The sequence below is a fragment of the Marmota monax genome, unplaced genomic scaffold (assembly GCF_021218885.2).
Source record: "Marmota monax isolate L192 unplaced genomic scaffold, Marmota_monax_Labrador192_F-V1.1 WCK01_AAM20220418_F8-fsc00018, whole genome shotgun sequence".
In the NCBI taxonomy this organism is placed as follows: Eukaryota; Metazoa; Chordata; class Mammalia; order Rodentia; family Sciuridae; genus Marmota; species Marmota monax.
In genome coordinates this window covers 4,660,025-4,732,113 of record NW_026692201.1, presented here as the reverse complement: position 1 = coordinate 4,732,113, position 72,089 = coordinate 4,660,025, and the positions used below count along the sequence as shown (strand labels likewise).

General features: G+C 39.5%; 1 long non-coding RNA gene and 1 pseudogene across 2 annotated transcripts; both read left to right on the top strand.

The window, feature by feature from the left end:
- Window positions 1–32,286: 32,286 nt before the first annotated feature.
- LOC131423617 (uncharacterized) lies at window positions 32,287–44,024 on the top strand. Of its 2 annotated transcripts, none has more exons than XR_009225388.1 (5): window positions 32,287–32,599; window positions 34,130–38,199; window positions 38,885–39,009; window positions 40,441–40,510; window positions 41,874–44,024. It is a non-coding gene; the product is annotated as an uncharacterized LOC131423617 (long non-coding RNA). The 2 variants fall into 2 exon arrangements; XR_009225387.1 differs by having other exon boundaries at window positions 38,567–39,009.
- Window positions 44,025–52,794: 8,770 nt separating this feature from the next.
- LOC124080589 (ATP-dependent DNA helicase Q1-like) lies at window positions 52,795–54,744 on the top strand (annotated as a pseudogene).
- Window positions 54,745–72,089: the final 17,345 nt, after the last annotated feature.

Genomic DNA, 72,089 nt, shown 5'->3' with positions numbered 1-72,089 from the left:
TACTTGCACATAGCTACCTAATCATATTAGATCACTTGACATTTGGGATGAGCAATAAGTTGATAAATGAGGAGGGCTGGTCACTGTCATGGTTATTAATGAGAAAACCTACCATCTTCATGGTAATGAATTTTGATGAGGGAAAAGAAATCACCTCTGGGCAAAACCTGCAAATGTGCAGTCACTAGCTGATTATTGCCTCTGCATTTTCCTGGGCTGATGTCAAACAGGAGACTCAAAGACTTAAACCTGATAAGCATCATGTAAAGATTAGCCCTGCAGCCAAAGTATCTGGGAGTCTGGCTTAGGGCAGAACATGTCAGTACCACAGCACTCATTGTTTGGCTGCCTTTCACAGAGAAGCCTCCAGAGACAGGTTGGAATGGAAAAAACAAACATGTGCCTGGTCTTGCAAGGTTTTAGTAGGAAAATCCTGCAAGTCAAAGGCCCACCTCTGACAGTCTTTTGGCATGAAGTTTCATGTAATTGGAAGAGGTGGTGAGATTTTCTGCTCACGGAAGTTCTCCGACATGTCTAGTCATTTGACTGAGGAAGGAGTCCTGTGGAGTGTGCAGCTTCCTTGTTGCTAAAGACAAGGAAGAAACCACAAGCATTACCTGAAACTCATTCTAGTCAGGTGGAAAGGAACTCCATGATCAGTAGCTCCCTGCCTTCAGACAAGCCCAAATAGATAATGCTCAATTCTGCTTCTTGGTCATTCTCCCTGATGGCCAAACAAAAGTGGGTGCTCTGTCCAGACTTCTCATGTTTAGGACTGTGGTTGCTCTTTATCATGTTTTTTTTTTTTTTTCATTTCTGAGATTCACTCTGTTGGAGAAATACTGCCCAGGGAAATGACGAGTCTATGGTCTCTTTGATACCACCTAGGAACATGGGTTTCTTTAGAACTCAAATTGAAGGCATAATATTTACAGGTTTGTGGTATCATCTTATCTCTTACCTCCACCCACATACCACAGCCCAACAGTCCTCTCTTCCTTTTGCCAACTTGTCCACTCCCAGGCTTCTTCTGTTTAATTCTGGGACACCCTTCTAAGGAAAGGATGACCCTTGAAGCAAGGAATATACCAAACATCCTGGGTAGTGTGACTTAAGTGACTCATGGACCTATGGCTTGAGGAAATGATGGAGAACAGAGACAGGCTCTGCCTCCCCTTCCAATGCCATTTGGATCCAAGAACATCAAGAACTTGGTAACTAGATATGCTTTTAGAAGAGGGCCCTTCTATTTTAGAAATGGATTTTCTAGCTGCTTTTGAATCAGCATAGCTGTACACCAAGCAAATCAATGAAAAATACTTTGCATGCCAATTTGTGCAGGAGACATGTAGCTCCTTCAGCAAGTACCAAGACTGAGAAGGTCATCAGCTTTTCATATCTGGTGAATGCAGGATTATCTTTTAGGTACTCATGTCCATTTTGGGCTACCACTATAGTGGAGGAGGATTCTTGTCCTATATCTCCATGTTGATGTGACACTAAATGTAGGGGCACCCATCCCAAAGTGCAGTTATTCATCTTCTAATTCTTCCACCCAACCTCTGTTCTACAACATGTCCTATCTATAATAGTGGCTTACTAGAACAGCAGGCTTTAGAATACTTGTGCACACATGAGAGAGTGTGTGTGTGTGTGTGTGTGTGTGTGTGAGATTGTGGTTGCATTAGTTTTCTAGGACTATTACAGCAAATTACCATATACTGGTGGCTTAAAGCAGCAAAAATTTATTGTCCTACAGTTCTGGAGGCTACAAATCGGAAACAAAGGTGTCATGCTCCTTCTGAAGGTGCTAGGGGCGGATCTTTCTTCACCTCTTCCTTTCACTGAAATACCTTGAATGGTTCTCAAGTTTGCTGGCACTCCTTGGCTTTCTTTGACTTGTAGATATGTTATTCCAACCTTGGTCTTCCTCTGCATTTGGCACCATTTCCTGTCTCTGAATTTACCTGTGTATGTGACACCAATCACAGGATTAGGGTCACCCACATTCAGTATGACTTCATTTTAACTTGATTACATCTGCAAAACCCCAAATAAGGTCACACTCACAGGGGTTGGGACTTGAACACATCTTTTGGGGAGACATAATTCAACTCATAGTAGGGATTTTTTGGCAATCATCTCTCATCCCTAGTTCCATCTATGCTTTCTCTTGTATTGTATGATAAGTGTGGCAACTATGTGCCCAGCATCCCTCTGTATCAGAGTTCTGCTCTACATTCTGCCAATAAGAAGAACTCCAAGGAAAGAAGAAGAAAAACAAAATTGTTATTGCTCCTGTGGTAGCTGCAGGTTTTGGTCAATGGCAGATGTGAAATTTTGCAATACTCGTTGGGTACCCTCCTGAAAATCGTCTCTTTTGGTGTTGCAGGAGGCTAAGATCATCAGTGGGTATTTTCTGAAATTACTGCAATTCTAGACTTCTTGGAAGCTAATAGCATATTTCCTTGATCTTTGCTTCCCCAGTCCTTTCAACAATTTTTGTGCAGTTTCCAGTATTAAATCCTTTCATTGAAATACCTTGGATGGTTTCTGTTTTTCTGACCAAATCCTGGAAGAGTGGAGGTTGTCATTGCCATCCTAGAGAGAAGTCTGAGAGTTTGGCATGTAGTTTAAACTTCAGACAGTTTGAAATTCCCCCCATCAGATTACTGAGCAGCAGGGAAGTGCCTTGCCCCTCAGTTTTAGTTGAGAACTATTTATATAATGATTTTGGGCTTTTATAACATGTTCAGTAGTGAAGCAGTATTAGATTTCTTGAGGGGCTAATACACTTTATGAATTTTCATTACAGTAAAATAAACAAAAGCTGTTGTTCTTTGGTTACCATGGGAAACTGCAAAGACAAGAATATATGTTAGTTGGGCATGGTGGCGCACACCTGTAGTCCCAGCAGCTGGGGAAGCTGAGGCAGGGGGATCATGAGTTCAAAGTGAGCCTCAGCAAAAGTGAGGTGCTAAGCAACTCCATGAAACTCTGTTTCTAATAAAATACAAAATAGGACGGGGGATGTGGCTCAGTGGTTGAGTGCCCTTCAGTTTAATCCCTGGTACTGCCCCCACCTCCAAGAATATATGTTTGTTTTCCTGCTCAAAAACCTTCTCTGGCTCCCCAGTGCCTGATGAATTAAGTACTAACCCTTTCTCTGGTATTGAAGACCCCTGTAGCACAGCCACTAGAATATGAGCTCTGTGCAGATGGGGGCATTCACTCTTCTATTCCTATTTTAACGGTACCTGGCATGTGGCAAGCATTCAATAATTGTTGTTTAACAAATGAATGTACTGCCATTTCTAATATATTTCTCACCATTCACCTGAATTCTGAAAGACTTGGCAAAGCCAGTTGCTACCAATTCCAACCATCCGGCCTTCACCTTTGCTCTGCATTTGCCCATGTTGCCTCCCTTTGTAACAACTTCACTTACCTCTTCCTTTGTGGAAATCTTCACATCTTAAAAGAAACTACCCTCTTTATGAGCATTTTCTGGCTTACACCCTCCAATGGATGGGGGAAGGGATCTGTCTTTGCTTTCGGGGATCATGCATGTTTTTTTAAAAAATATTTTTTAAATTATTGATGGACCTTTATTTTATTCATTTATTTATATGTGGTGCTGAGAATCGAACCCAGAGTCTCACACATGTCAGGCAAGCACTCTACCACTGAGCCACAATCCCAGCCCCTTATGCATGTCTTTTTAAAAATTGATAACCTTATATTTTTGAAGAGTTTTAGTTTATCAGCAAAATCAAGGAGACTTCCCATAAAGTCTCATTCCTTTGCTGGTTGTCACCTCCACCTTCCCTGGGGCCATCGTGTCGGATAGGGATACAGGGAGATGGCAACCTGAAGGATCACCCCGACCACACATGCATGAGCGTGGCCTGTGGTCAAATCAGAGTCCAGGTGGGGGACTGTGGATGACAACTGCAGCTTTTCTTCTGTCAATATTAGCTGCGATGGTGTTTTCTTCCCCTCCCACTTGCCACCTTTCCTTCTCCTCTTCTTTTTCTTCTTTGGTATCAAGGACATCCTGAAAAACAGCTGAAGGGCTGGGGTATAGCTCGGTGGCAAAGCATTTGCTTCACATACATGAAGTCCTGGGTTCAATCCCCAGTTCCAAAAAAGAAAAGATTAAAAAAAAAAAAGACTGCAACCCCAAACAAAGAACAACAACAACAAACAAAATGGTGCCCCCAAACCAACAAAACAAACCAACAAAAACCAGCTGAAAAGAAGCAGTTTTTTTGTTTTTTTGTTTGTTTAAGAGACATGGTCTCACCAAGTTGCTGGCTTAGAATTGTCTCCTGGGCTCAAGTGATCCTCCTGCCTCAGCGTCTCGAGTAGCTGGGGCCTAGCATCATGCCTGGCTGAAACAAAATTTCCTAACAGTTCACCCTGTAGTCTCAAGATTCTCCTCAGTAAACAAAATGGCAGAAAAAGTTTGCCCCCAGGGTCTGGCAAAAGTAAGTGAATCTGGCCTTTCAAGGACTTGGAGTGCGTATTTTTCCATTAGGAGAAAGCCAGGCGTAGGTTTGGAGCACAAAGCAGGCCTAGGGGCATGTGTGGGGCCAAGCAGTGTGGCCAGGAAGAGCCTAGAACAGAGCTTAAGGATGGTGCAGAGGTCCCCCTGTTCTGTGTAGTGGTAATAAGGAGCTCTGAGCATCGGTTTCTGTGTTGTGGGTAGGAAGGGACAAGGACGTAGCCTTCTCATTCCTGGTCCAGTGCTCTTTATGACAACTCTCCAGTTGTATTTATTTATTTATTTTGAATCAGTGGAACCCAAAGATGTAAGGAGACGAAAGCAAGGTTGCTCCAGGTGTGTGCTGGAAGTGGAAGCTAAAACCCCCATCCCATCTCCCAGCTTTAGAGGATTCCTCCAAACTGCTCAGAGAACAGCTTGAGAATCACAGCAAGAATGGAGATGTGTTTCCTCTCATAGCCCATACCTTGAACTTGTTACTATAAATAAAACAGGAATGTTACCATGGCAACCTGTCTGTTGAAATTGCCCCTTATGGAGCAAATTAGCCAGGATCGATAGTGCTTCCTGAATGCAGAATTACTTTCCTTTTATAACAAAAGTTTGAACAAATTAGAGAATGAACCACTCAGGGGGAACAAGGTCTGAGTCAATGCAGTTACACTGTTAGCTGCAGCTCCTCTTCTGTGCCCATCCGAGGGTGTTCCTTGGTGCGACGTGGTCTCTAAGCTGGTGCTCGCTAGGCCCCCGTGTTATTTACTGCTCACTTCCGTGGCCTCTTCCCTGGCAGGCAGGCTCTTCCTGCTGCTCTGCATGTGTCATGAGAAAGGACACTTCTGTCTGTAACATCCTGCTTCCCCAGGCTCAGCTGTCATGTGCTGAGATGCTGTCTTCAGAGATGGACAGATTTTAAATGGCACTCCCTAAGCTGGCACGCAAAGGCAGACCTCAGAGCAGATGTGGGCTCAGGCCTCATCCCAGTTAGGTGCTTATTAGGAGCCATTAGTGAGCCCCTAAGCCAGGGGTAGTCTGCTATTGTCCCCCAGGACAAAAGGACCATGAATTACTTCCCCAGGCACAAGCTGAGGAAGCTCAGGGAGGAGGATAGTGCTGTGCTTGGCTGGCCTTTTGACTAGGAAGAATTGAGTGGCTTCTTTCCATTACCTAAGGGTCTACACAGAATCCCAAATTGTCTTCCATCTGACCTGGTGCCTGTAACTCTGTGCCTTCTACTTAAAATGCAGAAAGGAGGGCTGGGATTGTGGCTCAGCGGTAGAGCGCTTGATCCTCAACACCACATAAAAACAAATAAATAAAGGTTAAATTCTTTTTTAAAAATGCAGAAGGGAATTTTCCTGGGAAGGGCAGTCATTTAAACTAATTCCCAGGAAGGTGCCAGGTTGGGCATCTGTTATAGTTTTTGTATCTTAAATGTTTCTCAAAAGCTCATGTAACAAAGGCTTCATCCCCAGCTGATGGTTTGTTGGGTGGTAGTGAAACTGTAGAAGGTGGGGCCTGGCCTTGAAGAGTACATCTTGTCTCTCACCTCTACTCTCTTTCCCCCTCTGTCTATTATTCTCTCCCTGCTTTCTGGCTGCCAGGAGGTGAGCAGTTTTTTGTACCATGCACTCTCCACCATGATGTTCTACCTCAGTGCAGGCCCAGAAATAATGGCACCAACTAACCGTGAACTGAAACCTTTGAAACCATGAGCCAAAGTAAATCTTCCTCCTTTTAAGTTGATTTTCTCACAATGGTGGACAGCTGACTTATACAGGAACACAGGGGATTAATATCCACCTCCAATGTCTCAGACTTTTTGCCTACATCCTCATTTAGTTCTTACAACAATTAATTATATGAGGTCTTCTTTATGGCTTTTGTTCTCCTCTTTCACTTCCTGTTTACCCAATAGCTAATGCCTCTGCCTCACTGTAGGGGTGACCCAGTGTTTTGGACTCTGACAAAGATAGCCTTGTGTTCCAATTCCAGTTCTGTTGCCATCTATGAACGGTGGGACTCTAAGTTATTTGGTCTTTTTCCAAATCTGTTACTTGATCGAATTAGTTGTTTGATGATCTTCATGAACTGTCTCATCAGAAAAATTCCCATTACATATTTGTTTTGCATTTAAGAATTAAGTGGTGTTCATATCTGGCCTGAGCAACTTGATACAAGTCTTTGAAATTAGTCTTTAAATTACATTTCCTGGTTAGGCTTATTTCCAATTTTAAGATAATTTTAAAATTTCTAATTGTGATGAAAATCACATAACAGGAAAACTGTAAATAGGAGTAGAAATGATACCTGGAGAGACAAAATGATACCCAGAGAAGCTGAAGAGAGAAACAGCAGAAGAGAAAAACACGGAGCTCTGGAGTAGGACCTTGAGCCTCCTCTCAAGGGCTGGCAAGGTTACCGGTTCCTGGGGTTGTAACAAAGTACTACAAACCAGGTGGCTTAAACAACAGATAAGAGAAGAGGAGTTTGGGATCAGTGTATGAGTGTGTCAGTAGGATAGGTTCCTTTGGATTGTGATAGTCCTAAGACAGACTGAAGGTATGTCCATTTTATCCTCAATATCAGTTATAACTAGAGTGGTCCCTTAGTATCCATGGGGAATTGGTTCCAGGACCCCCTGGACACCAAAAATCCACAAATGCTCAAGTGCTTTGTTTAAACAGTGTAGTATTTACATATAGCATACACATATCTTCCTGTATACTTCAGATCATCTCTAGATACTTATAATACTAATACAATGTCAATGTTATGTAAATGATTGTTACTCTATTGTCTAAGGAATACAATAAAAGAGTCGGTACATGTTCAATAAGGATGCATTAGTTTTTAGAATATTTCAATTTGCACTTGGTTGAATCTGTGGATCTAGAACCTGTGAGTACATAGGACCACCTGTGTATTTCTTTTTCTCTTGTCCTAAAGAGCGTGTTACAATGCAAAGGAGTAGAAATGGTATGTTACAGGGATAACTTTGAATCCCCTCTAATTTTTTTTTTTTTTTTTTTTTTTTGGTACTAGGGATTGAACTCAGAGCTGCTTAACCACTACTGAGCTACATCTGCAGCCTTTTTTTAGTTTTTATTTTTGAAATAGAGTTTCACTAAGTTGCTTAGTGCCTTGCTAAGTTGCTGAGGCTGGTTTTGAACTTGAGATCCTCCTGTCTCAGCCTGCTGAGTTGCTAGGATTGCAGGCATATGCTACCGCACCTGCTTCCCCTGCCCCTAAAATAGGGTCTTTCTTTGTTACCCAGAGTGATCTTGAACTCACAATCTTCCTGCCTCAGCCTTCTGAATACCAGCAAATTGCAAATATCTTTCAGGTCTTTCCGGAGTGGTCTTCCAGCCCTCAGCTTATGGATGGTGTGTGACACCCTGTCATGCTTGGCCCCTCCCGTGCTTATTTTCCCCACATGCTTATAAAACAAAGGTAGGGGTCTTGTCTCTCACCTGCTGGGTGTGTAATTTGGGCGGTGGATAGTGTTTGGCACATGGCTAGCCACTCAGCCAATAATCATTATTGAACTGACTCACAGAAAGTGACATTTGGATGGAACATATGTGTCTGTGTTGAGGTTCATAATTGCCTTAACTGAATTTGAGGCACCAGGAGGACACAAAGAAAGGCTCTTGCTGGTTCTGTTATACTTTATTGATTTAAGAAACTAAAAATGAATGTTATCTTACAACTGTTAAAGTGCTAGCCAAAGATCCAAAGTGAATGCTTTTTATAGGGTAGTTTTACTAGTTTTAAATTCTTTTTTTGATGAGAAGATCTGTTTCATTTTAAATTAAATTGAATCGAATCAGAGGAAGAGTCTAGGATTTTCCTTTCAGTGACTTGGATACTCCTTTGGAGAAGTTAACCTAAAAGAATTATTCTGCAAACTGTGTTTTATTGAGGTGGGGTGGAAGGAGTCTCAACAAGGAGTCAAGGTGTTTGTACAGGTAACTTCATTCTGTCCCCATAGATTTAATACCTTGCAGGAGTTGTTCATGGCTTCCAGGCTTCAAGTTCCACAGGTATAATATGAAGAGAATGAACTTGATTTGATAAACCATCTTCTAGTGGTAACATGGGGAAACCTGTTTAAAGTTCCTTTGAGCTTTGGAGTTGCTCTTTTTCAGATAGCACCTTGATTTTTAGGTTCTCAGTTCTTGGTGTTTTTTAGTCTGTCAGGAATTTGAAGTACAATATCATAGTTATAGACATTTTCTTCAGTGTTTCATGATAAGAATTGGATGGAAACGGTATGTTATTTTGGGAACATGGTTTGCATTACAGAGCCAGAGATGATAAATCTATCGTGAGAGGGAACACACCGCAGTAAGGAGGTAGTACCCACAAGGGAATGGAAATAGGGCAGAAAGGAGTCATAGTTGCTTTGTTGGAATGTCTTCTTGCATTGCTTAACCTGACCATAAATGAAAAAGTTGTATCTTACAACTGATGACATTGGTAGTAATAGAAAAAGAAAGACCCTTACTTGTTTTGGAAGGGGGTACTGGGTATTGAACTCAGGGGCACTTGGCCACTGAGCCACACTCCCAGCTGTGTTTTGTATTTTGTTTAGAGTCAGGGTCTCACTGAGTTGCTCAGAGCCTCGCTTTTGCACAGGCTGGCTTTGAATTCAAGATCCTCCTGCCTCAGCCTCCCAAGTTGCCGAGATTATGGACATGCGCCACTGCGCCCAGCTAAGACCCTTAGTTTTTGAGAAAAAGGTAGATGTGTTCAATATGCTGAATTTGCTAGTTGACATTGAAATGTTGTAGCCATACACCTGTAGCTATGAATCTTCCCCTATTGTGAAATTTCCACAAGAAATGTCTTCGATGAGTCCAAAATTCTCTAGTCTATAATCTCTTATTTCCAACAAAGCAACTATTTTTTAATAACTTTTTATTTATTTATTTATTTTTATGTGGTGCTGAAGATCGAACCCAGGGCCTTGCACATGCGAGGCAAATGCTCTACCGATGAGCCATAACCCCAGCCCCCAAAGCAACTATTTTTATAATTTTTTTTTGATTATGTGTGATTTCCTATGAATTATAATTATTGCAATTATTGCATCATCATAGAATAGACTTCATCTTTCAGGACCAGCTAGGAATGTGTGGGACCCAGTACACAAGAAAAATGTGGGGCCCTTTGTTTAAAGAGCAGGAGAAAAAGTATTGTTAAAGGTATATATTAAAATTTAAAGCTTTTCCCTCTCTTCCCCAGTCTTTCCCTCTCTTCCCTTTTATCTTGTCATAGTGCTTTCTTTTTTTAAAAATTTGCTATTTAATGTCATCCTAAGTAAAGAAAGATTAACAATTTAAATTGTTGGCATGAATTTTACAGTTCAGCTTTATGTAATGCAATGATGGATTTAAATGCAAATATAAGAGCATTTAATCCACTTGCAGAGACACCAAAATTATACAAACTATATTTCTTAGCTCATATATGCATATGTATTTTGTTCTTACCAGAACAATGGAAATGCTGCATGAAATGAATATGACTCTTCTTGCTTCTGGGTATGGGCACATTCTACCACTGCTTCCACCTATGGCTTACTGATGAGTAAGGAAGGTCTGGAAAGAGAAGGAACTTGGATAGCATTACTCTCTCTCTCCCCTAGATGTGTATATATACATATATGTGTATGCATGTATGTATGTAGGTGTGTGTGTGTATATGTTCATATATATAAATATGTACATATATATAATATGTATATATTATATATATATATATCTTATATATCCAGTTATTTTCTGAGTAATTAGTTGACTAATAGAGGACATAACCCAAGTAAGGAAGGACGTGGATGAATGTGACAGGTTCCTTGGTAGCTTGTATTCCTTAGAATTCCAGTGTCTTCAGATGACCTCTTGGGGCTGTCTCCACTTACTCAGCTGTAGATATAACTTTGTTATCTTGTACTCACTTTGAATCCTGCTGTACTCCTCTGCATTGTGGCTCCAGTAGAATTCTGTGCTAAAAGGACATTTGTAATGATATCTGGGAATGGATGGTAAGGAAAGTAGCAGACATGCACATTGTGTGAGTGTTGAATGCTCATGAAACACTTTGTTATCCCATTGGATTTTACTTATGAAACACAAGTACAAAGAGAACTTTATGAATTGCAAGATGGTGACAGAAAGCATTATCACAAGCATTGGGACCTTTCTGAGTGACTGTATAGGTCACATGACCAAGAAGATGGCTGTGACATCTTTTACATGGCAATGAAAATTGTGCTAATACTGAATATCACAGTAGTATTTACTGAACAGCTGTTAACTGTTTGGCACTGTGTCAAACACTTTAGTATTCATTATCTCTTCTAATGTATACAGTATCTGTTTTATATAGTGAAGCAACTTGTCCACATCACAGAGCAAGAAGATGATGAACTTGAATTTGAACCTTTCTATGTTATAGCCTACATCCTGGGGTTCAAAGAAGGAACCTAGGGAATGTTAAGGGGAAAAAAATTCTAATTTGGTTTATATAACTGGGATTTGAAGAGGGGATCTCAGGAAAAGTTACCTCAGCCTTATTTGCCTCAATTTTTCCATTTGTTCATTCACTTTCTTGTCAGTTTTTAAATTATTACAATGCCAATTTATTTTTTTAACTCTTTTTTAAAATTTATTTTTTTCCACATTTTTTGAAATTGGTGCATTAGAGATGTGCATACTGATGAGATTTGCTGTTAGGTATTTGTAGATGTACAAAATACACCCTATAACAATATAATTTGCGCAACATCTTGCTCATAATTTTTGAGTGCATGTTATAAATTCAGGCAGTATAAATTATTGACAAACTGTTACCTGACTTCTGTGGTTATCTCAGGATGTTGGATAATAAATGTTAGCAGCAGTTGGGGATGGAGTGAAAAAGGTTGTCGTGGGTATTACAGTGTTACAAATCACCCTAAAACTTAGTAACTTAAAGTAATGATATTATAAACCTGAAACTTGGGCAGAGTTTGGTGGAGATAGGTTATTTTAGTGTCAGGTTGGTAAACCAAAGGCAAGGACTGGTTTTTCTCACTCATATATGCAGCAAGTGACAATGGCTATTTAAAATTGGGACCCTGGCTGGGACTGGCTATAACACCTACATACTTGGTCCTCAAGAGAACATCACCTTTTGTCTGATGAAACTCAGCCCCAAGGGACACTGTCCCTTCTCTTGAGTTGTAACTGATCCCCTAATATGGTAAAATTGATTAAAATATACGTTAGGAGTATTTGAGCCTTAGATTTAGCCCTTATAGGGCTGTTTTGAAATTATTTTAATGGTAAAATATCCTCTCCAGTTTTCTTTGGATCTTAAATGTAGTATATTCATCATATCCTTTTACTTTTAATTTATTTGTTTTCCTGTTTCAAGTGGGTTTCTATATTTAGTTTGGTCTTATTTTAAAGATTTTTTTTTTGTACCCAGCTAGACAATCTCTGCTTTTAATTGCAATGTTTAGACCATTTATATTTAATGGGAATATTGATATGGTTGGATTCAAATCTAACTTTTTACTATTTTTTCAACTCTTTTTTGTTTTTTCTTTATTATTTATTTATTACCTTGTATTTTTTTTAATCTGTCTTCTCTGTTCTTTGTTCCTTTTTTTCTGTCTTATTTTGTTTTGTTTTTCATTCTGCCTGCTTTGTTGGCCGATTAGCTAAAACCCTTTATTTGTGTTTAATTTGGGGGGATAATTTTAGTGTTTATAGAACATATAATTTCTATCTGAGATCTATCTTCATGTGATATTATTCCATTCCGTTTATAGTATAGGAACTCTACAATATCATACTGCAGTTTCTCCCTTTCTGAGCTTTGTGCTACTGTTGTGATACATTTGTATATCCCACAAATATCTTGCTACTATTTTATCATTAAATAATAAATTTCAAATGTTTATATAATTAAAAAGTGTTTTGACCCACATAGTTACCTTTCTGGTATTATTCATTCCATAACACACACACACACACACACACACACACACATATATATATATATATATATATATATATATATATATATATATATATTTACTTTTTACTTTATAATGTATTGGCTGTTTGACTTTTTAAAATCCATGATAAGTGTTGCAATGATTATAAAAAAATGATCTTTTAAGTGAAATAGTTTATCTTGAAAAGATGTACTGAAACATGGAGTCATGTTGATTCTATTGACTCATTTTTCCTGTCTTGGCTGATATATAACCAATTGCACTCATCTTTTATCTTCTTGTGTGCATCAAAGGTGATGCAGAATAATAGGATTCACCCTTTGAGTCAATTTTCTGGAAAATGTTGTATTTCTGGACTCTTGCTTATTCCCTGAGTTTAATGTGGGTCTGCATAAATCTAGTAGGGCAACATTATAACAGTGTGCTGGCTAATCCTCATATCTTCTGGGGGGGGGATCTAAATCCCTTAAGCTCTCCTGGAGTCATTTTAGCATTGAGTCCCAAATTCTACACCTATGAAATTATAAAGAATGGTAAGAACAAATGACAAGTATATAGAGATTTACAATCAAGGATGTTTAGCACACCACTGTGTTTGTAACAGTGAAAAATTGGAGAGTTATAAATGTCTCATGATGAGTTATTAAGTTGAATTTGGCACATAATTAAAATGGAATATTCTGTGGAATATTAAAATACCAGACATCAATAAACATTAAAATGTTGACGTGCTCTATAAGGTAAAAAACACACAACTGTTTACATAAACGTGTACTGTATAATTCCAATTTAAGAAATATATATATAAAAGAGCTTAAAAGATATACATACATAGCTGGGCATTGAAGTGCATGCCTGTAATCCCAGTGGCTCAGGGGGTGAGGCAGAAGGATGGTGAGTTCAAAACCACCCTTAGAAACTTAGTGAGACCTTGAGCAACTTGTAGACCCTGTCTCAAAATAAATTATAAAATGGGTTGGGGATATGGCTCAGTGGCTAAGCACCCCTGGGTTCAATCCCTGGTACCAAAAAAAAAAAAAGTATACGCAGAAATGATAATCTTAGTGGTGGTATAATGAATAATTATTCCAGCTCATCTGTTTTTTTAAAAATGTACAGGTATTTGTGTGTGTGATAAGAATTTTGGTTTGGATCACAGAATATAATAGCCTGAAAATAAAAGACCAGTCTTGTTTTCTGCATCTGCCTTTCTTCTGTTCCTTTATGTTTTATAGAAAAAGAACAGAGGACTCCTAAAATCTGCTCATTTCTCCTCATAATCACTGACTTTCTGATCCAGGGTTACTATGCTCCTACTATAAATCTTCTTTGTTTTTCAAAGGATGTTTGTGGTTGTTTCCTCCCATGTCCAGTTCTTATCCTTGGTTTTTAATTGCAGGTTAATGTAAAAGCGTCCATTTTCTTCCCCACACTTCCCTTGGCTTCCCACTTAACCCCACAACTCCATTGCCGCTTCACAACAAGTCCAGCTCTGATTTTGCTAAATCTGAGCCTTGAGCTCAAGGTCCTGACCTTCTGAGATGGTGCCTAAACCCCTCCTTCACCCGGATGGGGCTCCTTTAGTGCTTTTCTGACTCTGAGATATTGTTAGTTGAAGAAAGACACTGGGGAGAAGATCCACTATGAAGGTAGGTTGGATTCTTCCCAGTTCTTTACCTTTTCGGGGTTATATAATTGCACACCCATGCCTTTTGCCATGTGACTCTGGTCCCTTCCAATCGAGGAGGAAGAATGTATTTTCTGCACACTGAAGCTGGACTGGACTTAGGTCAAAGGAGGTTGGTAGCAGCTTTACACGTGCTTTCACTGTTTGGCTTGGCTCCGTGGGCTTCTGCCATCTGCCATGTGAAGGACATGATAGAAGTTTCCCAAGTAGAATTTAGTACAGAAAACAGAGAGATACTTGGAGCCGACCCAAATAGCTTAGAACAGAGCCCTGCTGACCCACAGACTCAGGAAAGATAAAAACAAAAGTTTGTTTTAGTAAGCTACTGAGATTTTGAAATTGATGGTTTGAGTTATTATGCTATTGGTTATGTAGTTCTCAGTTATGGATTAAATACTGACCCAGATTTTCAACTATCTTAATTTTGAGGTAACAACAATGTAGGTGTCAATGAGATAAAGTATTCAATTAAATATACAGTAATTCTCTTTGAATCCTTTTACTCTCCCAGGTACTCCTTCCATACCAATCAGTACCACAATTGCCTTTTGGTTCCATCTTCCAGGAAGATGTAAAAATATGTGTGCATATGTGAGTAATTCTTTGCAGAGAACACACATTTCTTTTCTCTTATGGACAATGTGCTGTTGGCTCACGTTATTTCTTTCTATCTTTTTAGAGGCCGGGCAGTTCCTTTGACACATTTTTGGGAGCCTTGAAAGCACAGTGTCTATGATTTAATTAAACCCGCACTCTGGAGCATGCTCTCTGGATTTGAATTCCAGATTTTCCACTTAGCAACTCTATGGCCTGTGGTGAGTCACTTAACTGCCCTTGCCTCAGTGTCCTCAGCTGTAAGATGAGACAGTAAGAGAATCTTCCTCATAGGCTTGTTATGAGGATTCACTGAGTTGATTAATGTGAAGTGCTTAGAACAGTGCTTGGCACATGACACTAGCCCAGTGTTTGTTTCTATTATATTGTTTTTCAAAGGGTAGGGACTAAATGCTCAAACTCTTTTTTTGAAAAATGACTCGCATGTATCATGAGGTTTGGAAGAGGGAGAGGAATTAATAAAACCACAGCTTGTGTTTCAGCAGAATAATAGTTCTCAACAGATGGCTCTGAAAAAAGGAAAAATGATCAAATCAGGGGATATTCCTTCCACAGGCTAGGACAGGTTCTTCCCTCCAGCCTTAGGAGTAAAAATCACACCAGAAGACCATGCCCCTGGGTTCAGTGGGGCTGGTTGTTGCTGTAGAGCAGGGAAGGGTTCAGTGGATCTTGAAGGGCAGACTGAAGCTGAGAGGTTTCCCCTCTGCAGATGAGACTGGCTGGGAGGACCCATTTGGTCTCCTGATTCCTTCTCCTGCTTGTAGCTCTGCTTCTAGCCTGGTCCTGGTGTCTCTGAGGTGGGAAAGCTAACTCCAGTATGAGAAGGAGCATCCTTTGACTGGTCTGCACTCTATGTGTCACTCACCAGAGGCTAGAATTGGTGATGAGAAGTGGTTTGAGGTTCCAGGAGTAAAACTGGTGTGTGCGTATGTGTGTATGTATGTGTGTGTGTGTGTGTGCGCGCACACACACACACACACACATGCTTATGCACATATGGGGTGCATGTGAGGTTTGGAGGATGGTTGGACAGACAAATGGATGCAATTATGAAGTAGGCAGGGGAGCATCTAGGAAAATGATCTCCACTAGCCCCTGAATCCATATTACATATTTCTTCTCTCTGTGATGTTCATGAGCAAGTCATCCACTGAAACACAGGCCTGGATCATGGATCATGGATTCCCAATCTTTTCATGTTGACTTTTATAATGGAGTCACCCTGCTGGATGCTCAGAGGGTCATTTGGAGAATGAGTTCAGTCATTATCATTATTTTGGCATATGGGAAGAACTCCTGGATTCTCAGGGCCTTTAGGCTCTTGATGATCACAAATGTTTTTCCCTGTGGTGGATTATCCATGGCCACCCTTGGTCTTGTTCCCCAGCTGTCTGCCTCCCTACAGCCTATGCTGGCAATGGGAGCTTGCTAGGAGGAGAACAAGAGTGGGGGACAGTGAGTGGAATTGCATGACCCCATGTAGGCATGAGAGGACTTTCCAGAGCTAGAGAAAAATGACTTTTGGATGAACTCAAACTTTATCTTCTTTCCTTTTCCTGTTTATGAGGAATAAGAATTAATGGTATAATCTTACTATATTGCGTTGAAAGGACATAGGAGAAAGGAGAGCTAAAGAGGGCAGGATTCATTTCATTATTCACTTTGGAACTTGAAAGGGAAGTGAGAGGGAAGGAACAGGAGGAGGAAGAGAAGAGGGAGAAGGAAAAGAAGAAAAGAAAGGGGAAGGAAAATAGAGAGAGAAAGAATCCCCACCATGCATCTCCTGAGCAGACTCTGGGTGTGACCTATGTGATCTGCCATCATGGTGGTAGGGAGGGAGATTTAAGAATGGAGCTAGGCCCAGAGTCCTACACCAGCTGGGCCTTCCGGGTGACACTTGGCAGCCAGCTTGGGTCATTTGCATCTTCACAGCCAAAGGGCCTCACGGGATGTTTTCTGCAGATATTTAAGTTCCTGGATTTCAAAACATCTTCAGGGCATTCCTTAGCCCCTATTCTTCCATATGGCCATGGCCCCAACTTCATGTTTCTTAATGATGAGGAGGGTGTTGGGGATTAGGTCTGTGAGAATCACAAGTAACAATATCAGAACCAGTTCTTTCCCTTCCTTTTGACCTCCCTCCCTTTTTTCCTCCTCTTCCCTTTCTTCCTCCTCCCTTTTTCTTCCCTCCCTTCCTTCTCTCTTTGTTCGATTGAGCTTTTAAACACGACAATTCCTGGAAACAAGACAGAGATTAGTATCCAGGGAGAGCACAGACCCCTCTGCCAGGCTTTGCCATCCAACTGCCAGATGCCGGAGGTGTTCCAAATGACAAATCTTTCATGTTAAAGTAATGCAATTGCCAGAGACATCTGTAGATCCATTTTCTATTGCTGCTCTAGCAAATTAATTACCATAAATTTAGTGACTTAAAACAGTACCTATTTGTTTCTTGCAGTACTAAATCAGAAATGTGGGTAAACCATGGTCAGCTGGGTCCTCTGCTCAGTCTCTCAGGTGTCAGATCCTTTCTGGAAGCTCTGGGAATGAATGTTTGCAAGATCATTCAGGCTGTGGCTGAATTCATTTGTGGTTACAAGACTGAGGTCCCTAGTTCCTTGGTGACTGTCAGCCAAGGGCTGGTTTATTTGCTCTCGATGGATGCCTGCCCCTTTTCCATCTCATGTTTTCCATGTGGCCCCTCAAGTCCTTTCATGATTCAAACCTCTTTTGATTTTTCCTTTCTGCTGAAGAAAATACTCTTCTGGCAAAACCTCATGTGCTTAGATTGGACCCACCTGGATAAGCCAGGATAATTTCCCCATTTTAAGGTTACAGATTAAAAACCTTCATTTTACCTTCAAAGTCCCTTTTGTGATTAATGTAACATATTCACAGATTCTAGGGATTTGGGAGTGAGCATCTTGGGGATATTATTTGGCCTATCACACTCTAAATAATCCGTTGATTATCTTGGCATCCTGAGGGTGAGAAACTGTTGCAATCTTTGTGAGAGGGTCTCCCTCAGATTTCCTCTAGATTCTGCGCTGGGTTGTGTAGGGACAGTGAAGGAATCTGACGCCAAGGCAGGGGTGGGACATAAGGCACTTTCACCCTCCAAATGGGAAGTGATGTCTTCTTCTGAAGCTCGGAATTTCAGAACTGGACAGGCTTATGGAGGTCAGAATCTAGCTTCTCACTCACAACGAGGGGGCTATGGAGGCCGTGGGAGGTGATGTGACTTGGCCAAGGTCAGCGGCCACACCAGAGAGAAGAGTTGTGAAAGCAGCTGCTTTAGAGCCTGCCGGGGGCTTTTCAGAAGGTGGACATGACTCTGAGATCTTTGCCCTTTTTTGCATGTAACCAGCAGAGGCAGATGGCTCCACCAGGCTGCACAGCCTTAAAGAATACATGGCCTTGGCTCTCTTGGCTCTGGGAAATGCAAATCTACAACATTATGGGCTGAACATGACCGTGGCCTTTTTGCAGCCTGAGGAAAGTTGGTTGTGATGGCCAGCAAGACACACTCCATCTTGTTCTAATGATTCTGCTTGGGAGTCCTCCTGGGCATGGCCATGTCCCCCAGGCTTAGGAGAAGACACAGAGTCCACTGGATCCACAGTTCTGATACCTCTGAGGGAGGAAACTTGGAGAGGAATTCCTCCCTTCTGCTCACTCCTCTCCACAGGCCAACAGCTCTGTTCAGATCTGCAGGCAGCCAGAGTGTTCCACTGGGAGCTCGGTTCATTGTTCAGGGGCTTCATTCTCTTGCCAACTCTGCTCACGCTGGTCTCCTCTTCATCACAGTCATCTCCCTCCAGGGGATTTACATAAGACAGAGCAAAGTGCTCTCAGGCTAAGAATATATCCACCCCCTTCCCCGGGCGATGTGCCTGGGAGGTGAGGAAACTGACTCACTGTATCTCTGACTCAATGAAAAGAGGAATACATGAAAAAACTACTGGATTAATGACAGGAGAATAAAACCCCAATATTTTTAGCACCCGAGGGCAGAGTTAGCTGATGCAAAGTCCTAGAAGACGGAAGCTTTTTAATTTTTTTTTTTTAAATTTTAGACATAGTTCACAATGGGGGGCTTTTAAGAGACAAGTGAGGCATGGAGAAGTTGGAAAACTCTGAAATAGGAAAATGTCCAGTGCTAACTTTATCACCAGCAGTGCAGCTGGCTGGGGAATTTGTCTGTGAAGCACAGGCACGGCTGGTTTTCTCACAGACCAAAGCCTTCATTGGATTACGAGGGTGCACCTCTTTTGAGATAAGTGAAATGCAGGGTCCACTGCCTAGCACCACTTCTGCCTGGGCAGAAAGAAACATGGAAACTCGTGCTGCAGTTAAACCATGGTATGTGACCGCCTGTGAAAGTACCCAGGGGTTTTCCACAGGGGGTCCCCTGTTACTATCTTTCCCACGGAAAGAAGCACATCTATTCTCTGGTGTGCATTGCAGCAATGTCCCCTGTAGGCACAGTGACCATTGGTTAGAAATTTCTCTAGTGGAGCTGCTGCCGCCATTGCTTCTAGAAAGATCTCAGGCATTGTCTTGGTTTCTTTCTATCCAATGATTGAGACACAGGTCTCAAGAGAACATGTGAGAATGTTTTCAATTAGCTACTGATGGGTTTGGTATATGTCACTCAAAGGTTGCCATTTGAACAATTTGTTCCTGAGGAGAAACACTGCTTATAGACAGAAACAATAATTGTATGTCCCTCTTCCTTGTGGATGGAATCAACCACCTACTATAGACACCAAAGACTCATTTCAGGTAACATACAGGATACTAGAGATCACTGACATTGTGGATCTCATTTCCACTACTTACTGTCAACTCTGACAAGTTTAATCTTTCTGACCTCAGTTCCTCATCTGTAAGTGGTTATATTACTGCCTCCCTGATAGGTATCTTTGCAGGGTAAATGAGTTCCTGTATGTAAAATTCTTATGATAGTAAGAACTGGTGCATATGAAGTGCTCCATGTATGTTAGCTATTATTATTATTGTGATTATGTGCCATCTCTGCTGCAGTTCAGGTATGGACATGTTACACACCACTGGCAAACTAGACCTGAGAGGAAATCTGTTGGGGAACTTAAGGGTAATGGACAGGAGACATAGACATTGTCCATTTTGACAGTTAAGTGATCTGGTCTTTATGTGATGCTTGAAATTGCAGAGGCAATTCTGGCTCTGGGACCGTCTGACTTAGGATATTTTGATAATTGGGATAATAAATTTGTCCTCATTGGTAAAGCCTTTTAGCACTTATAGTCAAAACCATTCTAACTGATATACCGAGTACTCATAGCACAGAGAGCTTTGGTGGATACAGTATTTAAGCTATATGTGGCGTGAGACATATTTGATAGTATTGTTAGGATGATACTTTCATCTAAGTTATTTTAAAATTTTTTTGAATACTAATACATACACATGGCAAAAACACCAAAAGTATGAAAAAATTGTGCAGCAAAAAATTCTCTTTCACATGGGTTATTCTTGTTTCCAATTTCCAGTCCTGATAGCCAAATGACCACTGCTTTTAGTCTTTTGTTTGCCCTCCCAGAGATTTATTTTGAAAATAAATATAAAACAAATATAAACAACAATACAAATGTAATGTTTTCCCCTTTTTGTAATATAAATGTTAGTATATTATACCCACCACTCTGTACCTTGCTTTATTCATTTAATATATCTTAGTGAGTTTTCTGTATCAATATATAAAGAGATTTCTTATTTCTTCATACAGTTACAAAATACTCTGCTGGATTTATTTAATCTATCCCCTATTGACAAGTATCCAGGTTTTTTTCTCCTCATTTTTCTCTGTTGATTGCAATGTTGCAATAAATAAATGGTATACATGCCATTTTGTAGATATGCAAATATATCTGTAGGACAAATTCCCCAAAGTAGAGTTACTGGATCCAAGAGTACATACATTTATAATTTTTGATAGCTATTACTAAATTGCCATCCATATGGGTTGTGCAAATTTTTACTCCCACCAGCAAGGTACGAGAGTGCCTGCTTCCACAGCTTTGGCAACAGAATGTGCTATCAAATTTGGGGTTTTTGCCAATTTTATGGGGAAAATGGTATCTTAGGGTAGTTTTAATTTGCATGCATCTTATTATGAGTGAAATAGAGCATTTAAAAATATATTTAAGGATGATTTGTATATCCTTTGAATTGTTTGTGACATTTGTCTATTGTTTGAGGGTTATTGGCTTTTTTCTTATCTACTTCTAAAGCTTTTTACATATTAAGAAGACTATACTGTGTCTATGATGAGTTATAATTATGTTTCATAGTTTGTCATTTGTCTTTTTAAAAATTCTGATGAGGCTTACTTTTGTTATGTAGAGGTTTAAAAATTCCTTTTACATAGTTGAATTTATCAATTTTTTTTTTCATGATTTCAGAATTGGGGGAGTTAACCAGCCCTCCGTATTCTGAGATTATGCAAAATTGTCCCATGCACTCATTTACTCCCTTTATTTTTTTATATTAGAGATTTGATCCATTGGAATATCTCATGGAACATAGACACGAGTTCAACATTAGCACTTTCAATATGGCAGCTTGCTGTGCCACTATTCACTGTGTAGTAGTCTGCTTTCTCCGCTATGGTGGTATTTGTGTCCTTTTTCTGTACCTTTCTTTCTTTTCTAATGCTTTATCTATTTATGAACCAGTACTCTGCTGTTTTAATTACTGAGTTTTGGTAGAATATTTTTATATCTGTAAACATCCTTTCTTTGATCTTCTTTCTTTTGTGAATTTTGTTTGCTTATTTCTTAATATGAACTTCAGAATTCCTTTATCTAGTTTTTTTTAAAATTTATTTTCTTAGTTGTCAATGGACTTTATTTATTCATATGCGGTGCTGAGAATCGAACCCAGTGTCTCACCCATGCTAGGCAAGTGCTCTACCATTGAGCTACAACCCAAGCCCTCCTTTATCCAGTTTTAAAAAAGAACATTTGCAGGATTCTTGAGATTATGGATAAAGTTAAAAATCAAAGTAGAAATATTAGCATATTTTTGATATAAGGAAGGAAAACGACATTGAGGCATCTTGTTAAAAATTATGGTATGCTTTCTCCCTTGTTTATGTGTTCTGTTGTTTCCTTCTGGAATATTTAAAACAAATTTTGAAGTATATGTCTTATAAGTTTATTGTTAAATTTATTTCTAAGGATTTTTTGTTATTTTTTAACTAATGTACATGGAATCTATTATAATCTGTTAGCTTCTAACATTGACTTCTCTGTATTAGCATTCTACCCCACAATATTACTGAATTTCCTTATTGTTCTTAGTAGTCTTTTGAAAAATTAAATTTCCTTGAGTTTTCTAGGTAAACAATAATGTCATCTGCAAACAGGTTTAATTTTGTCTCTGCCTTTCCATTTTTATACCTTAAAGTTCTTTCATGTACATTTTATTGGCTAGAATGCTAGTAAAAAATGACAAAAATAATAGGAGAGGGGCTAGGGACGTAGTTTGGTGATAGAGTGCTTACGAGGCCCTGGGTTTGATCCCTGGCACCCCCAAAATAATAATAATGATAGGAGAATTGGATAAATTCACAATGGACAATTTTAACACATTTTTCTCAGTAACTGATATAACAAGCACACAATGTATTAGTAAGCTGCATGATTTACAAACTTGACCTAATAAGTAGAGAACCTGTGACTCCATAACTCCAGAATGCACATTCTTTTCAAGTCTGTAAGGAAACAATTACTAAAACTGACTCTATCCTGGTAAATAAAACAAGTCTTATTCAACTTCAAAGGACTGAAGTAATATAGATTATGTTCTCTAATTACAATAAATTATAATTATTATAAATAAAAATAAAATAAACAGAACATAAATGCATTAACCATAAAATAAAGATTGATAAATTGGACTATAACATTAGGATCTCCTTCTCATCAAGTTACCTTATCTAGAAAAGGTAACTAGAAAATCCTTAAAAGATGTTTGGGGATTAAGTCATATACTTCTAAATAACCCAGGGATTGAAGAAATTAACAATGAAAATAAAAGAACATTTTTACCCAAATGACAATTAAAATATGACATACTGCAATTTGATGCAGCTAAAATCATGCTTAAGAACAAATTTACATACAAATGTATGTATTTGGAGAGAAAGAAGACTGAAAAATAATCTCAATCCACCTTAACAGTAGGAAAATGATAGCAAGTTGGGCCCATTACATGCAGAAGGAAGAATGCACCAAAGTTAAGAGTAGATTGACTTTTTAAAGTTAATCTTTTTAAAAAAATTTAATCTTTTTTAAAAAGAGATAAAATTGGTAAACCCTTAGCAAGATCAATCACAAGGAGAGAAAGCACGATGTTTTGCTAATGACATGAATTACACAGATTGAGATAAGGAATGAAAAGATGAAACAATTATTAACAGATATTCAAAAGATAAAAGGATATAATGAACTACTTTATGCCAACAAGTTTGATGACTTGATTGAAATTTATAAATTTTTAGAAAAAAATTGACCAAAAATGACACAGAAGAAGTAATCTGAATAGTCCATAGCCATCAAAGAAATTGAATCCATAAAGAAAAACTTCCCATAAAGACAAGTAGAGGCCCAAGTAGCTTCTTCAGCAAAGTTTCAAATTACTTTCAAACACTCACATAAACTCTTCTAGAGAATAGAAAGTAGACACCTTCCAACTAATTTAATGAATGCAAAACCTGACAAGTTCTTTACCAACAAGAAAAAAACTGTTGCAGATCAATCTCTTTTATCAACAGAAGTACCCCAAACCTTAGGATTAAAAATCCTAATATTAGAAAATTAAATCCAGTAATACATAAAAAGGAAAATACATTGTTACTATATTCTACATGATGTTGGTTTTGCTTCCCCAAATCAGTATAATTCATATCATTAACAAAATAAAGGAGAAAGATCATACAATTATCTCAACAAGTAAGAAAAATAATCTGATATAATTCAACACTTCATTAATACTTATAGTGACAACCTTTCTAGAAAACTAAGAATAGAAGAGAATGTCTTTAATCAGACAGAAGTTATGTACAAAAACAGCCAATATCATACATGGTAGTGAAATATTGAATGTTTTCATTCAGGAACTAGGAATGAGACAAATATGCTTATTATTAACATCACTTCTAGTCCTCAGGGTACTGGAGATTCCAGGCAGTGTAAGAAGGTAATGAAAAAAAATTAAGGGTAAATGAATTGGAACTCTTGTTATTTACTGACGCCATAACTGTGTATATAGGAAACACAAAAGAATTTGTAAACTAATTAGAATTAGACAAACTAAAGGCATTTGAAAATGAATTTAGCAAGTTCACTGGCTATAATGTTAATGTGGAAAAACAAATTATATCTCTCAATTTCAGAACCAAAGAATTAGGAAATTAATTTTAAAAAATTATGTCACTTACAATAACATCAAAACATATCAAATATTAGTAATCTGTTGAAAGATGTGTAAAAACCTCCACAGTGAAAACTACAGAACATTGCTGACAGAAACTAATTAAAACCTAAGTAAATGGAGAGATAGGCTATGTTTATGGACTGAATAACTCAGTTTAATAAAGATGTCAATTCTCTGTAAATTGACCTATAAATTCAGTGCAGTCTTATTTAAAATCCCAGCAGCTATTCTGGTAGAAATTGACAAGCTTGATTCTAAAATTTATATGAGATTTCAAATGGCCAAGAATAACCAATATACTCTTGAAGAAGAAGAAAGTTGGAAGACTTATTTTTAAAATTTTTTATGTATATATTTTTAGTCATGGATGAACCTTTATTTTATTCATTTATTTATATGCGGTATTGAGAATCGAACGCAGTGCCTCACACATGCTAGGCAAGCACTCTCCACTGAGCCATAACCCCAGCCTAGAAGACTTATTTTAGTGGATTAAAAGTCTTATTTTAATTTTGGTAATTTAAAACAAAGTAGTATATTAGTACAAGTATAACTTTCCTTCACTAAAAAATATTTTAAAAAATCAAATGGAATAGAGCTAGAAACAGAGCTCAGAATCAGGTCTGGATGAACACTTGGTTTATAACAAAGGTAGGTGTTAGAGCAATAGGAAAAGATAGTGTTTTGAATAAATGGTACTGGGCCAATTAGATAGCTTTGGAATGAAACCATCTCAACCATCTTCATAGCATACATAAATTCCAGGTGGATTGTAGATTGAACATGAAAAGTAAAACAATCTTCTGGAAGATTGCAGTTGAAAGTGTCCCCATGACCTTGGGTAGACAAAAATAAACATAACATAAAATGCATTAACCATAAAATAAAGATTGATAAGTTGGACTATAACATTAGGATCTCCTGCTCATCAAAAGACACCACTGAGATTTGGAAGGCAAGTCACACGGGGAGAGACAATGTGTGTTGGACACTTACAGACAGGTGTAGGATATAGAAAATGTCCTCATATCAATGAGAAAAAGAATCCAATCGAATAAAAAAAGGGAACCAAGACTTTAAAAGGAACTTCACAAATGAGCATATTCAATGTCCTCTAAATGTATGAAAAGCTTCTTTGTGTGTGTGTGTGTGTGTGTGTGTGTGTGTGGTGCTGGGGATTGAACCCAGGGCCTTGTGCATGCAGGCAAGCACTCTACCAACTGAGCTATATCCCCAACCCTTGAAAGAGCTTCTTAAATCATGTTAGTGGTCTGGAATTTTAAATGAAAGTCACAGTGAAATACCCCTATACCCTGTCAGAAAGACTAACATTGCAAAGACTGATAATATCAGGTGTAATTAAGGTTGTGAAATCATTAAGTTCTTAGAAGTCCCTGGTAGGAATTCAGGTTGATACCCAACTTTGAGAAAATTTGGCATTTTCTTTTCTTTTTTGGCGGGAGTGCTGGGGACTGAACCTAGGGGTGCTTAGCCACTGAGCCACACCCCCAGCTTTTTTTATTTTTTATTTTGAGATAGGTTCTTGCTAAGTTGCTGAGGGTATCATTAATTTGATGAGGCTGGCCTTGAACTTGCAATCATCTTGCCTCAGTCTCCCGAGTTGCTAGGATTACAGGCATGCACCACCATGCCCAGCAAGATTGGCAATTTCTAATGAAGTTAGATATTCGTGTCTTAGGACCTAGCAGTTCACTTCTAGATATATAGCCAACAGAAATGTATACACATGTCCATTGAGCATGCTCATTGTAAGAGCATGTTCATTGCTGCATTTTAAAAATAGCTTACAACTGCAAACAATCCAAATGTCTTTCACCAGAAGAGGTACAGTAGGTATGAAAATATATTCATGCAATTGAATACAGTGGTAAAAAAAAAAAAACAAAAAAACAACTGTGACTGCATGCTTCAACATGGATAATCTCACAAATCCATTTAAATAAAGTTCAAACATGGGCAAATCTAAATTATGGTGCTAAACATTTGATGTCTCCCTTGTGTGAGGTGCATGGCTATAAAACTGAATAAAGTGTGGTTTAGAAATTAGGGTGGTGTTTACCTTTGGGAAGACGAGGGACTCTAGGGAGGTTTCTGGGCTGCTGACAATTTTTTTTTTTAAACTGAATTGTGGCTACTGGGATAATTTACTTGGGATAATTTATTGAGCTTATTAATTGTGTGCCTTTCTGCACAGAGATAAGAGTGAACAGTTGTTAAGCACCCAGTGTGTATACGTAAGATTGTGGTGGGCCGTGGGCTCTCCTCTTTTTGGCCCTTTGTTAATGTGGCCTATGCTGGAAGGAACCCATTATTACTAATTGGTTCAAGGGTCAACGCAGTAAATGAGTGCAGCAAGGCTCGGCAAGTCCATTCTGAGAGTGCAAAGGAGGGCTCCGTTGGGCTAAGGCCAGATGTCATTTCACTTTGATTGGCAGAATCCACTTTAGCACTTCCCAGTTTACTACAGTTTTTCTGTGCCACATTTAAATTTTCAAAGATAATTGCATTGCTGATGAGCAGGAGGCCTCAGCTCCAAAGCTGAAGCAACTCTCCTTGATTCTGGTACCTGACTCTACCATCTGGAAATGGCAGTTGGCAGGGAGCTAGAAAAAGGGCTTCCTGGGACCCCAGGATGCTCATCAGTGGGCAGGAAGAAAGATTATGGCTGAACTCGTGGAGAACTGTGCTCTGACTGCACACTAACTATACATTACTTATTTCTTCAATGATAAAGTGTTAAGAATGGTAATATATCTGTTCATATTTGAGGAAGGCTTGTTTGCATAATTGAATTATTAATGACATCAGTGTGTGTGATAGCCTCCACCTATACCCAGATGGAAGTTCCCATTATAAAGAGATAAAAGCATTTTGAGATGTAGAGGTGGTGAAATTTTTTCTTTCAATGATTGTTTTAACTGTTTTTTTCTATGCAATCAATAGTAACAGTAAACATAAACCAACAAAACAAACCCTTTCTCCCCAAAACAAAGGAACGGATGGATATTTGGACAAAAGAAAAAAAAAAAAAACACTAACCCAACACTTTAAACAAATTACTTGGAGACAATTCTTAATTAACTTGAAAATTCAACCAGGGAACATGGTCAAATTCAAATGTGACATTTTTATACTTTCATGTGTCACAATTAGGAAAATAACTTCCCATTTATAAATATGAAACTGACTTTAGATCAAGTTTCAAAAATCATCAAGTTGTCAGACTTAGCTGGGAAAAGCTGGCATTTCCCGCTGGAAATATTTCTTCTAGTTTATTTAACACATGGCCTCCAGCTACTGGGAAGATTTTTGTTGTTATAACAAAGGTGTCTTCTGAGTTGATGGATGAATGTTTTAATTGCAGTCTATTCTCAACCTGGCAGCTAAGTTGATGCTATTGTTTGTTTCTCTGTGAAGCAATACACTTAAATCAAAGAATTTTCACACTTTAATCTATTTATAATGAAGTAATATTTAGTGAGCTTTGATGTGGGCACTGTGTTCCAGAGTCTACACACAGGAAACTGCAGAGAGTGGCTTGGAATGAGGAACTCATCTGCTTAAAAAATAATACTATATGCAGCGTGAGGTCCCCAAGATTGTTCCCCCAAAACAAACAAACAAACAAACAAACAAACAAAGGAAATTTAAGTCGATATGTAGCTGAGATGTGTACTGGTCTGATTCCTTGTAAGTGGGAGCTGAGAGTCTTAGTAGAGGTGAGTAGAGTTGGTAGGGGCAGGAGAAGAAAGAAAAGGAGGAGATGAGAAAGATGAAGGAAGATGAAGGAGAAAGAAGATAGGGAAAGAGGAGGAGTAGAAGGAAGAAAGCAACAAGGAGATGAAGAAAGAGAGTGTCCCTTTGTTCTTTATGTATAGAACAGAGCTCAGTGACATTTCTGGGGCAGCCTCCCTGTTCCCACCCCACTTGCTGATGTCCCTTCTCCAGCTTTCTAGGACCCCTAGCACTCCTACCTTGCTCTATGCTCCCAATGGAGGTGCCGTATCCAGATGTGCTCATCCCAGGAAGTATCTCATATTAATCTTTGTTTTATGCTTGTGAAATATATTGAGTTCATTATTGAACACAGCTAGGTGTTAAGAGCAAAACCATTTGACCAAACAATCTCTAAGATAAGAATGACTGTTATCATGAAATACTTTATTGAGTATGTTTTGTAATGCTGACTTTCTAATTGTGAATTCTTTTAGCTTTTGTTTATCATGGAAGGCTTTTATCTCATTGTCAAATCTGAGGCTTAATTTTGCTGGGTATAATATTCTTGGCTGGCATCCATTTTCTTTCAGAGTTCCCATTTGACCCAGTTATCCCACTCCTTGGCTTATACCCAAGGATTTAAAAATCAGTATAATATAGTGATGCAGACACATCAATGTTTACAATAGCTCAATTCACAATAGCCAAGCTATAAAACCAACCTAGGTGCCCTTCAATAGATGAATGGATAAAGAAAATGTGGTATATGTATATACGATGGAATGTTACTCAGCCATGAAGAATAAAATTATGGCATTTGTTGGTAAATGGATGAAACTGGAGACTAGCATGCTGAGTGAAATAAGCCAGTCCCAAGACACCAAAGGCCAAATATTCTCTCTGATATATAGATGCTAACCCATAACAAGGGAGGATAGCGAGGGGAAGTACAGAAGTTCATTGAATTAGAAAAAGAGGAATGAAGGGAAGGGAGCAGGTATGGGAGTAGGAAAGACAGTATAATTTATTAGTAATTTATATGGACAGTAGAATGAATTGGACATAACTGTCCTATGCTCATATATGAATATATGATCAGTGTAACTCCACAACACAAGAATGGGATCTAAATTGGAATGGGTTGCACTCCATGTATGTATGATATATCAAAACACACCATACCATCATGTATATCTAAAAACAATTGCAAAAAAAGAATGACAGTCTTATATTTTAAAATGTTTGAATTTTTTAAGAGAAGCAGAAGACTGAAATTAGTAGAACTAGAGTACCATAAAAAAAATGAAGTAGCGTAGGCTGGAGGTGTAACACAGTGATGGATGTATAAGGTTCTGGGTTCGATTCCCAGCACCACAAAATAAAATAAAATAAAAATGAGGTGGTACATTCTGAGTTTTGGGAATTTAGGGATTACTATTTTGGATTAGGGCAAAATCCTAGGGCAAGCCAGTCTTGCCTGTGACACTGCTTAAGTCTCTGCCATGGTGATATGGTTTCTAAGTGAGTTGTCTCCTAAAAGCACCTGTGTTAATGCAGGAATGTTTAGATGTCAAAGGATTAGATTATGAGACCTGTCACCTGAATAGTGGGCTAACACATTTGATAGATTCATAATTTATACGGACTAACCTCCTGGCGGCTGTGGGCAGGAAGGGTATGGCTGGAGGAAGTTTGTCACTGGGGCATGCCTTTGGGGGTTCTACCTTGTCTTCCTGGCTCCTCCCTCCCTCTCTCTCTCTGCTTCCCAGCTTTCCTCTACCTAGCCCTTCTGCCATGATCCGCTGCCTTACCTTGGGCCCAGTGTGATGGAGTTGATTGACTCTGGACTGAACCTCCGAAACCATGAGCCCAAATCACTTTTCTCCTCTAAGTTGTATTTATAGGTCTTTTGGTCACAGTGATGTAAAGCTGACTAACACACATGGTCAGCTCTTCTAGTCTGTCTTCACTTTTCAGTTTCTTCTCCTTTTTAATTTCTGAGCCCATGGAGTCTCTGAAAGCTCTGTGGCAGAAATGGGCACCTGTGTACAGTTGTCTTCATAAATTGGTTGTTGGTGATTAGAAATGGTGTGTAAGTGTGCTTTGCATTATTGGTCCCAAGGTAAATATGAGGAAATTGAACTACTCAGGGACCAAAACCGTATCCCTTTAGGTACAAGGAATATGTGCACATGATTTTTATAGGATGAGCCTGCCGCAGTCTGGCTGGGCACAAATCAGGAGCCACTCAAGCAGGAACAAACTTTATTTCCGTACTCCTGCGAATGCCACGCACACGGCCTTCTCCCCAGACATACTACACACCAGAAAATCCCTCCTCCGGCACTTCCCCAACCAATGGGAACTCTCCAGGAATCCCGCTAGAACTCCAAAGTAGCAGGCTGAGGCGGACAGCAGGGGTCTAATATACAATTGAATACACAGCTTAACATAACCATCATCATCTCAATGGCTTGCTGGTGTCACCTCTCAACCACTCCTTCTGGCAAAAATGCCATGCATCATTCCAACTCGGCTATGGCTCTCAGCATGAGCCTGTTCTGTCCAATATAGAACAACATTTATCACATGTGCCTGTTGAGCACCAAAGTGGAGCTAGTGTGATTGAGGAAATTAACTTCTAATTCTACTTAATTTTCCTTGATTTAAATTTAAAAGTTGATAAAATTTAGTTGTTGTAAAACTTGGAAGTATGTTTATAGTAATGTGGGTATGTGACTTGGACCTACTTTTTAAACTACTTTGTGAAATCTAAATATAGACCAAGTATTGACAGGGAAAACTCAGTGTTGAAGCCCAGGTGCCCTTTGGTCCAGCTGAAGACAGCCTTGATAGTCACCTCAGCATCAGACTTTCTACCAGGGTCCCTACAGTCTTCACTGATTCAACATCACAGTCCTTATTTTCTTCTGGCCCAGCGCTGTATCTCTTCCCTTTCAAAAGTATTAATTTCAAGAGCAGTTTTCTGAGAGACCCTGTAGCCATTAATATCCTTCTCAGATATGCTTCCTGGAAAATCCAACATGATAAAATGTAGTATTTTAAGATAATATAATAAACACCTGGGCCTTTGAGACCTAAAACATCTGGGATCTCAAATATTCACCTGTTGAGGCTATCATGGCCAGCTAGTTGGCCAGTCATAGGTGCCTCATGTGAATGGCCTTAACTGAGGGCTGTGTGTGGCCTCAAAGGAAAGAATGGTCAGGGCATGGCCAGGCCGGGTGCACTCTAAGGCCTCTCCCTGAGCATCTACAAATATACTATAGATAAAATATATTAATAGATACAGATGTAACATATCTTTAAAAGGATATCATGTTTCTGATGCTCAGAAATGAAACTGAAAAATGGTAGAAGTCTTTCTGCCATTTTCTACCAAATCAAACAGGGCCCAATGCTCTGCATTGAACAGAAATAGGCTGGTGCAGAGGTTTCACTTACGTACCCAAAGGACCTCGGGGGAAGACAGATTCTCCTGACAGGCAGTTTTGAGCAGTGCTTCTCACTGTCCATTTGCATGGAGAGAGAGCAACCTGAGAAAAGAAGGTTCAGGTACACTGCGTCAGGGGAGTTGACCTAGGATTAGGGATCTGAAAGGAGCACTACTAGAAGACTGAGGCAGGAGGTTTGGAGAAGAGTCATATACGTTGGCTGCCCAGAATGAACAAGTTGTGAGAGAATATTTGTGTTCCAAGAGGCTGCTCACCATGACTGAACCCTGGAGTGTTCTTCCACTGAGCTCAATCCTCAGTCCTTTATAGTTTGAGACAGTTCTCACTAAGTTGCTTAGGATCTTGCGAAGTTGCTGCAGGGTAGCTGGGATTATAGGCATGTATCCTGGCCAAAGGGGGTTCTTAATAATCAGATAAATTGATGCACTTTTATTCACAAAGGTGACCACTTCTCAATGCCCAGTTTGACATTGTGAAACTCTACTACAGTGCCTGAAAACGGTAAGCCTGTGGCAGGTTGTCTGCTTTGAATTGCTTTTATTATATGGAGGGCAGTTCTCATATTTCTGTGAGAACAAATATATTTGGTTAAATATATTTGGTTTAGATTTCTTTTTATTATCTATAATATGTTTGCTACCATTACTAGCTGAGGAAAAAGAAGACTACAATATTTACTCAAATTTCTTTTCTTGCTGTGATACATATCTATATATCTATATCTAGATATAGACATACAGATATATTACTTTCCTACTTTTTTATTGTTGTATGTAGGATATGTTAGCTTATAAAATTGCAAAAATCAGTATGGGACTGAGATACAGCTGAGGAAAAATGGATATCATCTAGAAATTCTTGGATTGCTTCTGGGTACACCAATTTTCTTTTTTAAATTTTTAGTTGTAGATGGACATAATACCTTTATTTTCTTTCTTTATTTTTAGGTGGTGCTGAGAATCAAATCCAGTGCCTCACACATGCTTGGAAAGTGCTCTACTACTGAGCCACAACCCCAGCCCCTGTGTTCACCAACTCTTGAGACTGGTTTTACTAAGGGAGTGAGTGTCAATTACTTGCACATGGTAGGTATAAACATTTGAACACAAGTTTTGGAATTGTAAACATGGAGAGTGGTATCTATAAAGATGGTGAGGAGTCAGAGCGGGGGACTGTAGTAAAGATTTATTACTTTGGTATTATTGACGGCTTGGCATCTGAGGCTGCAAGAATCCACCTCTGAGTGAGTCTTGGTGGGAGGTGGGATTCCAAACTCTATGCAGAAAGTCAGATAGTTTCTCTCTGATTTACCAAAACTAGAGTATTTGCCCCTGCCTAACTTAAGCCAATCAGATGCCCCCATTTTGGGCTCTGAATCTGAAATAAGTGGTGCAAAAATGTATTTTGCTGGGGGTTGAAGTAGAATTCAGAGTTCAAATGTGGCAGAGTGGTGGTGATCTTGGACTTCGTAGGCAGGGTGCGTTGATAGTGACAGCTCTACATGAGCCAGGTTATTCCTGTGGCATGACATTGGTTCCATTCTTTTTCCTCCAACTCTCTTTGTTTCTGCCTATTTCCTGAGTTTCCTTTCACAGATTTTCTATCAATAGGTGGTTACTCAATACTCATGTTTCTGTTAGTGTAAGCTAGATTAAGGTTTTTATGTATACAGATTATTTTTGTCTTACAGTGGGGTTACATCCTGACAAACCCGTCAAAAGATGAAAATATCACAAGTTGAAAATGCACTTACTGCTCCTAATCTACTGAATGTCAAGTTTAGCCTAGCCTACCTTAGGTATTTTCAGAACACTTACATTATCCTATGGTTGAACAAAATCATCTAACACATAGTCTGTCTTATAAAGTGTTTAATAGATCTTCTAATTTATTGAATAATGTACTGAAAGTCTAAAGCAGAATGGTTGTATGGATTCAAATTCAAAGTACTTAAAATTATTCTTTTCATATCATCAAGTTGAAAAATCCTGCTGAACCATAGTTAAGTTGGAAACTCTGTGTGTGTGTCTATATTTTTATAACCAAAGACCTCTTTTTTTTTTTTCTGATGCATTTAGGAATTTATTTTGGTACTTTGTATTCCAAAATGTCACATTGATGTGATTAAGCAGAAGGCGTCTTAAAATGGACTGTTCTAAACCTCAAGCGAGATTTCCATTTCTACCTGAACACCTACATCTCTGGGAAGCATATTGACATCTTTCCTGTCCGCTATTGCCTCTTTCTGGGAATTCTATTAATTGAATTTGTTCCCTATGTAGCTTTTCTCTCACTTTTTTTTTGTATCTTCATCTTAATGTTCTATATCCTGGTATATTTTTGAGAATTTAATTTTCCACTCTTTTATTAACTTTGATTTTTTTTTTTTTTTTTAGCAGTGATAGCCTTACTTCTCAAGGATTTTTCTTTCACCTCTGATGGTCTCTTTTCTGTGTTGTTGTTTTGTGGATGAAGAGTCTTTTCATATGTCCCTGGAAGGACTATTTAGAGTTTTCATAATTTTAATTAATTAATTTATTTTTTCCTCCAAGATGAATTTTCCTTCTTTTGTTCCTCTTGGTCTTTCCATTTCACATCTGGGCTTCTCTCAACAGCCTGCTGATCTTGGATAGGAAGATGCAGCCATTCCTTCTTCTGGAGAGCCTCTGAAGCTCAGAGAAGAGTTGTGTGTGGCAAACAATAGTCCCACACAGTGTGCCCTCATTCCTCCTAAAAAAATCCACTTGCATTTATTGTACTGACAAAGTTTCAGCTTTATTCTGGGACTCTTCCTCCCTCAGAGTTGAATGTAAGTACCTGGCTGCCAGGTGTTTTGTAAGCTGGGCTGCGAGAGGGAAATGTAGGGAGATGGTTCTGTAACACAGACTGAGTTGGTGACCCTGCTGCACCCTCATTTCTCACACTTGCCCTCTGTGTTTTTTCCTTTCTTCCCAGTCTCCTCTGCTCAGCTCCTCCTTCACGTTCCTCCATCTGCTTTGTGTGTTACAAGACACTGAAATCCTAAATAATCTGATGTGTCTCTCTTGGATTCTCTGTAGACAGAAGAGATAAACCTGAGAGTGGAGTCACTTTAGACTTAGAAGCCCTAGGTCGTTTGGTTTTTTTAAAATGGCTCTTTAATGTGCTCAAAAGTACACAGCCAGCCATGACATATGACAGCTTCTCTAGACCATGCAGGCCCCATGTTCTATAATTCTCTTTCTCATTTGGTCCAACACAACCCTGGGGCCACTAGGGAGGCTGGAGTGAACTCCACTGGCTAGAGAGCTCTTGATCAGAATGACAAGAAGACATCTCTACTGCTTGTCAGAGAACTGATGGAGAGGTATTCCAGGTTAGGGCTTGGAGGAGGAAGCAGGTGAGTAGGATATAGGAACAGCAGTCTACTCAACTGTTGCTGAGAGCCTGTGTTGGTAGTGTGAGGACACCATAGATGAGCTGAGCGATCACCAGTGTGGGACTCAAGGAGTGTATCAGGTGATAGAAGACATTAGGTCTGTGAGAAACTTAAGCAAAAATCCTGCTGATGAGGGGAAGCTTGAGGCAGAAAATAATGTCGTCAGCAGTGTCAGTGGCACCCACAGAGGACAGTGACAGATTGCACAGGCCCTCTCTCACATTTCTGGACTCATGGAGGCAACAAGCAATGTGGATGCGTGAAAGCCACAGCTTGCCCATTAGTTTTGACTTCCTTTCTCAAAGACTTTCTGCTGGAGCTTGCACACTGGGCATGTCACCTCTTTGTCCTTCCCTTCCCAGCGTGCTGTAAGAGACTGGTAGGGCTGTAGAAGCACATCCCTGGAGAGAGACCCCCAAGTTGTGTCATTGGCTTTTTCACATCAGGGACAGAGACCAGGCTGCTTCCCCCAGTTCAGTTCCATTCTTGATGTAATGTCCCCTCACTGCCTCCTCTGCAGCCCAGGTGGGTCACTCAGCAGTAACATACAGGGCTCTTAGGAAGTGCGGCAGCCCTGCTGGCCCTCTGCGTGCTGAGCAGCCCTTTCCCATAGGCCTCTGGCTGTGCCTCGAGAAGGCAGCTGGACTTGACCCCACTGAGCAGAGGAATCCTATCTGCCTAGCAGGTTTACACAGTTGCTTTTTTCATTATTTCCTCTGGGCTCCTCCTTTGAGAAGATTTAAAACAGGTGCTTTCCCCCCTCCTTCTTGACTCCTGGCAGCCACCAACACCATTGAGAATCTGTCTCTTGGAATTCCCGAGGCCTATTTGTGATGCCCTCAACTGTGGCTGAATTTTCTGCTTTCTCAGGGTCCTGTCTCTCTGTCTGTGTGTCTCTCTGTCTCTACCATATATTTGGTCAGCTGTCCCCAAATTCTCACGGCCCTCTGGGGTTAAGACAGTAGCCTGTCATATCCATTCTGTGCTCAGCGACAGAATGGGAATTTTATTCCCTCAAATAGCGCACAAAAAGCTTTCAAAGTCCCCTGAATAAAAATACCCCATTACCACTTCCTTTGGACCAGAGGAGCTGTTTCTACCCTGAGGCCCCTCTTCCTTTAGGGCAAGCCCCATAGCAGACAGGCAATCACTCATTTATGAAAATGAAAGATTCATGAGGGACGGTGCTGGGCTGCCAGCAGAGTTTAGGCAGGTTCTGATCCTGCTTTAATTTAATTAAGCCCTGTTTATTTAATCAGCCCAGAGATATGTATCCTCAGGCAGGAATTTGCTGCCTGTTTCTGAGCTGTGCTTTTGTCTGTGGGAGGATGAAAGCGGCGATCTGCCTGGTAGTTTTTAAGGGTTTGGGGCCCAAGAGACAGCCTGGTGGTCTGGAGTCAGGCCAGGCACTATGGGGACAGTGTATTCAGCAGCTGTGCCTGTGTATGTGTGTGTGTGTGTGCAGGTGTGAAGTGTGCACATGCGTGTGTGTGTGTGTGTGTGTGTGTGCATGCAGACTCCTGATGCTCAGAGCCCTAGAGTCTGGTTCTTGGTCAGGACTATCAGAGAAGCCTGATTTGCCACCAGTCTGCATTCTTAGCCACCATGAGAGGAAAGAATTAGGGAAACAAGGTCACAGTGTTGCTTAAGGACAGTGTTGCTCAGAGTACGCTCCAGCAATCCTGTGGGTGTCAGTGAAGCACACTGATGCCCAGGTCTCACACCCAGATTTGCTGAATCACAGTCAAGTTTAAGAACCACTGCATTCTCAAGTGTTGTTAGCTGCAGCAGAATCTACATTTTCAGGATGGAGGTGGGGCAGGCAGAGGACAATGATGGAAATCCACCTGGGGGAAACATTATGGGGGGAATCATTATGGTGGGAACACATTCGGACAGAGAGGTGTTTTCTGGAGCCTCCAGAATCCCTCCATTTAGAGGATAGCCTCTATCTTCCATGTCCAAGGGCAGATCTCAGGGGAACAGCTATGGTGTGGTGGTAGTAGCTGCCTAAGCCCTGCACCTGGATCTGCACAGTGCTCGGCGTGAGCTGCCCATCAGGGCCATTGACAGTAAGGCAGAGCCAGGATCCAGGCCAGACTGTCATAGGTGACTGGAGAAAACTGATGTTAGAGAACTTTCAAAGGAGGAATGCCAGGATTTGTTGACCTTTTAAAGAAAATGGGAATGAAAAGAATGAGAAGAGAAAGGAACCCCAAGTTCAGGGGCAAAAAAATACATTTGGCTCTAATAATGTGGGAATCAGTTTTGGAGGGTCACTCCTTTTCTGAGCTCTCCCAATTCCTCTGCTTTTTCAGCCTCTGTCATCTCTTCTTAAGAGAGCACATCTGTTCATGTCATTTTAAAAAACAGAGTCCTGTTTGTGCAATTGATTGGCTCTCATCTTTTGAGGAGGGCAGCTCTGCTTGTTTCTAAAGACCTGGTCAGCTGCACTTTGAGAATTCACCATAATATCAAAACAATCTTGTTGCAAACCAAATCACAAGCTCTGCAGCCAGGTCTTCTTCTGTTCTGTGGTCTATGAACTGGTAGGGAGGAGAAGGACCAGGGAAGAACAGGGGACTTAAGGGACAACCGGAGGCAATTTCTAGGGTCCAGGGAAAGAGCCCTGAGGAGCCGTGATAGATCTAGACCTCCTTCTCTCATCATGGAAGGTCTATGTTCGAAGTGAGTGAGGATACACATCTCATGTGTATATGTTTGTGTGTTAGGAATGAACCAGAAACTCTTTCCCAGAGTGAATCATGCTTAAATAATATTTAAGAGACCCTGTTTTTGACTATCATCAGTTGGCAGTTGTGGCCGTCAGCCTCCAAGATGATCACCAAATCCTGGCCTCCTGGTATTCATACTTTTGTATAGTTACTTTCCCTAGTGAACAGGGCTGACCTCTGTTACCAAGTGGATATTGCAGGAAGAGTTGTGTATGACCTGCGAGCCCAGCTCATGAGAGGCATGGACTTCCCCCTTGTTTCTGGGTTGGCTCCTTCTGGGAGAAGCCTTGGGAGGAGAAGTCATAAGCACAGTCAACCAGTACCATGGAGAGGTCCACGTGAGGAGAAGCTGAGGCCTCCCTCCAACAGCCAAGTGAATGGTGAACCATTTTGGAAGTGGGTCCTCCAGCCCCTGCAAAGCCTTCAGATGACTGAAGGCCAGGCTAACCCCTTGACACAGTATCATAAAGACCTTAAAGAAGAACCATCAGCTCAGAATGCTCCTGTATTCATGACCTACAGAAACTATGAGGTAATAAATGCTTATGATTTTACACTGTTTCAGAATAACTTGTTATGTATCAATTGATAACTGAGACAGAAATACTAAAACAAAATGCTAATGAAATCTGATATCCAAACCAAATCATAAAATGTTTGTGCATGTGCAGTGTTATGTTTATTTATACAACAAGAGTAATCCTATGTTCTTCTGATCTTTTGCTCAAGCCAGGGCCTAATGCCCCCCTCTTCTTGAGTTAGTTCAGTGTGAGGACAGCTGATTTCATAGTCAAAGTCCCTGAGAGCAGAGGAGATGTACCAGATTCATTACTTGCTGGTTTGTAATACAGTGTAGCTTAACACTTTCACTCCAGTGCCCCCGCCTCAAATCCTCCTAGGTCTGAGAAGGATCAGATAAGCAGTCAAATAGGAGTCATCCGTTGATCCAGAAGGCGAGTATCCCTTCTCCTTTTCTTGTTTTGCTGAATAACTTTCATATTAGTGGAGAGGAATAGTAGAGAGAATACTGAAATCCACTTTAAATTAAAAAAAAATCTTTTTAAAAATTGACAAATAATAATTATACATATTTATGGGATATGTGTCATGTTTTTCCTGGCTTAATTTCTTTTTTTGACAAAAATCAAATCGTCTTACATTTAACACTTTCACTTATGTTTGCTCTCTAATTCCTTCCCTAAACATTATTGTTTTAGTTGGCTTTGTGTTGCTGTGACCAGTGTACCCGACAAGAACAGTTAAGCAGAGGAAGAGTTTCTTTTGGCTCAAGGTTTCAGAGGTTCAATCCACGGTCGGCCAACTCCATAACTCTGGGTCTAAGGTAGGAAGAAAATCACGGCAGAGGGGTGTGGTGGAGGAAAGAGGCTCAGGACATGACAACCAGGATTTAGAGAGAGAACTGTTCACCAGGGACAAAACATAAACCCCAAGGGTACACACCAGGGACCCACTTTCTCTAGCCACACCCTAACTGACTATAGTTACCACCCAGTTAATCCATATCAGCAAATTCATCCACTGATTAGGTTACAGCTCTCATAATCTAATCATTTCACCTATGAACATTTTTGTGTTGTTTTACACATGAGCTTTTTTTTTGAGGGGGGGGGGTAACTTATACCTAAACCATAACAATTGGGAAGCAGATGTAATTAGCTTCATTTTACAGATGAAGGTGGCTTGCTCTGCAGTAGTGTCACATGGATTGACTCAGGACAAAACTTGGCCACAGTCTAATTCAATACCTTTTGCTCTAGACTTACCCTGTCCGGTATCATAGTTGCTAGCCACATGTGGCTAGTGAGCATGTGAACTTATGACATGTTTAAGTACTTGAACTTTCATATAACCAGTATACTTTTGAACTTACCTGTGGCTAGTAACCACTTAGAATATGGTCATTTTGAACTAAGACATGCTGTAAGTTTAAAATCCACTTGGTATTTCAAAGAACTAGTATAAAAAAGAATGTAAATATTTTGTTAATTTTTAAGTGACTGTATATTGAAATGATATTTTGAATGTAAATTAAATATATCATTAACATTAATTTCTCTGGTTTCTTTTTACTTAAAAATTACATATAGTTTTAAATTTTTAACCAACATAAATCTACATGTTTATGGGGTACAATATAATCATTTGGTACATGCATACAGTAAGCAGTTCAAGGTAATTAGAATTCTATCATATTAGACATTTTTCTTTGTGTTTGGAGTCTATGAAGTCCTCTTTTTTAGTTCTTTATAAAATATATAAGTTGTAAACCAACCACTCTGCTGGTGCTGTACAGCACTAGAACGGATTCTTCCTATCTAACTGTGTTTTGGTCTTCCATATCCTCCCCCTGTCCCCTTTCCCCTCCCCTCCCCTTCCTCTAGCAATCACTGTTCTACTTTCTTCTTGTAGGAGGTTGACTTTTTTTATTTTGATCTTCCACTAGAGTGAGAAAATACAATTTGTCTTCATTATTTCACTTAACATAATGTCCTCAAGTTCCACCTATATATTTTTTAAATCTGATGTGGCTACCATAACATTTAAAATTATACCTATGGCTTACATTTGTGGTCCACTTTCTATTTCTATTGACAACATGGCTCTAAACCAAGGCTGATGTGTTTTGAGACTCACAGCCTCAAGTCACCCCAAATCAGCCCTCAAATCACACCAGAATCCTTGGGAGGTGAGAGGAAAATCCGACAGATTGCATAGCTGGTAACCACCTGTTTTTCATGTTTTGATACTTCAGCATGAAAGGGAAGAAACTGAGCACTGTGGTGGTGACCCAGAGAGGGACCAGATGCTATCCGATATCCCAGGTGACTTTCTTTGAAGTGTGGTCTTATGTCAAAAGGCTTTTCCAAGCTCATCTGGGTGTACAAAGCACTAAGGAAAAGTTCAAACCCCTGAGCCAGAAAACTTGGTTTTCCATGTTCAGGCCAGGGGAGTATGTGGGCAAGATGCAGCACCTCTGGTATTGCGAAGCCTGGGAACAGGGCCACACAAGCTGGGAGAGGTGGACAGAAAGGGACGTACAAGGAAAAACCTGGGCAGAGAGTTAGCAAGGAGAACCAGCGACTCACTCATGCTTTTATCTATTCATTCTTGTTGCAAATACTTACCATATATTTATTACATTTTTGTCTAATGTGTCTTTATTATCTACCAAGTACAGTTCTGAGTTCTCGGGATATGGTGGTGATCAAGGGTAAAGGTTTCTACCTTCTTAGATCTCATTTTGTAGAAGTAATGGAGAACAGCAGCATACAATAAGTAAATAAATGTGATAATTTCAGATTATTTGGCTTCTAGGTTGGCTACTATTACAGACACAAATAACAATGGTTTGAGGAAAGTATACCTCCAGTGATCTGAAACTCCCCAGGAAATCCCACGATAGTACCATGACAGAGGACAAAGCCTTAAACACATAGGTCTTGGGGGGACTTTCCAAACTAGAGCAAGGGGTCACAGAAAATTTTCAGGAAGCCTGGTTGATCCCCTCTATGTCTTATCCTGCAGAAACACAATAGGGTGATGGGATGGAGAGAGTTGGTGGCAAGTATTAAGCAACTAATTAGCCAGTGTGTCTCTAGGGTACTAGTATTTGAACGGAGACTTGAGGGTACCATAGAGTTCCTTGTGGGAAGCCTTCAAGGGACAGGCAGCCACAGATGCAAAGAATTGGAAATAAGATTGGCCCTCATATGCAATAGAAATAAAGTTTTTCCGGACAGCTGTAGTGTCCTGAGCAGGAGGAGGTGAATATGTGAAAAGGAAAGGGAAGAAAATGGGAAAGGGAAGGGAGCTCTCAATTTTGGCACCGAAGAGACATCTTTATTAGACAAAGAGCAGAATCAGTTTCCATCAGGAAGTGTTCAGTGGTTGCCTCTGGAAAACTTTCATCTGAATTGCCCCAAACTAGAGCCGAGATAGGGAACTTGGTATCAGATTAAAGAGGAGGTGTGCAGGTGCCTGTCATGTGAAACGCTGGGTTCTGGGAAAGGGAAGCACAGTGCATAGCCCCCAGTAGGACTCTGTATTATCGTCTTCATTGTTCTGGTTGTGGTCAGTTGGGTTTGTGAATTCTGAGGCCTTCAGTACAATTTCAGTGATGATTTTGAACACTTCCTTTTCTTAACATACTAAATAACCATAGGTTTGTTTTTTCTTTTTCAATAGGTGATTAGATCGATTTTAGGAGATTCCCTTTTGTCAGAGGTCCTGCGGCTTGCTCTGCAGTAGTGCAAGTTGTACCCAATGGAACACTTAGGTCGTTGGATCAAAACTTTGTCCTCTGCATCCCTTTAGAATGTAGCTGTGGATATCCATTTAAATAGAAGCCAGTACTTTCTGAGTTTCTTTTCATGTCAACCTGGACATACCCATTTTAAAAAAAATGTGGCTGGTTATTAAACTGTATTTGTTTTGTGTCTCCATCTGTGCTGTGTGCTTTCCCCGGATAGCTCACAGAACTCTGCTTGGCACTGGGCTTTGGGGCCATTTTGCATGGCTCCACTTGGTCCTGGAGGATGGAGTTGGGGAGTGTGAGTAGACAGCCTCCTTAACTCCAGTTTCCATCACCTACACGTTAATATCCACCCCCACGGACCCCTTCACACCCATCCTTCCATTGAGCATCTATATATCAAATATCATAGCAGAATGCAGATGGCAAGTACAAAGAGGAAAGAGACAGTGCTGCCCTTCAGATCCTCTAAGTCGAGGGGACAGAGCATGGATATTATAGAGCAGGGCACTAGGTACCATGAGTAAGGGAAGGGTGGGCAGAATAGAAGCCCAGAGGACAACCCCTCACCAGGCTGAGGGTGGAGGGAAGTCTTCCGGCAGGAGATTGCACCTGAATCGGATCTTGGAGAACAGAGGCGGGTCAGGAAAGCCTTTCCAAGGCGAGGGAACAGTGAGTGCAAAGATATATTGGGGTGGAGAATCTGGCAGGCTACGGGAACTGCAATCTGTTTTAATATAGTCAGAGCATAGAACACAGGAGTGGGGTGGAGGGTAGAAGGAAATGATGCCAAAAAGGTAGGCAGGAGCTGGATCATTGAGTCCTCTGAGCCATGGTAATGTGAGTTCAGATCAAGTCCTCCATAAGACAATTGAAGGCAGAAAAGTGATGATGGCGTCTGCAGTCTTTGAAAGCTTCTTCCAGCTGCAGTATGGAGGTTGGACTGAAGGAAGCAAGACTCACTGAAGGAAATAGGAGCAGTTGGTGGCTGTTGAAGTGACCGTAGGATACAATGATAGAGCCCTGAAATTAGGTGGTGGTTGTGAAAGAGAGAGGAGAATAATGAAAGACACTCCCATGGAGTAGACCTGGCAGGGGTTGGTGCTAGATTGAATGTGGAGGTGAAAGAGAAGGAGGAGGCTTCCATCTGGGTGACAGGGGTGTCATTAGTTCTTGTATGTGACACAGGAAGGAGGACAGCTTTTCAGGATCCCACTGAGTTCAGGTTTGCTGTCTAAATCTTGGGTGAGAGATCTGGGCAGAGATGTGAGGATGAGGGGGAGCGTGGTTGTCCAGGGAGAGTGGAAAGAGGGAGGGGAGAAGACAGTGCGCTGGCACCCTGGGGGACCCATGCTTATTGAGGAGCAATGGAAGAGTAATTAAAAAGGAACCAAGGAGGGACAGCCAGAGAAGTAGGAGGAAAACTGGAGTCCTGAAGCTGAGAAAACAGGATTTCAAAGAGTTGCACATTGGAAAGACAAATAAAATGAATTGAGTAGTGCCCACTGGGTTTACTGATGAAGAAGTTACTGCCTCTCTTGCAGGGGACATTTCTCAGGGACGGTGGGTGAGGGGTGAATGGCATGTGAGGAAGCTGACACGGAGAGTGGAGGCATCTCTTTAAAAAATCTGGCTGTGAACAAGAGATAGAGATGACTAAAGAGGTAGATGGGAAGGTGAGCTGTCAAGGGCTCCCAGTGAGTTCAAATGTTGTCGCTCGTCTATGTTTTAAGCATCTCTTAGGCAACAATGCTGTGCTAGGCACAGCTATAAAGAAATTTAAGACATGCCTTCCAGTGTGTGCAGTTTAGTAAATAAAACTCCAGAAATGCAGGGCCTGACAACCAACGCTCCTGTGTTTGCTAAGAGATGGTGGAGTATAGTAGTATAGAAAGTGTACAAATTTTGGACTTCAAATAGATCTGGGTACAAATCTTGGCTCTGCTCCTTTCTGACTCTGTGAACTTGGGCAAGTTATTAAGTCTGTTTAAGCCTCAGTTTTCTTGTCTGTAAAATGAGAATAATCATGTCAACCATTCATATTTCTTGAGAGGATGTGAAATAAAATCTATTAACTTTTTAAAGGTGGGTGTTTTGAATTTATTGCTCAATATTGCATCCTCAGCACCAAGCATAGCATAATGCCTGGTCTAATGCAGAAAGTCACTAGATTTTTTAAAAATTTGTTTTCAATAATTATACTTGAAGTGGAATGCATTTTGATATATCATGCAAAATGGAGTATAACTTCTTTTTCTTCTGATTGTACATGATACAGAATTACACAGGTTGAGTAATCATATATGCACATAGGGTCATAATGTCTGATTCATTCTACCAATCTTACCACCCCTAAATCCCCTCCCCTCCCTTCACTCCCCTGTCTAATCTAAACTACTTCTATTCTATTCTAGCACCTTCCCCCATTATTGTGAATTAGCATCTGCATATCAGAGAAAACATTTGGCCTTTGGTTCTTTGGGATTGGCTTAGCATGATATTCTCCAGCTCCATCCATTTACCAGCAAATGCTTTAATTTCATTCTTCTTTAAGGCTGAGTTATATTCCATTGTATGTACCACATTTTCTTTATGCTTTCATCTGTTGAAGGGCATCTAGATTGGTTCCATATATTGGGAATTGAGCTTCTATAAACATTGATGAAGCTATGTCACTGTAGCGTGCTGATTTTAAGTGCTTTGGATATCAACCAAGGAGTGGGATAGCTGGGTCAAATGGTGAATCCATTCCAAGTTTTCTGAAGAATCTCCATATTGCTCTCTATAGGTCAGTAGATATTGGATGAGTGAATAAATAAAAGGTTGACTGAGGGTATGTGAAAATAATGGCACAGAAGGCAGCTCTATAAAGGACAGCCACTATTTCTAAATTCATGAGGATGAGATAATGAGTTACTGAGCAGAATGCTTAAGTCTCTGGTCAGCAGTAACTTAGTATGGATGTCCGGACCTGAATACTCGTCTCATGACAAGAACAGGTGGCTGAGGGAGAAGAGAGGAGTCCCAGAGAGCAGATCATGCCTGGCCAGGGGCAGTCCATGGACAGTCCATGGACGACCCTTTGCAGGTGCCAGGTGGGTGTGAGTTTTTGACTCTCAGTGGCCGAGGTCAGCTAAGGGAGTCCTGCCTGTTCTCAGGTGCTAGCCTTTCCCAGACCTCAACTTTGATTCTCAAAGGACAAAGATAAAAGAAGCTGAGGCAATTCACTTCCTTGTTAACTCCTCCCTGAATAAAAATAAAAACATGTTGTGTACATTTTCTCTTTGGAAAAGCAATACCTACTACTACAAAAATAAAATCCTAGAACAGCACCAAAGAAAAAAATATCATTCCTCAAATATAATTGATAGAAATATTTTGGTGTGGTTTTGATCAGGGTTCTCTGCGCCGCCCCCCCCCCTTTTTACTTGTCTGGTTTCTGATATACTCTCTGCTTAGTTTCTTTGTGTTCTCGAACTTAAAGGAAAGCCAGAACTACTCCTCCTGGAAGAAGGGCACTCTATGATTGACAGGAGACAGACACCTTGGGATATTAAGGAGAAGCCAGAGACTCCTTAGTGTTAGCGGCTCTTTACCACCTTGCAGGATGCTCCAGAAGAAGAGCCTGAGCCCTTGAGTCTCCTGGGGCTCTCTGGAGCTTCCCAGCTCAGGAAGTGCACAAGGCAGCCTGGTGAGGGGGAGGGTGGGAGAGGGAGTGGCTCACAGGACCTGGTCCAGGGGCAGCCTCTTCTTTCCCCAGCTCCTGGGAGAGTGGGACATTCTGGGTAAGGAGGGAAGATGATTTATTATCTCCCGTCCTTGGGCCTGGGGCAGATGCTGCTGTGCATACACCACGCAGAGGGCCCCTAGACACAGGGCACACACAGCCCCGGAGTAGAGACAATCTAATGATAATATCATCAGTCCCCTGAGTCTGCAGAGGTAAAAACTGAGGCACGGGGAAAGGATGTGGTGTGTGGCTGGCTGAAGGCCCACAGGTAGCCCATGGGAGAGCAGAGGAGAGATGCACAGGTGCCTGCCTAACCCGCTGCTCTTCCCTGCATTGAACAGATGCCTCCGTCTGTATGACTTCCACACAGATCACCTCTCTGAGACCTGCATTCCCCATCTGGAAAACTGAGCTTGCCTATGTCTCCTTTTGCTCAAAGAAAAAATGTTTTTAAACATGACATATACAAGAATATAAGATTCAGGGAAGCTTTAGAAGACCTCGGTTTCGAATCCTGTGAGATCTTGGGCAATTTACTTTATATATCAGAACCTGTTAAGCCACTGTAATATGAGAGGAATGACAATAATAGCCCACTCTCTTGAACTTGACTATGAACCAATGTGCTATATGCTAAAGTTATTTCATTAACAACCTTGAGAGGAAGGAATCATCATCCTATTTTAAAGATGAAGAAACTAGGGCTTGGAATTTAATTAGCTTGCTCAAGGTCAAAAGTAGGCTGTAGTATCTACCTCATAGGGTTTAATGTAACTAACAATTTGTGAACTATTAATGAATTTTTTGATTATGAAATGCATACATGCAAACATTTATTTGACTTTGATTTTCAGTGTAAAAATATATTGAGATTTTTAAAGGAAAAATTCCTGAATTCTAAGTTATCCCTATTTGATTTTATTCACTAAATGTTATTTAAATTGCTACTGAACATGAAGAACTGTGTTGGGCACTGAACGGGAGGGCACAATGTGACCTCTGCTCCCTGGAGGTCAAAGGTTATCTGGAAATGCAGATATCCAGGTAAAGATGGCTGCGGTGTTTAGAAACTGATATCCAAGGGGGATGTGAGCCTGGGAGATGCAGGAATGAGCTTAGTCTGGAACAGTGGTTCCCAGACATGGCTTTGGCTGTGGTTAACCCTGGAGATTCTGATTTACCAGGGAACGGATGGGGGCCCCCGCATCTTTTGTTTTGCTTTTTAAAAATCCCTCTGGGATTTTAATGGGTCACCAGGGCTGAGAACTGCTGATCTAGACCATTGAAGACACATCCCTGAGGAGGTGACACCTAAGTTAGGGTTCATTCTAACTGTAGCTGACAGCTTTGTCAGGTGGACATTTCCTGTTCTGACAGGGAGGGATGGAGACCACCCTCTGGAGGGCCCCCCAGGTGAGCTGCACCTCTTGAGAGAAACTTGGTGAGACTGCAAGCCTGCCCACCCCAGCCCTCCAAATTCATGCCCCACATCATCAGAGAGAAGGTTTCCTAGGGCACATGGAGGCCCCATCTCTCCTCTGTTCAACCAGCTGCTACCCAGCTGGAACCCAGTGGGGACAGATTGAGAGTTCTTGGAGCTGTGACTTAGAAGGTAGCTTTCTCCTGGTATCTACCAGGCTGTTGATGGGGGGGGGGGGCTCCCCAGACCGATTTCATCACAGGTCACTCAGTCAGGCCTGGTGACACAACCTTGAGAAACACATTCATCAACTGCTCATGCAGTTCTCAGACCTATGAGGTAGATGCTGTGAGAACTTGGGCAAAGTGTTTAAAATCTGAGTCTCAGTTTCTTCAACTGTTAAGTGGGATCATAATAACATTTCCTTCATAGGGTTAGTTTATAAAAGAGTCAGTGAAGATAAACACAGGCGGTATACACCTGTAGTCCCAGCTCCCTGAAAGACTGAGGCAAGAGGATCGCTTGAGCCCAGGCGTGGAGGCCAGCCTGGGTAACACATGGAGACCCTGTTTCAAAGAAAGGCGTCAACAGGGCAGAGGCTCATAACCACGTCAGTGGCCAGCTCAACTAGGTCAGCTGTACTGTGCATTCAGCCTGTGAAATGAAATGATGCCAGGCCAGACTGTCACTGGACTGTGGCCAAGAGGGCTTGGTGGTGCTGAGTCCCCAGGTGAGAAACATCTGCTTGATTCTAGGCAGTGCCAGGTGGAGGCAGGCCCACCCTAGGGAAGGGCAGCTGTTCTTGGAGGCAGAATGGAAACCAGCTGCTTGAATCCTGTGCCAAGCAAGAAGATGGAGTCCAACATGCCCACTCATCCTGCCCCCTACACCCAAATTACCAACTACTTGAATCTCCACCTTCACAGCTGGGGTATGAAAAGAAGGGCAAAGAGAATCCAGAAGTGTCCAGTGGGGCAGATGCCTCTATCCAGAGACACACTATAAGAGGAGGCAAAGCATTCCAACTTGTCCCACTCCCCAAATCTTGCACATTAAAACCTGAAGTTTCAGAACTAAAAGTGCTGTAATCATCCCCTTACTTATTTGCAGAAGAGGAAGCAATCCAAGAAAGGGAGAAAAACTTGGCAAAAGGGCAGAGTTGAGACCAGAGCAGGGCCACCTGGCTCCTGGACCCCTGTTCATTTCCTGTCTGGGATGAAGCTGGCAGGCTGGTCCAGGTCATGCTCTCAGGGCATGAACACCTCCAGCCAGGCCCATCCCCAGCAGCTGTGCAAGTGGGAATCTGCACTGCTCAACCTTGCCTCTCTTTTCTTCTAGTTAAATGTTTCATGAATGAATGAGGCAAGATGTATCCAGACTACATCTGCTCTGATTAATTGTAATCTGTAATTGTTAATCAATATATAACCTTCAATGTGCATCTGTTTCAGTCAGCTTTTTCGCTGTTGTAACTAAAAGATCTGACCAGAGTAATTTTAGGGAAGAAAAGTTTATTCGAGGGCTCATGTTTTCAGATGACGTGTTTAGGATAATGCCACTCCCATTCGCTCAACTTACAGCAGTACTTCCACTTGCCTCATGATGACCATGTAAGGGATCTTATAGATGATCTGATTCAGTGGTTGTTAAGATCCTCATTTCCTTAGTGGAGCTTTTGAATAAAATCTTATGTGGAATTCTAAGGGTAGAACTATTTGGAATGCAGCTTTGTAGAGCCAGAGGCTTACCCATTTGGATTTCCTCTTGTTCTGCTCCTTCCCCATTTTCCAACCCCCTGAGATAAGAGCCCCATCTTACAAATGAGCAAAGTGAGTTCTAGAAGTGAAGTCACACCAGAGTAGACTTCTGAGCCTAAATTCCAGAGTTTGAGAGCAAGTTGCTTACAAAAAAAGTAAGAGTTGCTCTTTAGTTTCCATTGGTTAGAATTCTAATATTTTGGGCATTAAGTGAATGAATAAAATGAGACTTTTCTTAGGGAATCAATCATGTAATTAGTCAAACATTTGTTAAGCATATGACCTTACCAGTTGCTTAAAGATTCCATGAGCTGAATGCAGACACGATGAAAAGCAGCCTCTCGTGCTAATGAAAATCAGAGAGGGTCTTTAATTAAGATTAGATTCCACTCCAGAAATTCCAAGTAATTGTGGCTTTAAACAAGATGGAAGTGGGCTTCACACTCACAGTAGGAACTGAAGGTGGGTAGTCCAGGGCTAGTTCCGTGGAGTTCTCTGCCATACTAGGGTATGGCCCTCAACTCTCTGCAGCCAGAGGATGGTTGGAGCTCTTGCCATCTTCTCTACTAGACATCACGATGGAGAAAAGGTTGAAGGAAAAGGGGACTAAGAGGCTGGGCCTGATACATTTTAAGGGTTTCCCAAACATTGACTAAAGAAACTGTGGCCTTGACAAGTTTCATGTCATCCCTGATTCTACAGGAGGCTGGGATAGAGTCCATTCCAGGTAGCCATCTGCTCTGCCCCAAATCAGGGTTCTATTGTAACAGAAAGAGGGGGCAATGTGTGCTGGGGACTGTCACAGTGTGTGTCCCTTATGTTTATTTTCCTACCCTTTGTTTTTCTAGGCAGAGTTTGAGGAAGCCTAAAGTTATTCAGTGTGATGAAGGTAGGAAAGTGGGGAAAGGAAGAGAGGGAGGGGCTGAGAATGGTCTCTGTAAAGTTGGGTCAAATGGGGGCTGGGGTTGTGGTTCAGAGGTAGGGTACTCGCCTAGCATGCATGAGGCACTAGGTTTGATCCTCAGCACCACATAAATGTAAAATAAAGATATTGTGTCCACCTAAAACTTAAGAATAAATATTTAAAAAAAAAGAGTTGGGTCAAATGCAGTGTTGATGGTCCCATGATGCATGTCAAGTGTTTCCCAAATTTTGTGCCTCAAGGGTCATATATCTTATCCCCCAGGCAATAATTGTTTAATAATTGAAAAATAATAATATAGCTTCGTGCAATAAAACATTATCTGGCCCTAGATCCTGGTTTGGGGTAGAGGGGGTTATGGCCAAAAAAAAAAAAAATGTGGCATATACATACAATGGAATATTACTCAGCAATAAAAGAGAATAAAATCATGACATTTGCAGGTAAATGGATGGCTTTGGAGAAGATAATGCTAAAAAAACAAATGCCGAATGTTTTCTCTGATATAAGGAGGATGATTCATAGTGGGGTAGGGAGGGGGGGCATGGGAGGAACAGACAAACTCTAGATGGGGGGGTGGGAGGAAGAGGGAGGGGGCAGGGGATTAGCAATGATTGTGGAATGTGATGGACATCATTATCCAAAGTACATGTATGAAGACACGAATTGGTGTGAACATACTTTATATACAACCAGAGATATGAAAAATTGTGCTGTATATGTGTAATAAGAATTGTAATGCATTCTGCTGTCATTTATTTTTTTTTTTAAAAAATCAATTTAAAAAATAATTTAAAACAAGAAAACAAACAGGACAATTTATGAGAATATTTAGTACTGCATATTCAGGGCATGCCAAAGACCAAAAATACTTTGTACAAAAAAATGTGATTAAGCTAATGTGGGAAAAATGAAAGCCAATGTGAGGTTAGACTGTATGGAATAATATTATTTCCCGTTGGTATTAATGTGGGCAGCTGTGGACAGATTGTTTTAAATGATGAAAAATTGTTATTGAATGATATCATTGATAATGGCAGTATTTCTTTTCAAATTTAAGACCAAGTTGTAAAGCACTCGGGTCTTATCTCCATGCACAGTGTAGGAAGTGTGGAGCTCATCCCCGCATCTGTGATAGGAAAGCGTTTAATAGACTGAATCCATGCCGCTTTCTTCTGGGAGATTTCAATTTCACTGCAAGCAATTTACATAGAGAGTCACAGCTTGAATTCATAGCTCATATCTTGGTTGCTTTGGAGATAGCTTCTCTGTTGGAAAGGCAATTACGACCTGCAGGAGAAGCCTGTCTACCATTAGTCTCCAGTTTTAAACGTTGACAGGTGGAGATGGAGGTGGGGGTGGGGGTGATTAATAAAGTGCTTTGTCTTTCTAGTCCTGGGAAGGAAAGGGATTTAAGTGTCACAATTTCCTAGTCTCCAGAGATTTCTTTTTCCTGAACATTTCAAGCTTTTGACCAAAATGAGAACAGGAGTAATTCGTAATTAGTGAACTTTGTCACATTACATATATGAGGACAATGAAGTGATCAAAGGGCACCCTTTCAAAAGTTTACTAAACCATAGGAAAAACAAGAAATCTAGTGAGACTGTAAAAATCACTTCTCGCCCCCCACCCCCGGGTGTGAATAGCTTTGAAATGTATGCAGAGATTTGTGTTATATTTATTGTTCTTAGGGGAAATGGAACTGAACTCTGGTAATCCTTGGTACGACTGTACCACAAAACAGTCCTGACAATAATGTTCTTGAGATAGCTTTCCCCTTAACTGCTAATATGGGAAAACTGTTGTATCTGCAAATTAGATCATGGTTCAGCCAAACAAATGTGTATTTTCTGAGTGACTTATTCTCTGCAAGTCCTTGACATAGCCAGAGGCTTATACATTCAAATCAGAGGCCTGAGCTAAGACCTTCCAGCATTTTCTCTAATTGACTTGGGCATGGGGACCCCTGATTCCTTCTCCTTTAATTGTCACCTTATATTCAGGGCTAAAAGGCTATAATTATTTGAAGTAGCTGAAATTTGAGTGACCCAGATAATTATCTCAGCAAGACGGGCTTAAAGTTTATTGACACAAATGCCAGTTTCATTAAAGGTTTGGTACAAAAGGCAAGTCCATGAGACAGCTGGTTGACCGAGGTGAATTGACAATGAACAGCACCAAAGACATAGGAATCACCAGGGACTTTGTAGTAATTACCATCATTTCCATAATACAGTTAGCAGAGGATTATGGGAGGCCAGAAGAATCTTTATAGTTACCATACTTTGCTTTCCCCAAATTGAGACTAAGCTGCTTACAATCAGACTTCTTCTGTCATCGTTTCTCAATGGGAACCCCAGAGCACCATGGCTGAGACTTCACTCAGGCAAAAGAACACAGTGGATGAGTCAAAATGAATCAAAACCATACTTTTCCCTAGATTCTGGGCAGCCAAAGCTAACACAATGACAATAGTAAATTTTGCACAGGTATAGATTTTTAAGTCCTACCTTTTCATTTCTCTCCTCTGCATGTTTAATGCATGACTAAAGAGAGCACAATAATTGTCTGCTATAAAGTTTAAAATTTTTTAAACAATCATCTGAATTTAAATGAATCGCTCTATTCTGCATTTTAGGGTTTATTGATCATCATTACATAGTAAGAATTCCACATGTAGCTTAACCAGAGATCACCATGGGAATAAAACACTTTTTCATACCATTCACCAAATGCTACATCCTATTGTTGGTTAACATACAGTAGGCATGTCATGCTTCTCTAAACAGACCATAAGCTATTAGAAGCTGGTGCCTTTTAGTAGCAACATTGCATGAACTCAGTGGTCTAAACAGAATAATTTCTGTGGGTCAAGAATCCAGGCCAAGATTTGCAGAGCTGCAGAGAAAGACAGAAATTTGGATCTCCTGTTCAATTTTAGAATGGTATTTATTTCAGGGAGCAGGTATCCTGCTGAAGAGTGGGTGCTCTTGCCACAGAAAGTTGCAAGCAAGCCTACTGAAAGATTCAGAGAAGCCAAAGAAGCTGCAGGCCAACTTGCTGCAGGGAGATTCAGCAAGAGCTGGAGGAACTGGTTTCTGCCCCCTGCCAAGGAGCTGTAACTGAGGAATTGAATTCTATAACCAATGAACTCCATGCAGTAGACATTCAAATTCAAGAATTCATGGAAAAGCAACAAAAGCTTCTTCAGAAAAAAATGTTCCCTAACACAGAAAGTGCTGCTTAAAGGGTTTTGATGCTGGGGTAAGCAATGAATGTGATTCTTCACCTCCTGCTTAGAATATAGATTTCCCATAGTCTGATAACATGAAAGATGTTCTGCAAAATGTCTTTAAACTGCAGACAGTTTGAAACTATTAATGTAACAATGGCTGGAAAGGAAGTACTTCTTTTTTATACCTTCAAGAGGTGAAAAAGTTTATGCTATTAGTAACCAGCATTATGTTCAAATGAAATTAAACTTGTGATTTACGCTCATTGATCTTCTGGAAGATCATTTAATGGTTTCAGAAGAATTTGGAATTTCAGTTACATGTTAAATGCTTCTAATTCTGAGGAGTATGTGAAATGGGTTCATGCTGAAATGGTAAATAAAAACTCCAAGTTAAAGCTAATTTCTGTGACTCCAGAGAAAATTGCAAAAGACTTTTACCTTGTTTAGCTCAAGTCTAGAGAAAACCTATGAAGCAACAAGATTTATTCGCTGTGGATGAAGTTCATGGCTGTAATCATTGGGGATGTGATTTCAGACCTGATCATAAGGCACTTGGTATCTTGAAGCAGCAGTTCCCTAACGCATCACTAACTGAGCTGACTGCAACTGCAAAAATCATGTTTTGAAAGATGCTTAGAAAATTTTGTATGTTGAAAAGCGTTTTACTTTCACAGCTTCATCCAAATCTTTATTATGAGGTTCAGCAAACACTGAAAATTTTATTGAGGATATAGTAAAGCTCATTAATGGAAGATACAAAGGGAAATTAGGAATCATATATTGTTTTTCTCAGAAAGACTCTGAACAAGTAACTGTTAGTTTATAGAATGGGAATCCATGCAGGTCCTTACCTGCCAATATAGAACCAGATGATAAGACCAGGTTCATACAAGATGGTCAGCTAATGAACTTCAGGTGGTAGTGGCAATGGTTGCATTTTGGGTGGGAATTGATAAATCAGATGTGAGGTTTGTTATTCATCATTCAATGAGTAAAGCCATTGAAAATGGTATTATGGCCTTGAAGATATATTCATAGTAAGTTTGATGGTGGACATGGAAAATGTGGGACAATATAAGTTTTATGAGATACTGCTAAAACATAAGCAAACGTCGCAATGTATTAATAGCTCAGCATTTAATGAAGTGCAGAACTCAGAAGCATGTAATAAAATGTGTGATAACTGCTTGTAAGGACATTTCATTTGAAAATGGCATTATAACAGAATACTATAAAGATCTGATTAAGATCCTGAAACAGGAAGAACTGAATGGAAAACTCACTATACTAAAACGGATTGATTCTTGGATGGGAAAGGATGCAGCCAAACAGAGAGTAGCAAGTGTGGTTGCTCCTGTATTCCTTGGGAAGACCTGAAGAAAATCATTACACACTTTCTTCTGCAGCTGTATCTTAAAGAAGATGATAGTTTTACAGCTAATACTACCATTTAGTACTTGAAAATAGGACCTAAAGCTAATCTCTGAACAGTGGAGCATACATTATTATTATACAAGTGAACAAGCACACACAGAGCCACTTCAGGGTTCAGACATCTTATTCTGAACAAGCTGATAAAAGGAAGGAAAAATTCAGGTAACTTCCAGAAGTCTGCTAACATGCTTTAACAGTCTGGTTCTAAGAATACAGGGGCTTAGAAAAGAAAGATTGATTATGCCTGAAAGGACTGTTACAAATTTCCCATGAAAACAACAGTTCCTTCATGTACACACCATTAATTTTGTGGTTAATAGTTTAATTTTTTAAAAAATATTTATTTTTTAATTGTAGTTGGACACAATACCTTTTCTATTTATTTATTTTTATGTGGTGCTGAGGTTCGAACACAGGGCCTCACACATGCTAGGCAAGCGCTCTACTGCTGAGCCCCAGCCCCAGCCCCAGCCCCAATAGTTTAATTTTAAGAACAATTTCATTGATACTTTATATAAGAGAGCTATATTTTCAGATATGAGCATTTGAGACCTGTCAAAATTGGGAATCAAGAATTACATAATTTTATAACACGAAATAGGGAAAGTAAATCATTTTAATTCAACATTTTATAAATATAAAATACTTCACAATAAGTTCATGACCCTCTTAAGCTCCTTAAGCCTTGGTATACTTAATTGTATTGTTTTCTTTTGACACAACTACCTTTTTGATAGCAATATTAAGCGACACAGGCTTCTTGCTACAAGTGAGAGATATTTTAAGCTGAATAAAGTCGATGATTTTAGATTTTAGCTGTAAAGTTCAAACAGAAAGAGAATAAGGCATCAATACAAATAAGATAACAAATAAGATATAGATACATTTGTACTTCAGTAAAATAAAACTATAAGCTTCTGACATTTTACAATAAAAAATGGATCTGGTCTGTTAGAATGCCTTTTGGCTAAGTAGATAAAAATTTAGTTAAATTCTCTCCAAGGCTAAATCGCAAGTGAAATGTTAAAATTTAAAACAGGTCTGGGGTTGTGGCTCGGTGGTAGAGTGCTCGCCTAGTATGTATGAGGCACTGGGTTCGATCCTCAGCAACACATAAAAATAAAAAATAAAGATATTGTGTTCATCTAAAACTAAAAAAATAAATATTAGAGAAAAAAAACATAAAAACAAGTAACACAAAATTTCTTGTATAATAAGTGGTCAATTTTGTGTTAGAAAAATATATCTGTAAATAAATTATTTGAACTGATATCATCCTTAGGATTTTATTTAATACTTTCCCCACTAACATCATTATCACTTCTGTATTGGGAAAAAAAAAATTGAGTCCAGTCGTGACTGAATTGGGACTGTGCTTCAGGGTCTCTCATGAAGTTGTCATCAGTGTGTTTTCTACAGCTGAGGTCTCATTTGAAGACTTGAATGAGGAAGGGGCCACTCCCAGGCTCACAAGTCTTATGTTTGTGTGTCTCCTCCAGCACCCAGCACTACATTTTGCCCATGTAATTTGCACTTGTTAAGATCAAATGGGGATTTTGACTTCCAAATACAGAAATTTTGAATGGGTTGCTACATATGGGTGAGGCTACTCGTTTGCTCTGGAGCACCTCTTCAAGGGATTAGGTGTCCATAGAGCTCTGGATGAACTGTAACCTGGTTTGCAAAAATGTGCCTGGGTAGAACACATCTCTGGGTGAAAAGGTGCAAGTAACAGTGATAGTAGCTCCTAGTTATTGAGCATTTAACATGTGCCAGGTACGGGGCCAAGAAAATGATCAAGCAGAGAGGCCTAGAAAGGTGAAGCACCTTGCCTAAGAATAATAAAGCTAGTAAATGGTTGAGCTGGGAAATCTTATTCTATTAATGCCAACATGCACGTTCCATCCACCAAGCCTTAGTGCCAGTGATAGATGGCTCTTTGGATAGGGAATGAGGCATACTGCTGCCTAAATCTCAGGTTGTTTCATCTAAGAGAAGCGTTAAAAAGCGATAAAAACTCAACAGAAAGGTACTGTTTAAATTGCTTTTCTTTTTATGTAGGCCAATTTTTACAGCAAACAAGCAATAAATCAACTTCTAACCCCTGGCACAATTTAGCAGCTATAAGTGGGGAGGGGAGACAATGGTCATTCACAGTCACCTGCAGTGCCTGTGATAGGCAGTGAGGCTGCTCTTCTGGGGTGGGAGGTCAGAAGGGCAGGATGCCTTCCAACAGAGCAGGAAGCTGGTTGCATACATGCAAGTGCAGGCTAGTTTTTTGTCGGATATCCTCTTGGCCTCCATCCAGAGCAGACTTTTATTCCCCAAGTCAGGTTATTATGCTCCTGTGATTTGGGGGTTTCAAGGTCCCAAACCATTAACATAATATGTAATCATATCACCCTGGGCAGATTTCTGTCCAGTGTCCTTTGTGACTTATTGCAAGGACAAATCAGAAACACATTTATCAGTCAGGACAAGCTAGCCACAGGCCATATTGACTACTAAAAATAACAGTGTGATAGTTCTGTATACTATACCCAAACAGACATATGCCCTTAAATACAGGCTCTAAGGAAATAAGAATCATTATATGATTTATCAAGGGAAGGAGGAAAGCCAGGTCTTTCTCTCAAAGTATTCATATTCAGAATTTACGGGGTGATGATGATACACATCCAGCATTTACTGCATATCCTTCTCATGGTGTTTTTCTGTTACTTCTTATAATCTAGCACATTTGATGGTCTCTTGAAACTTCTTAAACAGTGTCAGGATGTGTTACTCATGAACCAAAAATGTTAGACCTCATTACATATTTTCAGTTCCCTCCCTCCTGACAGACACTGCTGTCTTGCTGCTTCCCCAAATGTGTACCATTGAGTTAAGGAGCAGGAATCACAGAGACTGACTTGTCTCTTTTCTGAGTGTCACCATCTATGAGGCCTTATAAATGTCTGGGTTCGTCACTGCTGTCTGAAACAAAGACGTGCATATGCTCAAGGACAGGACAGATTGTGCATACCCAGGCAGGTCAGTATTGAAGCAAAGTGATATTTGTAGGATAGAATCTGAGAAGACCAAAAAAGGTGACAGTTGAAAAAAAAGGGGGGGGGGGACATGAAAAAGTGCCTATGAAGTGGTTCTCAATCTTTGCTACATGTTAGAATCATCTAAGTTGTTCTGAAAATTCTAATAGCTAGGTCACAGCTTCAAACCAACTAAATCAGAGTATCTGAGGATACAACTGAGGCAAAAGTACTCACTAAAACATCCCTACAGGGGCTGGGGTTGTGGTTCGGCAGTAGAGTGCTCGCCTAGCACATGTGAGGCACTGGGTTTGATCCTAGCACCACATAAAAACAAATAAATAAATAAATGGTATTGTGTCCAACCAACTACAATAAAAAAATAAATAAAAACAAACACACAAAAACTTCCCTACATTGATCACCTAACAGAAGAGGAGGTTTTCCCATTTCTAGGAATAAATATGGTATTACTTATAATAATAGGTATATTATAAACACTGAATAAAAATATTGCTGCAATCTTAGTGGCTTATAAACACAATTTATTATCTCATAGTTTGTATGGGTCCGGAATTCAGGCATGAGTTAATAGAGTTACTGTGCTTCAAGGTTTTTCATGAGACTATAATCAATGTGTCATACAGAGCTGAGGTCTCATCTGAATGCTTAAATGAGAAAAGAGGCGCCTCCAGTCTCACATGATTGTTGGCAGGATTTGGTTCCCTGTGGCTGTAGACTGAGGGCCTCATTTTATTACTGACTGTTGCCTGGAGTAATTTTCTCCTCATGTGAGCCTCCCTACATAGCATTTGTTCATCAAAACATGCAAGCTGAAAAGGAAAAGAAGACTGATAGCAAGATGAAAGCTATTATAGAACATAATTTCAAAAGTGATACTCAAGGGCTGGGGTTGTGGCTCAGTAGTGGAACACTTGCCTAGCACATGTGAGCCCTTGGGTTTAAAACTCAGCACCACATAAAAATAAATAAACAAAATACAAAAGTATTGTGTCCAACTACAACTAAAAAATAATTTTTTAAAAAAGTGATACTATATTGCCTTTGCCACATACTGTTAGAAGTAAGTCATAGAATCTGCCCACCCTCAATGTGAGAGGATAACATAGAGGAATAAGTATCAAGAAGTGGGGTACTTATGGGCTATTTTAGAATCTGTCCATCACAAACACTATACTTCACAAACTCTATTATTCTATGTGCAATGTCTAGCAGTCAATAAAAGTACAAGGTACATGAAAACCCCAACACATTGTCAACAGATGGAACAATTAAAAGAATAGACTCAGAGATGATCCTGATGTTGGAACAAACACAGGAACTTTAACATAACTATAGACAATATGTTAAAAGATCAAGTGAAAACATGAACAATATGCATGAACAGATGGAAAATATTAGTAAAGAGAAGGAAACTATAAGGTAGAATCAGATGGAAATGTTAAGAAGAAATCAAAAAATTCTAAAATAAAGAATTCCTAACCAGGCATTGTGGCATATGCCTGTAATTCCCAGCAACTTGGAAGGCTGAGGCAGGAGGATCTCGAGTTCAAAGCCAGCCTTAACAAAAGCAGGGAGCTAAGCAATGGGAATGTGGGTCAGTAGTCAAGTGCCCCTGAGTTCAATCCTTGGTACCCACCAAAAAAAAATCTTTTTATAGGCTCATTAATAGAATCAACAGTTGAGAAAAGACTCAATGAACTTGAAGATAGGGCAATAGGAACCATCCATACTAAATGCAGACAAAAGAGTAAAAATAAATAGAAAACATATCTAAGATCTGTGGGACAACATCAATGGAATCCTGGAGAACCCCAAGCAGGATAAATACCATACACATGCACACACCCAGACATAGACACTAGATTTGTTATGTTCAAACTTCTGAAAACTAAAGGCAGCCAGAGAAGAAACACATTTTACACGCAGAGGAAAAATGGTAAGATGTACAGCAGACTTATTATCAGGAACTATGTAAACCAAAAGCAGATGAATGATGGTAAAACAGTGACCAGAATACCTGACAAGAACACTTAGAGGGAAAGTTTATGTGAGGCTCACAGTTTCATCTCAGTCCATAGATGTCTGACTTGATTGCTCTGGCCTAAGGTGAGTGTGGCAGAGGAAAGCTGCTCCCCTTATGGCAAGGAAGCAAAGAGTAAGAGACAGGAAGGGGCAGAGCATGCCTCCAGTGACCATCTCCTCCAGCCATGCCCCATCTGCCTGCAGTTACCACCCAGTCAATCCATTCAAACTAGTATGGACTGATCAGATTACTGCTGTCATAATCTAATCATTCCATCTCTGAATATTCCTGCATATTTAACAGGAGCTTTTTTAAAGATGTACTTTTAGTTGTTGATGGTCTTTATTTTATTCATTTATTTATAATGTGGTGCTGAGAATTGAATCCAGTGCCTCACACATGCTGGGCAAGTGCTTTAATACTGAGCCACAATCCCAGGAGGTTTTGGGGGGTACCATACATCCAAACTATAACAAGTGACATCTTAAAGAATTGAAAATCATTTTATCCCTGAACTCTACACTCAGAGAAAATACTTTTCATAGTTGAATACAAAATAAAAACTTAAGAAAAAGAAAATCTGAAATAATTAATTACCAGCAAAATTGTAGTAAAAAGAAATTTTCAAGCAGTGGAAGTATTATACCAGATTGAAGGTTGGAGTCATACAAAGAAATGAAAAATTTCAGAAGGGGTAAAAATGAAATATATATATATATATATATATATATATATCATATAAATGCAAATACTTTATATGTATAATTACTATATATGTAAATACTTAATATGTGTAAATATTTTTCTTCATGAAAAAGATTACTATTTAAAGTAAAATTTGTAACATTGCTTTATAGGTCTTATAACACATGTAAAAACAATTAAGGCACAAAATATGAAAGAGAGAATTGGAAGGGTATTATTGTAGGATTTTTTATGGCATTGTGAAGTATAGTAATAGCATTTGAATGTAAATTTTGGTAAATGAAAATGCATACTATAAACCCTGGGAAACCAGCAATTTAAGTTTTTTTTCCCAAAAGAGCTATAACTAAGGGGCTGGGGATGTGGCTCAAGCGGTAGCGCGCTCGCCTGGCATGCGTGCAGCCCGGGTTCTATCCTCAGCACCACATACAAAACAAAGATGTTGTGTCTGCCAAAAACTAAAAAATAAATATTAAAATTCTCTCTCTCTCTCTCTCTAAAAAAAAAAGAGCTATAACTAAGATGTCAAATGTGAAAATAAATGGAATTATAGGAAATAGTAAACTGATCTAAAAGAAGGCATAGAGAGAGAAACATGGAAATAAAGAATAGATGGGATGAATAGAAAACAACAGAAAGATGATCAGTTTAAGTGTAACCATAAAAACACAACTTATCAACATGTGTCAGATATACTAAAGAAGAAGAAAGGGGGAAATTTATGTTAAATGCTTACATATGAAAAAGGTATCAAGTCAATAAAATAGGTTCCCATCTTAAGAAATTAGGGAAGTAAAATATACCCAAATCAAGAAGGAGGTAAATAATAATAAAAATCAATAAAATAAAAAGCAGAAAAACTATGAAGAAAAATCAATTAAATGCAAAACTTGGTTCTTTGAAAAGATTAAGAAAATGGATAAACCTCTATTCAAAATGACCAAGACAAAAAGAGTGAAGACACAAATTACCTACATCTGGAGGGACCATCAGTACAGATGACATCAAAAACATAATAACAAAACATCATGTTGTTTCGTTTGATAACTTAGAAAAAAAATGGACAAATTCCTTAAAAGACATAAACAACCAAATCTTACTCAAAGTAAAATAGAAAAACCTGAGGAGTCTATATATATGAAGGAAATTTAAAGGAAAATTCTTGATAGAGATGGTATGATAGGCAGTCTCTAAGATGCCCCCCCCCAAACTCCGCATCTGCTGATATTTCCAACATTATATACTTTCTTCTTGAGAATTTAAAGGTTTACAGACTTATTTCGTACAAATAGAATACGGGAGACAGGAAGGAATGAGCTATCACTTATGAGACAAGGTTATAAAAACACTGGCTTCTATTTTGGGTTGTCTCTCTTTACTCACTCTATGCACAGCAAGCTGTCACGTTGGGAGTAGCCCTGGTGTGAAGACCCACATAGTATGGTGAGAAAATGAGGCCCTCAGTCCAACAACCCACAAGGAAGAGAAGGCTGTCAACAACCATGTGGGTAAGCCTGGATGTAGATCCTACAGCTCCAGTCAGATTTTGAGATGTCTCTTCCCTGACTTACAGCTTGACTACCACCTCATGAGAAATCGTCAACCCAAACCACCCAGCTAAGCTGCTTCCAAATTCCTAAACCACAGAAACTGATAGTATTTTTAAACATACTAATTAATTTATCAATTAAAACAATTAATTTATTAAATTAAATTTATTTTATTTAACACATATTAATTTATTAAATTAATTAAAACAATTAATTTATTAATTAAAATATAATAATTGTACATATTGATTGGGCACAGTGTGATATTTTGATACATGTAATAATAATATCAGAATAAGAGGCATATCCACCACCTCAAACATTTATCATTTCTTTGTGTTAGGAACATTCAAAAGAGATATATAATTATTGTCAACCATAGTTACTCTACTGTGCTAGAGAAATTAGAATTTATTCCTCCTCTCCAACTACACTCCTGTACCTGCCATCTTCTCTCCATTCCCACATCCTTCCCAGCTTTAGGTATTATTCAGTTACTGCCAACTCTCTTCTTCTATGAGATCAACTTTTTAGCTTCCTTATATAAATAAGAATGTATGGTATTTGTATTTTACTTAACATAATGTCCTCCAGAATCATCCATGTGGCTGCAAATGAAAGAATGTCATTGTGTTTTTTACTGCTAAATAGTGTACCATTTCATCAGTCAACGAACAGTTAAGTTGATTCCACATCTTGGTTATTATTAATAATACTACAATGAACATGGAAGTGCAATATTTTTTCAATATACTAATTTCATATTCTTTGGATACACAACCATTTGTGGGATTGCTGGATCATATGGTGGTCATATTTCTAGTTTTTTGAGTAGCCTCCATACAATTTTCCATAGTGGCCGAACTAATTTATATTCCTACCAACAGTGCATAAGAGTTCCCCTTTTTCCACACCCATGTCAGCATTTCTCTTTTCTCTTTTTAATAACAGCCACTTTAACTGGAATGAAGTTGTATCTCATTGTGTTTCAATATGCATCTCCCTGATGAATAGTAATGTCAAGCATTTTGTCGTACGCCTATTGGCCATTTGAATGTCTTCTTTTGGGAGTTGTCTATCCTTTGCCAACTTCTAACTGAATGATGATGATGATGATGATGATGATGATGATGATGATGATGATGATTTTGCTATTGAGTTGAGTTTCTAGTATATTTGGGATACTAACCCCTTGTTAGATGTATAGTGTGTGAATATTTTTTTCCCTTTTTGTGCAGATTCCCCTTTCACACTGTTGATTATTTCCTTTGCCATTCAAAAGCTTTTCAGTTTGATGTGATTACATTTGTCAATTTTTGCTTTTATTTCCTGACTTTTGAAGTTATATCCATAAAAATTTGTCCATATCAATGTTCTAAATAATTTTAACCATGTTTACAAGTATTTGTGTAGTTTTGGGTCTTAAATTTAAGTCTTTGATCAATTTTGAGTTGAATTTTGTGTAAGAAGAGAGATATAGGTCTAGTTTCATTCTTTTGCATATGGATATCCAGTTTTCCTGACACTATTTATTGAATAAATTAGCCTTCCCCAGTGTATGTTCTTGGTGCCTTTGTCAGCTTGCTATAAATTTGTGGATCTATTTCTGGGTTCTCCACTTTGTTTCATTGGTCTTTGTGTCTGTTTTTATATCAGTATCCTCCTGTTTTGGTTTACTATAGTTTTGTAGTATGTTTTGAAGTCAGGCATTATGAAGTGTCTAGCTTTGTTTTCATTTTATTTTGATCAAAATTTCTTTGACTATCGGAATCTCTTTAAGTTCTATATGAATTTTGGTATGTTTTCTATTTCTGTGAAGAATGCCAATAGTGTTTTGATAGGGATTACATTGAATCTGTAGATTGCTTTGGGTAATACAGACATTTTAACAATATTAATTCTTCCAAGCCATGAACATGGGATGTATTCCCATTTGTGTGTGTGTGTGTGTGTGTGTGTGTATACTCTTCAGTTAACTCCATCAGCATTCCAAAGTTTTCATTGTAGAGGTCTTTCACCTGCTAGATTAAATTTATTCCTAGGTTATTTTTTATTGTTCTTGTTGTTGTTCATTTTTTTAAAAAAAAATTATTGTGAATGGTATTGCTTTTCTTGGTTTCTGTTTTCAGATGTTTGTTGTTGGTATATAGAAATGCTGTTGATTTTTGTATGTTGGTCCTATATCCTGCAACTTTACTGAATTTATTGGTTCTAACAGTTCATTGAGTCTTTAGGTTTTCTATATCTAAGATCACGTTGTCTGCAGGCAGGGAAAGTTTGACTTACTTCTTCTGTAATTTGGCTGACCTTTATTTATTTATTTATTTATTTGCTTGACTAATCTCTGGTTAAGACTTCCATGTTTATTTTTTTAAGATGCTAACTTTTGAGGGAATATTTAATGTAGCAATTAAAAAAGATAGTGTCACTAGCAAATTTTACCAAACACTTAGGGAAGAAATAACACCAATTCTAAACAAAGTTTTCCAGAAAACAGAAAAGGACACTTTTCAAGTTATTTTATGAAGCTAATAGTGTCTTGATACTAAAACTATGAATAGACATTACAGCATCAGAAAACTAAAGCTCAATGTACCTCATGAACATAGACACAAAAACCTGTAACAAAATATTTGCAAGTTGAATTCGGCAATATATAAAAAGCACAATATATCTTAGCAAATGGAGTTATTCTGGGGATGTAAAGTTTCAAAATTTAAAAATAAGTCTCTTTCACCTTATTAATAGACTAAAAACAAGCAACTATTCTCTCTCTCTCTCTCTCTCTCTCTCTCTCTCTCTCTCTCTCTCTCTCTCTCATACTGAGGATTGAATCTAGGGACACTTTACACTGAGCTACATCCCCAGCCTTTTTTTAAAAATTTATTTTGAGACAGCATCTTACTAAGTTCCTTAGAGCCTGACTACATTGCTGAGGCTGGCCTCAAACTTATGACTCTTCTGCCTCATCCTCCTGAGTTGCTGGAATTACAGGTATGCACCACCATGCCCAGCTTATTCTCTCTCTTGATGCCGAAAAATCATTTGAAAAAATTCAGTGTATCTTCATATTAACAGCTCTCAGAAAACTGGTAATAAAAGGTAACTTTCTCAATTGATTTTTTAAAAAAATCATTTACCAAAGATCTACACTATCCACATCATACCAGAGGGCCCAGCCAAAACAAGAGAAAGAAAGAAAAGGATACAGATTTTAAGGGAAGAAATGAAATTATCTTTCTTCATAAACAACATGATTGCATATGCAGAAACTATCCCCTACCTTTCAAAACATAATAAAAATACTGTTAGATCCAACAAGTAAATTTAGCGAGATCACAGGATATAAAGTCAATATATAAAACTGAAGTGTATTTCTTTTTACTAGCAACAAACATTTGGAAATCAGAATCTAGAAAATAGAATCATTTATAGTATATAAGACATAAATACTAGAGATAAATCTTAGAAATATTAGCTGGGTTTGTGTGCTGAAAATGACAAAACTATGATGAGAGATAGCAAAGAAGATCTAAATAAAGGAAGAGTTATATCCTGCCCATAAAAAACAAAACAAAACCAAAAAAAACTCAGTATGGTTAAGATGTCAATTGTCCCCAAATTAGTCTATAGATTCAACGCAGTCATAATCAAAATAGCTGGCATTTTTATGGAAATAGTCAATATGATTCCACAGTTTATGTAGAAAAGTTAGGGACCTAAAATAGCTAAAGTTATTTTTTAAAAAAGAACAAAGTTGGAGCACTTGTAAGTTCTCCCTTCTAGATTTAATATAAAGATACAGTAATTGAGACAGCGTGGTCATGGTAACAGGATACATATAGAGAGCAACAAAACCAAATAGCATGTATCTCTGAGTGTATGTGTGTACCTTTGCAAACTATGTACTTATAAAACTGATTTTTAATGGGTGCAGTGGTAATACAATAGAGAAAAAAATATTCTTTTTAATAAATGATGCTGGAAAAATTGGGCATCTCTTGTTACAATATTGTGAAATACATACTTGATCTTTGTTTCTGTTCCTTGGCTCAAACCTCTTGAAATTCTTGTAATTTCCAGAGTGACAGGAACGTTGTTTTTGTTATAGTATTTGGGTTTTTTCCCCCAGTTCCTGGCATAAGAGCTGTAAAAGCTTTAAAATCCCCCAAGTGATGGTTGTCTTTTTGTATGATGAGATGAAATGACAGGTGGATGGGCTCCTAGGTAGCTTCAGATTGGTGTCTAGTCACCAGGAAGACCAAAGCTTAACTGGAAGTTTGGAATTTGTATCCTCACTTCCTGACCTCCGGAGGGAGGGACCAGGAGATTAAATTCAGCCATTAATGGCCAAAGATTAGTCAAGCATGCCTATGTACTGAAACCTCCATAAAATCCTAAACAACAGGGTTCCGAGAGCTTCCAGACTGGTGAAAACATGGAGGTGCTGGGAGGGTGGCCCACCTGGAGAATGCATGGGAGCTCAGCATCCCTTCTCCATTCTTTGCCCTATATATCTCATCTATCTGGCTGTGTCTATTGTAATAAACAGTAATTATTGTATAATCTTGTTGTATAATAATCATAAGTAAGCCGTTTTCCTGAGTTCTGTGACTTGTTCTAGTAAATTATCCAGCCCAAAGAAGGAGACTTGAGAATCTCTAACTTATAGCTGGTTCCTCTAAAGTACCAGAGGCCTGGAACTTATGATTGGCATGTGTTTGGAAGATAGTCTTGTAGGACTGAGTCCTTTATATGCAGGTATGATGTAAACTCTAGGTAGTTAATATTAGAATATAATTAATTATTGGATACCTTCTTGGTACCTGGAGAGTTGGAGAATTGGTTGTTGGTATGGTTATCATAAGTGTTCGTGGTTATCTAGAGAACACAGTAATTTCCAAAACAAATCCACAAAAGAAATCTCCATCCACAATTAGCTCATATAAAAAATTCACTGGAAAGACCACACAAAGAAATATAAAAACCAAACACTTTAAACATCCTACATGAAAACATAGAAGAAATTCTTTGGGAACTTGGATTAGGAAAAGATTTGTAACGGAGAAAAAAAGCAACAAACCATAAGACAAAGTGAATAAAATAAATTTACTACAAGGAAAAATTCTGCTTTTTGAAAGGCACTATTAAGAAAATAAAAAGAAAGCTGGGTGCAGTGGTACCCACCTGTAATTCCAGCTACTCAGGAGGCTGAGGCAGGAGGGTTGTAAGTTCAAGTTTGAGACCCTATCTCAAAATTTTAAAAAAGGGCTGGAGATGTAACTCACTGGAAGATCACTGGCCTAGCATGACCAAGGCCTTGGGTTCAATCCCCAGTACTGCCAAGAAAAGAAAAAAGAGAAATATAAGGTAAAGATTTGGGGGTGGTAATTTGAAAAACAGAAGTCTGAGAAGGACAGTTATCCGGAGTTTATGAAGAACTTTGAAAACTCAGTCATACAAAGATAAAAACTCAGGTTTTAAAAATAGACACGAAGTTTAATAGATACTTTAGTAAAGAAGCCATATGGATGGCAAATAAGCCCATGAAGACATGCTCAGAATCCTTAGTCATTAGGGAAATGGAAATTAAAATCACAAGGAAATACCACGATTTGCCTACAAGAATGGATGACATTTTCTAAAATCTGAAAATACCAAGTGTTGGCAAGAATGTGAAGCAACTGAAATCTCATACGTTGCCACTTTGCTAGTACAACAACTTCAGGAAGCAGTTTGGCAATTTCTTATGAAGTTAAATAGACACTTATTGTATAGCTCAGCAATCCTACTCCTATGTATTTACCCAAAATAAATTCAGACACATGTCCACAAAAATCTTGTACATAAATACTTACAGCAGCTTTATTCATCACTGTCCCATACAAGACACAACCCCAATGTCTGTAAACTGAATAGATAGAAAAGAGTTGTTTTAAAGCATTAAAATGGAATACCATTCAGTTACAAAAGGCAATGAAATACTGATGTAAGCAAATCTTTAAGGACAAAAAGCAGATCAGCGAGTGCCAGGAACTGGGGGTAGGGAATGCAATGGTAACCCCGGAGAATTTGGGGTAATAGAACCATTCTACATCTTGGTTGTGGTTCTAGTTGCACAAAGATCTGTACATCTGTGAAGGATGCATTTCACTGTATGTCAATTATACCTCAACCTTCCTGACCTTTAAAAAAAATCATGAAAAAAACTTGGAAAGTCAGCTGTGGTATCATTACTTCCAGTCGACATGGTTCTAGATGTCCTGATTGGTACAATGAGTAATAAAGAGGAAATAAGAGACTTCAAGACTGTCATTGTTGGCAGATGATATAATTGTTCACATGGGAAGTAAAAATAAAAATAAATAAATAATTAAAAATAATTATGGTCAATAAAAGAGGTTAACAAGTTCACAGTTATAATATCTATACACAAAAGTCAGTTCCATTTCTATTTACCAGAAATTTTACTTTTACAAAGTTATCATTTATAAAGCCACCAATACAGATTGTCAATGAATAGATCTAACAAAAGACATGGGCAATCTTCCCGGAGAAAATTTACACAAGGGAAGGGAAACATCTGCCCCTCTCAGGAACCAAGGTATTACCTTGTTAGATGATTTATGAACTTATTAATAGGAAAATGATTATACTTTTGCTAGAACTACTTTGGGACAGACTGAAAGGATGAATTGGAATACATAAAAACTCACCTGGAACAATATAAAGAAGGTGTGGAATGGCATAAAGGAAAATAACCTTGGGCACATACCCAGCACCCAGGGCAGTGAACTCTTCATGACCATCAGAGCACTCCAGCCTCACTTTCCATCTGGGTTGTCCACACGGCCACTGAGTAGTAGCATTGGAAATGGAAACGAGAAACTTGGTCTAGCTTTTCCTGGTGATATCTGATTTATCCTTAAATATTAAAATATTACAAAATGCTTACATAGAATAATAGATTGATCACCCTTGTTCCTACCACTGAGCGTTGTTCACACCTTACCATATTCTAGTAACAATCTTACTTTATTCTCTTTCTCATCAGGAGGAAATAGCCATAGGGAAGGTGACAGGTAAGCTTGTTTGCCTTTACCTCTTTCTTTCCGAGGTTATAATGGGAGGCAAGGATTCCATCCACATTCCAGATATACTATGAGGCATAGTAACTTTAGTATGGAGTCAGAGAGGTAGTGCCTGGAGGATTAAGAGGAGAGGGGAAAGGTGATAGTTTTTCTCCAACAACCTCCTTAGGAGAGGAGGTGCTTCAACTGGATCACCTGGGATTTCTGGTGTATATCTCTACTCCCATATCTTGATTTTAGCCTGAGTGACTAATTAGGTATTGGCCATGAGGCCCTGGGCAGGTGAGTTATATGTGGGTAGTTAATAAAGGTCAAGCCACAAAGATTATAAGAGTGTTTGGGAGTTTAAGGGTCTGCATTGCCTTTGGTTCAGACGTATTGGGAAAGGGAGCTAAGTAAAGGACATGACCTTCAGGCTCAGGTCAGGGACCACAGACTCCTGGAATGAGTGAAGTTTCCCAGAGGATTTTTAGCCCTGTAGGAGGCCAGCCATAACAAAACCCGCCTGCTTTAGTTGCTCTGTTCTTCTATTGTGTAAGTGCTGACCTCTTATTTTAGATATCTTTGCCTTATGGTTTAGCTGCATTTCTTTCTCAGTTAAAAAAAAAATTTGGACATGGGTCCAAAAACCTCATAAGGATGTTTAAACCTGTTTCACTGATCCAGGAAATGGTGCCTGGTAAGAACTAAAAATAGCCAGAAAGGCTCAGGCTAGGCTTCAGTGGCAGAATCCAAGGAGTTCGAAGGATTTCTAAAGTTGGCCAAAGGCTCTTCTGCTTTTCTATTTCAAGATCAGACACTTGAGAATCTTCAAAAATCTGAAGATCATTCCTTCCTTTTCCTGGTATTGAAAAATAGGAGAACCCTGGCTTAACTCTGGAGCAGATTGCAATTTAAATTTTGGTTCTTCTGTCAGGTGGGGATGATTGTATAATGAGGTGGTTAAGGGCATGGGCATTGGAGTCAGACATCCTGGGTTCAAATCTCAACTCTTACCATGGGGCCCTGGGCAGATGAGTTAACCTTGCTCAGCCTCAGTTCCCTGGTCTACAAAATCAGGGTTACTTTGAGGATTAAATAAGTTAATGTGTACACTTAACATAGGTAATAGAACCTAGTAAGTAGCTCTTACATTACTCTTTTTATTGTAAACATAACCATTTCTTGGTTTTCAGTAAAGAATCAGTACACCTGATTGTGTGCATGGGGTCAATAGATTTTTGCAACTTCTGTGTCATAGTCTGTTGACAAAACCCCGTTTCCTCATATTCTTGGGCAGGCAGCTAAGACCACATTTCCTAACTCCCTTGTAGTTAGGGGATGCCCTGTGACTGAGTGCTGACCAACGGAATATGAACAGAAGATAAAGGTGCCATTACTAGGGATGTTCCATAGATATCTCCTGGAAACCTCCTCCATCCTCTTTTCCCTGGGATGAGGAACAATTATGCTGACCCTAGAAACTGTATTAGTCAGCTTTTTGTTGCAGTGACAGAAATGAGTGACACAAGAACAACTTAGAATAGGAAACATTTCTTTTGGCTCCATCTCAGAGGTCTCAGTTCATGGTCAGCTGACTCCACAGCTCTGGGCCAGAAATGAGTCAGAACATCATGGCGGATGGGAGCCATAGAAGAAAGTTGCTTAGCTCATGGCAGCTAGAAAGCAGAGAGAGAAAGAGGAAGCAGGGACAAAATATACGACTCCTAAGGAGACACTTCTAGTGACCTACTTCCTTCAGCCACACCCCACTTGCCTATACTTATCACCCAGTAAATTAATAATTTAAATGGATTCATTTAAATTATTAATCTAGTGGATTAGTTCACTGATTGGGTTACAACTTTCATAATCTAATTATTTTTATCTCTGAACATTCCTACCACATTGGATAGGACACTAATTGGAGGACACCTCATATCAAAACCTTACGTTGAAGGTGGAAGATTCCCTGCCATCTGGAGTTCTTGCATGACCTTGGTGGGTGTGGGGACAAACCAACCTCCACTGAGAAGGGACACTCACTTGGACTGTGATAACTAACCTTCTACTGTGTTTGAATGACTGTGTATTTTGTTACTTGTTTTAGCAGGTAGTTGCAAGTGTTTTGTGCCTCCTTGATCATCTTCTTCTTTAACTAATGCTTCTTTCTTGCTTCTCATTTCCTACTTAAAATTCCTGACTGAAATAAAAGAGTTTAAATAGAAAGTTTCCTGAGGAAACCATTAACCAAAATCATCTGGAAGCTCCTCCTGATTTTAACAGAGTATGTCTGCTTCACTTCTCTTTCTAAGACCCAGGAATCTTGGGAATTATGTCTAAGAGGATTTTGAGAGCAAGTGGATATGGGAAAGCTCAGATTACCTGGATTTTACTCTTCTTGACATCAGAGCCTTAACTGTAATGAGAAGGGTTCACCTGGCCTAGGGTTTCCATTTAAATGTGTTCAAAATTGTTCATGGAGAGGTTTAATTGAGGAGGGTTGAAATCGTTAATTGAAATCACATTCAATTTGGTACATGTGGTTAATGGCAAGAACCATAAAGAATACACAGTGGGTTTTGACATCCGTCCCTACTCCTCCTCACTGTGGAAGAGTAGGTTGGCCTTAACAGAAAAGGCTGAAGCAAGTTTATGCTCCAAAGCAGTTTGTATCCTCTTCTGTAGGTTCCCTGCAGCTGTTGTCCCCAGGTCACTTGTCAAAATCTTCTTCTTGTCTCCAAACAGCTCTGCTTTTCTCCCTTGTGTCCAGCAAGGTATTGGCTGTTTCCTTTACCTATTAATAAAAATGGCTGGCTGCTAATGAGAACGACTTGCTTACCAGAGCCCGCCCCCCCCTCAGCTGCCCTCTCTCTGCAACAAAGAAGGATGTTTTAAGCTCCCATGTCGGAAGAAAATGTGGCTTCTTGCTTGAAGTCTGCAACGTTGTCCCACCCTCAGCTAGCACTTTGACACTTCCTGTGTGAGCTGCCCCATTAACTCTTCTCCAGTGCCAGAGGCTGAATTGGTCACACTCTGGGCCGCTTTTCTCACTACAGGGTTTGGCAGCAAGCTGTGTTCTTAGATTCTGTTCTACAGCCTTACCATCTAATTAATGAGTCTGCAGTGAACTGGCTGTTAGTGACTCCTCAAAATTCTATGTTGAAACCTAAATCCCAACGTGATGGTCGGGGAGATAATTTGGTCATGGAGCTGAAGTCTTCATGAATGGGATTGGTGCCATTAT